Source organism: Spinacia oleracea, chromosome 6 (assembly GCF_020520425.1).
Source record: "Spinacia oleracea cultivar Varoflay chromosome 6, BTI_SOV_V1, whole genome shotgun sequence".
NCBI classification, from domain to species: Eukaryota; Viridiplantae; Streptophyta; class Magnoliopsida; order Caryophyllales; family Amaranthaceae; genus Spinacia; species Spinacia oleracea.
The window spans coordinates 124,840,793-124,912,881 of record NC_079492.1 but is presented as its reverse complement, the minus strand read 5'-3'; the positions used below and the strand labels follow the sequence as shown (position 1 = coordinate 124,912,881).

Sequence of the window (72,089 nt, the reverse complement as noted above, 5' to 3'; positions counted from 1 at the left end):
TAGGAGCCTCTAGAGAGTAACGGTCCTCATTTTTCTTCTGTAAAATTCGTCTCGTCATTCTTCCTAGACGAACCTCCTTGACATGCCGACTCGCTTCCTCCAGGGTGCGTCTCTTCATAGGTGAGTCAGGATCTTCTGACAGAAACTCTACCATCCTACCATTATCGTTCTTAAGATTGACTTCGTGAGGACCATCCAACAAGGGTCGAATAGAAATGACGGCAGCAGGCTGGCTAGCTGCCGCGTCACAATGAGTGTTGGACCCGTCCTTAAACACTCCTTTTCTGGCTGGGAGTTCTGATTTACCCTTGGTTTTTCCGCAGTCAGTTTGAAGTTCAGCCATGACACTGTACCTCCCCACAGACGGCGCCAAATGTTGTGGGATCTTTTACGGTGCTGACGTGGTACGCGCTCCTCGGAGGTATCAAGTATGACCTGGCACGAACTTCTGGCAACCTGCAAAACAAGAATATTCCCGTAGGAATATTCCCTCCGATGCTTAAGTAAGTATGAGCTAGAGAGATAAGTAATTTGTAGAGAGAAGGCAGAGCAAAGATAGGTTTGTTGTTGGTGGGCAAGAATTGAATGCCCTTTTACCTTGGGATCTGAGCTATTTATAGTGCTAGGGTTTCTTGGGGACTGCACCCTCAACCCTAGCTGTGGGATGCGTGCCCCTTGGGGATTTAGGACACGTGGCCTTCGGCCTGCAATGATGGACCTTCTCTATTTGGACCGGCCTTCAGAGAGAATGAGCTTTGCCTAATGGGGCTCTGTCTTTATTCTGGTGGGGTACCAAGATTTTGGGCCTTCTTTCTAGGTTTGAGCCCATCTGACCAGTATGAGTCGTAGGCTGCCTCTTTGGGCTTTGTGGGAGATGTATTCAAGCCCACATCAAATCCCTCTATACAATTTATTTAATTCAGTTCTCATTTTTTTGTCTCTTGAGTACTACTTAACCGTTTTTATAATTTAATTGGAACTATTAATTGATTCATTAAGGGAAATGAATTAGAAATCGTTAGCATTTTGACGGTTTCTTCTTTACTTTTAGCCATTTAAATCCAATTTTCTACATTCAATTTTGATTAGGTACATTTCTTTGCTTTCATCTATTGCCACAATTGATTTAATTCTTCTATTGGGTTGTTTTTCAGGCAATTATATGAATTTAAAAAGGTGCAGCTAGCTCAACAGATGCCGATCTTTTCGTCAATTTGGGCTTCAAACCTTCTTTAATATCTCCACTGACTTCTATATCAGGTTCAACTTCATACTTTAGTATATTTTAAGGGAAAATTTGCAACATCAGGTGGGTATATGATGAACAATGTATTTTTCTTGATTGGTTGTTTCGGATATTATACTTCGTATCTTTTTTAAATTGAGGTTCTTGTAAATTTGATTATTGGTTATTTGGTGGCTTTTAGAATTTTATTTATAATTTCTCTAACATGCCAAGTTTTGTATCTGAAATGGGTTTAATTCTTACGAATTTATAATAGGGTATACGGTGAAGAAGAATGGCACAAACCATGGATTGGTGATTTAGTTTACTAAGCTGTAGGGGCTTCTCGGCCTCCTACGATGGCTAACTTCCTCTTTAATTGATCTGATTTCATTAGCTAACTTCCTTTGCTGCCATTGTTGTGCAATATTGTTGATTAGCTACTAACTCCACTATAGCTACATTATGGGCATCGGGTACTTCTGCATCCATTGTCTCATTGCAAGATGATTTTTTTTCTAGACGCCAGTTTAATTATTTCTTTATTTATTCGTCTTATAATTAATTTGGATATGTGAATTCATATCAATCTTATAGCAACTACAAAGTCCTCACAATGTATAATTTATGTACTTATATATGCTACTACGTATTTACATTGTTTAGATTTGGCAAGTTACGTGTATAAACTACAAAGACTACTCTGTATTAGTGGAATTCAACCTTGAGGCTTAAGGAGTTTCATTTTTTGTTGTAAACATGTTAGTGTTGGTGGAACATGTTCTGCATGCCCATGTATAATACTCTCATGTTTCCTATAAATAGCCCGTTCATCGAACGGGCCAAAGAACTAGTCTAATTAAAGTGAGAAGTTTTAGATAAAAATTTATCGTTACGTACTGATTTCCCTATCTTTTATAGTTTGATACATATTGGACACGTGGCACATGCAATCTTCTTAAAAAAATTGTACCCCAGACATTTGTTTTGTTTGCTGCTTAGAACTGAATATAAGACCAATTATAATCCAAAGAAAAATATCTTTATTTATATTTTAGCTAACTTAAACTGAATTGCACTTTTGAAATCAATATAGGGTAAAATTGAGTTGAATTGAATTCAATTATAGAGTAAAGTTGAGGTGAACAAATGATAGCGTAATTGTCTTGAATTGAATCGAAATGAATTACAAAGTAAAATTGAGTTTATTTGAACCTAGTCGACCTAAACTAACTTAAAAAAATGAAAAATAAATCCCAATTATACCAATGAGTATTGGCTTACTAGTAAAGATTGAGGGACTATGTATAAAAGGTTACGAGTTCGAATCTTCTTTCGCTAATTTGTAATTTATATTACTCTCGTGCCTTGTTTGAAAAAATTAGTGGACAAAATATATCAAAGTGTAGGTCCTTACCCATAAACGTGCATAATTGTTGGGCTATAATGCCTATACAATATACATGCCACAAAAGACATAATCCACTAATTAAGAAAAGAGAGGAGATGCAGAAATGGTTAACATCAGCCTTGCTTCTGCAGTTTGGCTTGCTATATTTGATGGGAGAAGTTGCAGTTAATGTAGCCAAACACTATAATCGATATGATTTTTCCTATGGATTTCGTATTTGGTGCAAGTTCTTCTGCTTATCAGGTGCTCTGTCTTCTCTTTTCTAGTATTTTCCTCTCTTCTTTCTTTGCTTAATTCATTCTACGGAGCATTCACATTGTCTCATTGTACTACGTATTACTCAATACATAGTGGTTTGACAAGCGTGTCCAGTCAAACCGTTGCGAGTATTCTGGGACAGAGGGAGTATTATGTTTGTTGCGCATATAAGGTAGACTGTCTTTGTCTAAGTATTGAGATTCAGGCACCCGGATAATCTACACATGAACTCTAAAGTGTGAACTAGGATGCGTTACTTTTTTTGTTACACATTGCCAATTAAACTTGAAATTAAGGTAATGACACGGTTGACTTTGTCACTTTGCTAACCATTGAAACATTGTATAGTTAGAGTTGTTGCTTAAAAAACTGAAGTGGTATATCTAGCTATAAATGGTATTTTCGAATAATTATTCAACCCGTTTTTTAATCTACACACATTGTATTTTCACGCTTTTACCTACCTCCCTCTTAAATATCTTTTAAAAATAAAATAAAATTATACATAGGTAAAGAGCGTCATGTGGGTTCTTATTTATTTTTCTTGATCAAATATTTTCGAAACAATAAAGTTTTGATTCCCTGTTTTGTACTCCACATTAAATTGTATGTTGCACATTGGTGAATTATTGATGTGTTTAGGTGGAAGGAGGAGCATTTGAGGATGGGAGGACTCCTAGTATCTATGATACATTTTCTCATTCTGGTAAAACTCATTTGGTTTTGCTCTTCAACCGCCACTAATTTATGATATGATGTTGATATTTCCATGCTAGCTTTTGAGTACTCAATAGCCCTGTTAAGATCTCTGTAATCGACGCACATTCGGACTTTGTCATCCTTCTTTGGAACTGAGACGACATTTGCAATCCAGTGTGGATACATGGACTCTCGAATAAACCCAGCCTCTAGCTGCTTAGAGACTTCTTCTTGAATTTTGAGGGAAACATCCAGTATCATGCGTCAGAGTTTATGTTTGATGGGCTTTGAACTTGGAATGAGGGGAATTGTATGCTGACCGATGCTTGGATCAACCCCTGTCATATCATGATAGGACCATGCGAAGACGTCTATGTACTCTGAAAGTAGCTTGACCAGATTTTCCCGCTATGCTTGAGATAGAGTCAAACCAATCTGAACTAGTTTTGGATCACTGTTGTTAGCAAGGTTAACTTTTTATGTTTCCTCAATTATGGGTGTCCTGTTTTCATGAATTTTGATAGATTTTAAGATTTCAAGGTCAGTTTCTTAAGAAGCAAAGTTGTTTGGATTAGGAATGTTTTTTGAATTTGGACTTGAAGACTAGGATGAAATTGAAGTATTATTGAAATTAGCAATCGTTACATCGACAACTTTGACTTGAAGTATGGCCTCTAAGGGCACTTGATTGATGCAAGACTCTAACTCTAGACTCTTAAACTCATCACCATACTCGGATCCAGACTCATCCTCAGACTCAGACTCGCTTATCATGGATCCTTCGCCCACAGTAATTTTGAACATCTTGCCATTTAGAGCAGTAATCTTGAGGGACTTCCTCCAACCATTGACCATCTTCTCACTGGGAGAAATAAGCTTGGATGGGTCAAATTTTTTGATTTGAGTGATCATTTGGACCATGGTATCTTCGGAGATGATTGGTGTTATTTCTTGGCTGAAAAGAAGGCCAAAAGCCGATGAATCAAAGCATTCAGAGACAACCTTGTCTTGTATTGGAGGGGCATCTTCGAGGAAATGGAAGTCTTGAAAGGTCTCGAACCCAGGGTAGATGATCCCATTTGAAGTGTCATAGAATGGTTCCGGGAAGTCAAAGTACAAGTTATTCCTTCATGAATTTCCCACTGAGTGTACGCTGATGGGGGTGTAGCTTGAACTGATCGTTACCTGCCCGACGGGCCCTTAGCTTGGCCTCTTGTTGTTTGTTGTCGTGCTTAGTTGGCTTGTATCCCAGACCAAAACAATTAGTCTGTCCCGAGGTCTTGAAAGGAGACTCAATAGGTGGTGGCTGAGTGGTGCTCAAGAAGCGTCCGCGCTCGATCATTATACGCCTTGCCATGGGATTCATTTTGGACACGATGGCTCCTACTTCAGCACTGAACCCCCAATGGTCTTCGTCATTGTCATCATGCTCTATCAGTATCAGAGCTTTGTCAGCTACCTTGGTCCTTGGATGAGAAGAATTCAGGGTAATGATGTTTCCCTTGACCTCCATTCCAACTTTATGATGGAGTGAAGATGGCACGTCTTTAAGATCATGGATCCAAGGTCTTCCCAGAAGGAGATTGAAACTTGCTTTGATGTTGAGCACTTGAAAGCCCACTTTGCGCTCAATTGAGCTTGTTCGTAGTAGAAGGGTGAGGGTTCCCATTGCTTCCCGACGAGTGTTGTCATAGGCATGGACGCCCTGGGAGGAGCTAGAAAAGTCATTTGGAGTGAACCCTAAATTTTCAGCAGTGCGGAGCGGGCACACATTGATGGCTGATCCATTGTCCACTAGAGTCATGGGAATGATTTTGTCTTTGTATTCAACAGTAAGATAGAGTGCCTTGTGGTGGCTCACGGTGGGAGGTCTTCATCTGTAAAGGTAATCCCTTCTTCTAGATTTGCTACTAACCCGACCAGTTCATCAGGGGTAACTTTCGGAGTGACATTCAGCTTGACTAGAGCATTGATCAAGGCAGTGCGATGCTCAACAAAGGAAGCCATAAGCTTTCAAATATTAACCTCTTCTTTTGTACGTTTAAATTGCTTGATCATGGGATTCTCCTCAGTGAGTGGAGGAACATTAGTTGTTGGGACAACCCTGTTGACTGGCTCTTGAATTTGGCCGGATCGAGTCATGACCTAAACACTGTTTTCTGCCTTAGTGCCCAAGTACCAATCGACGTTCACAATTTCTTGGCATTCATCATCAGAGATTATCTCGATAGGAGGGCAATGGTAAACATTTTCGTCGTCGCTAGCCCAAATCCCACAGATATCCTCTTGAGGTAACCCAGTAATGAACCCAGACTCTGAATCTTCATTAGATTGCACAAGATTAAGTGCAGGTTCTAGGTTGTTGGGCAACTAGGCAGGCAGCAGCGCCAGACGCAGGGGTTGCGCCCAGCGCTACAGCTGGCACTCAACACTTGAGCACATCAGTGGCAGGTTGCTCATAAGGTGCTCGCATACTAGAATTTGAAGTTTGAATCTCCCCAGCGGAGTCGCCAGATTGTAGGTTTTTTTTTGTATTTTTAGGATCATCCCTACGGTCTTTGAAAATTTGAACTTGAAGGAGTCGCCACCAAACATTTTAAGGGCCCGGTTTGGACGGACCAAAATTGACTCTTTTGGATAAGGCATTGAATCTTGAAACCGAATGTGTGAAATTCGGATACGGGAACGAACCGCTTATTTTGGTAAACTTTAAAAGTGCATTCAAACACAAGACAAGGATCATTCTCGTGAAATCCTAATCATGGTACTAGGTTGGTTGAATCATGCATTTAGAACATTGTATTTTCTACTTGTACGTGGTCACTTTGCTTTAAAGTTAATTAAGGGAACCTAAGGTCGGTTTGTCGAAAAATTATCTTTGTTAAGCGTGATGTAACCTTTTTTATATTGTTGTATTTAGCATGTTGGGTGATGAAAGCAATAAACATGTAAAACATCATCACAAATAGGAATTATTGAAATGCGTACAACACCATTTAGGTGCAAAACCACATCACCTTAAAAAAGGTGAGTAAAGGGTGCGGAATTGAAATAGCAAGCATATGAAATAAAGGTGCGATATTGAAAGTGCGTTATTTAAATTGCGATATTGAAAGTGCGATATTTAAAGTGCGATATTGAAATGACGATATTGAAATTGTATTATTGTACTTGAAATCCGAACGCCAAACAACTATTTAATAATAAGTGTGTCCGACAAGGATTCAATTCTCTAAAAATCTTAACTTTAGATGAGATGTTCATCATAAAGCATCATGGATTTTGATTATTGAAATAGAACTTGAATATAGAACTTGAATATTGAAATTAGGAGGCTTGGTTCTTAAAGATTAGACTTTTTCATGCTTAAAAGGCTTCACCTTTAATATGCTCCATAACTTGAAATTGATTCTAGTTTAAGGAGAAGTTGATCTCACTTAAACATCATTGAATATTAAAAGTAGAACTTGTATTTGAACATAGAAAGTTAAATGTTCATATGTTCTAGTTTGAAAAAGGGTTTGTACTTTTTCAAACATCCTTGAACTTTGAAAAAATTTGTATTTTGTAAAATTGTATGATGATTGTTGTAAAAGGGAAACCTTTCAAGTATGAAAGTTCCTCATTTTACTAATCATTTTCGACTATAAATCTTGAATCTTGCATATTGATATTGAAAATGTGCTTAGAAAATCATTTAGGAGGAGTTTCAAGAGTGAAATCCTCCCAAAGATTGCACCTTTGAACACTTTTCCTAGTTTATCATGAGTGTGACTAAAAGGAAAACATCATAGGAATTGAATATTGAATTTAGAAAGGTAGAAAAGTAGAGAATATCATGATAATTTGATTAGGGATTCAGATTTACCTATTTAAGGTTAGGTTAGTTTTCCGATTTTTACTCCCAATTGCTTTGATATTTTAGAAAATTGTAGTGAGAATTGAAATTTTGAAGCTTGAATTTTGTATTGGAATTTGAGAGGAAAACCAAAATTACGACATTATATTGTATTGTCTCCCTCCATTTGGGGTGAAAATGGGGGTTTGAGTAGAAGATTATCCGGCTAAACGCCAAGACATGTTAGCGCCCAGCGCAAGGCCAGCGCTTGACGCTGGTGACGTGTCTCAGGTCCCGCCAAACAAGGACGATGACACCGTCCTTTTGCTTTGTTTTATAGCTTTGTACCTTTGTACGAACTTGTACGAATTTGGAGCGTAGCTTTTCTTGGAGTTTAAGGCATTTTGCGACTAAAAACACTTCTTTTTTTGTACTCGGGTTTTGTATTTTGGACTCGGTTTTACGGGACGGGGCCCGACCTGCTCGGTTTTACGGGCCGGCTCCCTAATTTTGATTGCTTATTGACATTTCGACTGGAAACGACCTTGTAAAACCAATGGAGAGGTCCATTGGGTGAGATTGTGTTTGGAATTTGAATTTGATTTTTGAAAATTGAATTTTGTACAGAGTTTCGGAATGGGAACGGGCTCGGGGATTGGACTTTGAATTTTGGATTTTGGAATATGTCTTAGCAACTGGGACTTCCGCACCGAGTTGTATCAATCACCTAGGAAGGATAATGGTTTCGTCATCATCCCATTAGTGGAGACACGAATTAGGTGTCTACAAGTGTATTTTGGGGGAAAAAATTGGCCAAAAATAGTATAGACTCCAACTGGGAATAATATTTAGGAATGCCAAAAATAGAAACGGAAAAAACATTTAGGAACAGAGGGAGTAGTAAATAGTAATAACTAATAAGATATTCAACAAATTACTGTCATTAAACTACAAGTTAAAAGCTCTAAAAATAAAAATTGAACCATGTAAACTTGTCTTTTAATCTTAGAAACACTTCTTATGTTTTGTGTCCAAACAATTCTATTTCTTAAAAGTGTTTCTCTAGAAAAAGTTTACGTAAAACTAGTTTTAGGAAACATAAATTATTTTCTATGAACTTAGTCAAATAGACCGTTATAGTGTTCAATTGAAGAGAACTGAACTGAAATAAAATATGTCCATAACACTCGAGAAATATATCAAGATGCAAGTCCTTATATTGACCAAACAATTACATTTCTCAAAAGTGTTTCTCTACAAAATGCAAGTCCTTATAATGATCAAACAATTATATAGCTAGTTATAGAAGCTACAAGTCAAAAGCTCTAACGCCTCTAAGAATAGAAAATGCGCCAAACAATGAAAAGTTGCTTACACTTCTTATAATTGGAAAACGATTATATATATCTCAAAAGTGAAACAGTTTCTGCAAACATATAAGTTGTTTTTTATAAGCTTCATCAAACATACTTTTGTAGTGTTCAATCAATGTGAGCTGAACTTATTGATGGAATTTTGAACTAGACTGTTGAACTTATTGTGCTAGAGAACTTTCCCAGTGCACAGAGCCTCAACAACTTGAACGGAACTAAAAAGAGAAAATTTAGTACAAAAACAAAAAGAGCTAGTTTTTAAACCGAAAAATATCTAAAAAATGTAGGTTCTTAGTATTTGCATACATATTGGGCCTGTAAATGTGTCATAGAAATCTGGCAAAATTGTCAAAAAGTACCTTCTTTTTGCCTCACTTTGTGAGCTAGTACCTTATACTTTCAATTTTGTCAAATAGTACATTGAATTAAAAACTTGTTTTAAAAATGGTACCCTGTTGCAACATTCCGGCCAAAATCAAAATTTTCCGGCCATTGATTCCGATTGTTGCAGCAATTTTAGAGGGAAATCATCGCGTGTTCAAACGCGCTCATCATCTTACCAAATTCAAAGTACTTCTAGCACCCTTTCGTCTTCTCATTAACTCCTCTGTCTTCTTTGCTCAATTGAATACCCTCACCCACCATTTTCAGTCAAAATCATACCTTAATTTGGATCTTGAAATGAGTTGTTTTCCCCCCAATAACCCTGCTGCTTTCTCTCAAAAATAAATGAGTGCAGATCTATAATTCTTGTGTAAGTGTTGTTCTACTGTTCTTATAAGAAGTTAACATAGGCGCGTGGATCTAGTGCCAGGTTTGTTACACATGCACAGTTTTTTTGAGGGAAGGTTGAATAGTGGCCGAAAATTTGTGATTCTGGCCGGAATGTTGCAACAAGATACCATTTTTAAAACAATTTTTTAATTCAAGGTACTATTTGACAAAACAAAAAATATAAGGTACTAATTCACAAAGTGAGGCAAATTTGACAATTTTGCCCAGAAATCTAATGAAAAAGTTCCCCTGGATAGGTGTAGTCAGCATATATACCCTGCAATCTTATTGGTTTTAGCTGCTAAGTCATAGTCTAGTCACGTCCTAGTCAGCCCCAAATATTTCAGCTCTAGTTTGAATTTGAAATCCAAAAAATAATTAAAAAAATTAATTTTCCTTTTATTTTGTTGGTCTGAACTGTCGATGATACCCAAGTTTCCGATATCCCCAATGTAGCTTGATTTGGACCGGTTTTTTTTCGATTTCAATAATTCATGTCCTAATGTCTTTTAAACCTCGGATCGTCATTAATGGATTCTCCAATTGCAGAGTTTAAGTAATAACTAATAAAGAAGATGATAAACCTTATACCTACGTTGGAAAACAAAATGATGTCGTTGTAATGGAGATTAGGACAACAATCCAATTAATTTATTTATTTTTAATTATTGAAAGTTTGGGCGGGATAATTTTGGGAGGACTTTTGGGGATAAAATTTCCAGCTCAGCAAGGTTCCAATGGCGCAATGTACTGAAAACTTCCCCCCAAAGTTGATTTTTTTTTGCTGATTTGGCAGCTACCCATTGTAGGGTATGTTGAGTGTACCTACCATGGGGTAAGTTTAATAGCTCCCTAGAATGCAAGTCAATAAGGGAAAATTCTTGTGTGGACCATTTTAGTGTGGACCCAAAGGCCACACGTGCCAAATAAACGTTCCCGCCTCTTAATCTCTCGTACTTTCTCGGTTTCTCTCCTCACTTTGCCTCTCTCTTGTCACTCTCTGGCTTGCTGTATCCCTTGCTTTTATGAACGACAAATTTCTAAAAAAATTCAAGGAAGAAAATTCGATCTAAAATCTCGAATCGAACTCATCAAATCGAAGGGTATATCTCTCTTAGTGCTTGCAAAGAATTTTGGGAAATAGCGAACGATCTACATTCACAGTGTCACAAATTCATGGTAGAATTATCATAAATCTTCTTCGATCTGAAACCCTAATCTACGACATTTTGATCTCCATTATAGTATCTTCCCTCTTTTCTCTCTCGTGGTTATTGGATCTCATTATTTGTTCTTCAGAGGCTTCCTCAATTCAATTTAATTTAGGGTTTTTTATTGATTTCGCTGAAATCTGTTTTACCAATGTTTTGTGATTGAACTTTTTGCGGATTATGGTGATATTTTACTTAATTTTTGATGAATTAAACTAATTTTGTTAGATCTCATGATATTTGATTCTTTTGGGCATGTTTGTTTTTGTTCAAAACTTTTTGTTCAAATTTATTTTTAAAGCCTGCAGAGCATGAACTTTTTAAAATTTGCTTGTGAATTTTTGTTCTGTATATAATCTTGTTCTTTTAGTTGGATGACTGCAGAGTCTCAATGCAAAAACAGGACTGTTCAGCAACAGGATGAAGATCATCCATCGTGATCTGGATCTTCATGCTCAAAGAGTAGCCATTATTAAGGTTTCTAAATTTATACAAGCATATGTTTATTCTTCCCTTGCGCTGAAAATATGGATTAAGAGACTGGGAATGTACAGAAAAATCAGCTATAGAGATGAATAAATTCAGACTACTGTCAAATATGCTGGTTTTCCCGACCATGGACAATGGTATTGATTAGAGTTTATTAGAACCTGGAAGTATTGATGAGATAGTGATTTATGAAGCATAATACATGTGTACTGACTCGTTAGGCAAGAAATTTGAGGTTACGGTAATGGATATGTAGTTTTACACCTTTATATAGAAAGTCCCATGTGAATGTCCATGGTAATGCCTTACTTGTATGTTTCATTCTCTCTTTATCTTCCAATTTACTTCCTTAACTGGATACTATAATAGATGTTGGTTGAAGAGATGAATCCTCTTAATGACAAAATTCTTGAAATGGAACATGGAAAAGGTATATTATCCAAATGCAGTTTAACTGTGTTTACTATACGGGTCACTATTATATATGATATTGAAAATATCAAGTTGCACAATATCTGATTGTATCAGTAAGGTAGTACACAAACATGTTTATAAGCCTATTAGCTCAATTGGTCGAGCACTGTGTACTTTCATGGCACGGAAGATGTAGGTTCAAGTCCTACATAGGCTAACTTATAGTGACCCTTTTTAACAAATAGAATAAGTCTCCTATTTAAATGTAATCACTTTTTAACATATAGCAGTCCTATGTAAATATAGTCACCATTATATAGTTACCGAGCTTTTACATGTAGTGACCCGGCCCCTAATTAATATACCAATCTTATAGTTACCTTTATTTTATACATAGTGACCCCTAATTAGATGTAGTTACCTTTATTTTATACATATGTAATTTATACATAGGTGTTTTGAGGTTAGCAATTGAAGAGTAATCCCTCACTTAGTACGTACAGCCTAAGCTACAGTGTCCATCTATGCTCTAATTACGCCTGCTACTTTTCAGATTCTGAATTCAGTTCTCTAGTTTTTTGTTATTATAACTGTTAAAACTACGTCATTGACTATTTTCATATCTGAACTCTATCTTCTATTGGTACAGATTGCTAATTGCTATGCATCTCTGGAGTGCCAAGCTTCTAGACTGTTTACAGGAAAGGCAGAAAAAAGTACTTCCTCCGTCCCGGAATACTTGACTTGTTTTCCTTATCGGGCCGTCCCTTAATACTTGACCTGTTTCTAAAAATGGAAATATTCTTACAATATTATATTATTTCTCACTCCACCCCTATTAACCCACCTACCCCCTACTCCATACAAAAAATAATTAAAAATTCAACCCCTACTCTCCCCCAACCCTACCCCTTTACACATTTCCCACTAACTATATTAAAATAATATCCCACTATCAACTACTACCTATTAAATTAAATAAGTCAATTCAAGTCCCTTAAACTCTGTGCCGGTCAAACCGGGTCGAGTATTCCGGGACGGAGGGAGTAATTTTTTTCTAAGCATTACATGTATATTGTATTCTTGCAAATTGCAGATTCTGAAGAGGATTTGAATACTTGAGTAGGAATACTTATTATTCATGAAATAGATCCCTGATGCATGATACTAATCTATGCTGGATGGGAAGCCTCTTCCACCATTGGACAAAGGAGGATTCATTCAAGAATACATCTTTTGAGTTAGTCTCCTTTTTTGACCTATAGTTTCCCTTTCTAGCATATAGTGACCATTTTAACACATAACATATGTATTTGGAACATCTTTTTTTAAAACATGCGGTTATTCTTTTGAAGCAACCCTTGTACTAATATATAGTGACCTTTTTTTAACAAAAAGTGACCCGATAATTAAATTTCTTTACTTTTAAGGAAAATTTGTAATTATTAATCCAACCTTTGCCCGATTTTCTTTAATTGAGTCTACCTATGCGATATTTCTAAATAATCCAACCTTTATGACCCAACTACTATTATTAAGCCTAACAAGTGACTAACCTGCTATAGGTGGTATTCACCCTTACGTAGCATATAACAATTATAATTTTTTTTCCCCTTTATTTTCTTTAATTGCTATTTTAATTTTCGTTCCTCTCTCCTCTGCGATTTTCTGCTTCATCTCTGAACTCCTATCCATTATTTCTCTTCTACCTCTTCTCCACCATTGTCGATCCCTCATACCTCTCCATTCGAAGTTCATCAAAAATAATCAGCAATTGCTATGGCTGGGGTAAAACAATTGCATAGCATTTGCCTGTTGGATCTGGATCTTCTTCAAATTCAAGGTCTTTTTTTCTTTCTAAATTTTCAACAAGACCACAATAACCAACATCCCAAAACATAAGAAAAAACTATATTATTGCAACAGCTCGGGTTTTTACGAACTGACCATCAAAGAAGCCCGAAATTCAAAATTTACCAAAACAGGAACAAAAACGCTAAGGTTCGTAAGTTCACCTTCAATTGTACGATTTTGGAGACGAAATTTGAATGCGCGTGGATGAAGTCACCTATTTCCGCAAGAAAATCGCTGATGATGTCATGAACCAGTACAATTCTGGTTGAAGCAGCAGTAATGGAGGAGAGAGGAATTGAAACACGGTACAGAGAAGAGAAGGGTTAAGGGTATTTTGAAAAAAAAAATGAAATCCTTGTTTAGGCGGCAAGTGATGATGACGTGTCCAATATTTTAGCAGGGAAACCAACTTTAGGTTGTCAACTTTTTAACGTTGACTTTGTAGCAGGTAACCGGTCATCCAAGCTTAATAATAGTAGTTGGGTCATAAATGTTGGATTATTTAAAAATATCGCATAGGTATGCTTAATTAAAGAAAACCGGGCAAATGTTGGATTAATAATTACAAATTTTCCTTGACTTTGTAGCAGGTAACCGGTCATCCAGGCTTAATAATAGTAGTTGGGTTATAAAGGTTGGATTATTTAGAAATATCGCATAGGTATGCTTAATTAAAGAAAACCGGGCAAAGGTTGGATTATTAATTACAAATTTTCCTACTTTTAATTACCTTTTTATAACATATAGTGACCGTATCTGAAACATAGTAACCCATTTTTAGCCATTAGTTACTCTGTTTAAAGTTACCCCTTTAAAAGAGTCAATAATCTTTTTGTTTTACTTAGTTTTATGGACAAAACAATATAAAAGTTAAAGCTATAAGTTGTTAGCCTATGTAGGATTCGAACCTACATCATGTGCAATTACACATAGCTCTACCAAATTGAGCTAATAGGCTTTAGCAACTTTACATATGAAATAATAAATATAACACCCTTTCATAGTACAGAACCTGCATATCACAGTACAATAAATGGTAGACAATGTTGAACTTAGAAACAAGACAAATCCCCTCAGAGTTACTATAGCATGAGCAGTAGGCATATTATCAGTCATCCATCATTGGAGTAGCAGCACGCACCTTATTCAGTTAAGGGTCAAGGTTGAACAATTGTTGTAAGTGATACATCCTCTCTCAAAGCAAAGGAGGCACCAAGTACGTCATGCAGGTGCTACTTCTGTCATTTTCTTTACAATGAAAACAGTCACGCTGCCAAATGAAACATACACAACAGATGCAGTTTGTTTCGCGTTTTAGACTTTTAGCCAGTTCATGCAAGCTTCACTATTTGGCTTGTAGAGCTTAAAACCATAGTCAACATTATCTTTGACACACTTGTCAAGGTATGCTGATGGAAGTGTATGTCCAAAAGTCCTCACATCCCACGGATTTTGCATCCAATTGACAACTTGTAGTGTCACTCATACCTTTAGAAATAGTTGGGGAATTTCACATAACATAACAGAACAAAATATCTTGAAACAAACTGATTTCAGATTGTAATTTTGGAAAATTATGGATACAAAAACAAGAAAAATTACCACACACATGTGCCAAAACCATTCCCAATTCTCAAAACCAATTTACTCTCTTCTTTATGTATAGTGATCCTTTTCTACGCACAGTGACCCTTAAACAAACTAAACACTTATTTCTAGATGTAGTTACCCTTTCTAAATCATAGTAACCTTTTTTTTTTTGGAAACAAGAATCACAGTAGCCTTCTACCTAAAATTAATCATCCTTTTGGTGGAATAAATGTCCTTAAAACTGAAAATATATTACAATGTCCTTAAAACCAACAATTACAATTTCCATCAGTTATACACATGGATACTAAAATGTTAACATAGTGACCTTTATATTGGGAATGGTAACACCTTATCACACCAACTGCAAAATTACAAAATCAAACATAACTAAAGACAGTAAAAAACATCAAAGTTATTATTATGCATATAAACCCAAATTTTGCAAATCAATAAATAAAACCCTAAATCGTAGCCTGGAAAATTGAAACGAAACAAAAAAAAAAATGAAAAACCCAATTAAAATCAATGAAACATCAATAGCGAAATATAAACAACATGCGATTTAAATTGAACTGGAAATAGCTAATTTAACTAAAACGAATTAAAAAGTATGAAAAATTAAGATGGAAATCGACCTGAATTTTCCTTGCGACCATCTAATCGAATTACGAAGGCCTACCCGAGTCAAATCCTAATTAATAACTCCTCTAGTTTATGGCGGTATTGCAAAGAGATGAGAGAAACTAAGCTTGAAATTGAAATTGAAATTGAAATTGAAATTGAAATTGAGGAAAGAGAAATTTCGATCAAAATTCAGAATAGGTAGGAGCGAGGAGCTGAGAGAGAATCGCTCAGAACTCAGAAGGTGAGGAGAGAGAATGAAAAAGGAAAACGGTTGTATGAACTACGGAGTAAGTTTTGGTGAAAGTATTAACCGCATTAAAACACTTCACACGTGTGAGATGAAAAAGGAAAGTGTTTGAAGTTTCCTCTTGTGGGCCGGCCTGGTCCACAGTATTTTGTTTGGACCGGATTTATTTAAGAATTTTACAGTCCTTAATTACTCCCCCACTCTTGGCATAAATGATGGGCCTATAAATGTGTGATAGAAATCGAAAGGGATAAAAGATCACATATAGTCTTACTTGATCTCTTGGCATAAATGATGGGCCTATAAATGTGTGATAGAAATCGAAAGGGATAAAAGATCACATATAGTCTTACTTGATCTCTTGGCATAAATGATGGGCCTATAAATGTGTGATAGAAATCGAAAGGGATAAAAGATCACATATAGTCTTACTTGATCTCTTGGCATAAATGATGGGCCTATAAATGTGTGATAGAAATCGAAAGGGATAAAAGATCACATATAGTCTTACTTGATCTCTTGGCATAAATGATGGGCCTATAAATGTGTGATAGAAATCGAAAGGGATAAAAGATCACATATAGTCTTACTTGATCTCTTGGCATAAATGATGGGCCTATAAATGTGTGATAGAAATCGAAAGGGATAAAAGATCACATATAGTCTTACTTGATCACGATAAATGATGGGCCTATAATTTGTGATGGAAATGGAAAGGGAAAAAACGATCACGTATGACTATGGTCCACTTAATCTTTCTAATAAAGAAGATGCCGAAATCGGTGACAGTAGTCTGTCTTGTGCACTTTTGGCTTGCTAAATTTGTTTGGACAAGTTGAGGCTATTTGTAGTCAATCACTATAGCCGCTGTGATTTTCTTGTGAATTTCGTATTTGGTGCTACTTCTTCTGCTTATCGATCAGGTGCTCTGTCTTTCATCTTCTCAACTTTCTCTCTTTTTTATATGCTTAATTTCAATAAATTGTACTCTCGGTTTCATGTTTCTCGTTGATATAGATAATATCTCTTAAGATATTTGATGTACAATAAACTTTTGGTTGTATTAGGTTTTCTAAAACAAGTAGAACTAATGTTGTAACTCACCATATACTTCCTCCATTCCTAAATAATTGCACCATTTTTTACTTTGACACTATTCACTTGTCTTGCTTTGACCTCAATTTTCTACTAATAAATAAAATTAAAAATTATTATACAAAGTATTATTAGGTTTGCCATAATATATATTTTAAATATATCAACTTTATATAACTTTTACTAGCATAATGATAAGTATTGATGGTATTTCCATTAAAAAAAATAAAAGTATTGATGGTCAAAGTTATGCGTTGTCAAACGTGAAAGTCAAAACGGTGCAACTATTTAGAAACGGATGAAGTATATTTGATCAATAACAATACTCCAATTTATGATGTTTCACAATATCTAACATGGTATCACAGCTTAAGGTTTAGATCTAGCTTCCACAATATTTTTTTTGATCCCGGTCAATTTGGCAACACCCGTCTTTCGCTTCCGTGTTAATTTTTTGTCATACTCAATATATTTATTAGCGTAATAACTAGTAAGTCTTTATTTCGAAACGAAGGGAGTACTCTCTAATACATGTATACTCTGTATTAGTGTATTCATTTTGAATTTGAACATGTATATTAGTGTACTCCCTTCGTTCTTGAATGTTATTCCCTTTTGGAATCTAACACAATCCAAAATAAGTATATATGTACATGAATATCAATAGAATTTAACCCATGTGGTTAGGAGAGAGAAATAATTAAGCGGTTTATTGGGGATAAAATTTTGTTTGGGAGTAAACTAGTTGGTCATTTAGATATTTATAAGGATATAATAGGGATAAATATTGGACAAATAAGAAAAGATTCTAAAAGGAACTAATAAAAAAAGAACAACTCAATACGGAAAGGGGAATAACATTCAAGAATAGAGGGAGTATTCATTATAAAGGTTAATAATTGAATCGATTCATCTAGCTAGTACGTAACAAATTAAGACCTTGTTCTTCTGAACGAAATGGAACTGAACTGAACGAAACAGAAAGCGGGTGAACTCCCTCATCCCTGGACCTAGCGGAACTGAACGGAATGGAACTGTATAAATAATAAATACATAGTAATAAATAAAAATAATAAATAATAGATAATAGATAATAGATAATAGATAATAGATAATAGATAATAGATAATAGATAATAGATAATAAATAATAAATAATAAATAATAAATAATAAATAATAAACAATAAACAATAAACAATAAACAATAAACAATAAACAATAAACAATAAACAATAAACAATAAACAATAAATAATAAATAATAAATAATAAATAATAATAATAATAATAATAATAAATAATAAATAATAAATAATAAATAATAAATAATAAATAATAAATAATAAATAATAAATAATAAATAATAAATAATAAATAATAAATAATAAATAATAAATAATAAATAATAAATAATAAATAATAAATAATAAATAATAAATAATAAATAATAAATAATAAATAATAAATAATAAATAATAATAATAAATAATAAATAATAAATAATAAATAATAAATAATAAATAATAAATAATAAATAATAAATAATAAATAATAAATAATAAATAATAAATAATAAATAATAAATAATACTACCTCCGTTCCTTAATGTTCTTTACGGTTACTATTTGCACGGACTCCAATGCAATATTTAACGACTTATATATCCATTTCCGTATGTGAAAAAATTATAAAAATGTGATATTTTGAAAATACACAACGAGACCAATCTAACAAGATCTTACATAATAACATTCTGATGTATATAACAGTGAGAATCCACGGTCAAAGTTTTCATACTTTGGACACAAATTCCAAAGCGTAAAGAACATTAAGGAACGGAGGTAGTAAATAATAAATAATAAATAATAAATAATAAATAATAAATAATAAATAATAAATAATAAATAATAAATAATAAATAATAAATAATAAATAATAAATAATAAATAATAAATAATAAATAAAAATAATAAATAATAAATAATAAATAATAAATAATAAATAATAAATAATAAATAATAAATAATAAATAATAAATAATAAATAATAAATAATAAATAATAAATAATAAATAATAATATAAATAATAAATAATAAATAATAAATAATAAATAATAAATAATAAATAATAAATAATAATAATAAATATAAATAATAATAATAAATAATAAATAATAAATAATAATAATAAATAATAATAATAAATAATAAATAATAAATAATAAATAATAAATAATAAATAATAAATAATAAATAATAAATAATAAATAATAAATAATAAATAATAAATAATAAATAATAAATAATAATAATAATAATAATAATAATAAATAATAAATAATAAATAATAAATAATAAATAATAAATAATAAATAATAAATAATAAATAATAAATAATAAATAATAACTAATAAATAATAAATAATAAATAATAAATAATAAATAATAAATAATAAATAATAAATAATAAATAAATAATAATAATAAATAATAAATAATAAATAATAAATAATAAATAATAAATAATAAATAATAAATAATAAAAAATAAATAATAAATAATAAATAATAAATACTGTAATAAATAATAAATGATAATTAATAAATCACAATAATACGAAGTAAATGATAAATAACAAAATAAATAATAATGAATAAATACTAAATAATATAATAAATAAATAATAATAATGAATCATAAATAAATAATAAATAATAAATTATATATATATATATATATATATATATATATATATATATATATATAATATATATATATATATATATATATATATATATATATATATATATATATATTTGCTGAATTATTTGAGAGCCGCGTAAGAAATATAATGATTTCGGCCAATGAATAATAAAATTTCTAATTTATTTTTGAAATAAAAAAATTGAGTTCTGCGTAGATAATTAATTATGTGTCATATAGATATTTTAATTAATTAATTACTAATATATACAACTCCATCCAAAATCAAACACTCTAATAATTTAAAAGTAAATCTAAAATAAAATTCATCCAAAATCAAACACTAATCTAAAATAAAATTCCATCCAAAATCAAACACTAATCCAATAATAGAGCGCCGCGTAAGAAATCTAATGGTTTCGGCCAATGAAAAATAAGATTTTAAAATTATTTTTGAATTAAAGAAGTCGAATGTCACGTAAATAAATAATTAGGTGACACATAGATATTTTAATTAACTAATTACTAATATATGCAACTTCATCCAAAATCAAACACTCCAATAATTACAAAATAAATCAAAATGACCGTGGATTCTCAGTGTTATATACATCAAAATTTTATCATGTAAGATCTTGTTAGATTGATTATGTTATGTATTTTCAAAATATCAAATTTTTATAATTTTTTCACATACAGAAATGGATATATGAGTGGTTAAATAATGCATTGGAGTCCGTGCAAATAGTAAGCGTAAAGAACATTAAGGAATGGGGGTAGTAGTAGATGGATAAATATGGTAAAAAGATAAAATTCACCTTATAATATTTTAAGATAATAAAGTAAATTATAGATAGAGTTTTGAGAAAAATAAAATATTGATTTATCAATTTATATAAACTTAATTTATATAAATTCTTTGTCATTATCAACTCCTCGAACCATAGACCTTCCACCGTCTCTTTCTTCCATCACTGAGAATAACCGCCAAGGAAGAATTCCTTTAACACAGGTAAGCTCTCTTCGTCAAATGGTCTTTAGGATCAATAAAAGAATTTGAATCTTTAATGACAACATAATAATGTTCGGTCAAAAATTCCGCCACAAAATCCTTTTGCGACGGGGCTAACAACCAAACAAAGACAGAAATAACCGTCGCAAATGTCTTTTATGACGGGTTAATGACAGGATTTTCTATTAATATCGGCCCTCTTTTATGACGGGTTCGTTACAGGAAATCCCGTCGTTAATCAACGATTATTGGTCTTTAGTGACGGGCTTTCCCGTCGTTAATGGTATAATTTCTTGTAGCGGATTGTTCTGATTTAGTAGATGTTGGTAGCGGTATTATTATAGTTATAGATTATTATTATTTGCCAAATACAACCTAATAAAGTTCACTATTTGCCAATTACAACCTCAAATTTCTAATTTTATCAATTACAACCTTAAACTTGTACATCTATTTTAAATTACAACCCGAAACCATTTTCTGGCAAAAATCACCGAAAGATGATGTCATAACGTTATTAAAAAAACTTAAAAAAAACTTACGAAGTACATAATATCTATAAAAAAAATTCAATTTTTTTTATTTTTTTTGTTTTATTTCTTATTTATAGATTTAATTTTTTTTTTTATAGAAATTATGTAATTATTTTTTCAATAACATTATGACATCATTTTTCGGTGATTTTTGCCGGAAAATAATTTCGAGTTGTAATTTAAAATGGATGTATAAGTTTAAGGTTGTAATTGACAAAATTAAAAATTTAAGGTTGTAATTGACAAATAGAGAACTTTACGGGGTTGTATTTGGCAAATTTTCCTTTAGTAAAGGATAAAATAAACAATCACTATTTACACCGCTCAGGCATTCTCTTATATAATAGAGATAATTACAGTTATTATTTGCACAAATATTAAGAAAAAGAGGGGGGGAGTATAAATTGGTGGGTGAATATAATAAAATATGAATACATTGTTACTAGTATGTGGCATTTATTCTAATATTCATTAAAAAAATTATATCTACATATTACACGGAAATCATCATTGTTGATTCTACTTATATACTCCGTATATACAATATTTATTTGTTATACTAAATCATATGTTTTCTCGTTGTGCTGAATCTCAATATTTAGAGAAAACTAGATTATTACCATATTATTGTGAATTGATAAAATAAGTATGATAATTAAAAGATCCTCAATGCAATTCCATGTACGATTGGATATATGCTAAAAAAATTATATAGATTGGATTTTCAATATGATAATATCAAATGTAATTAAAGTAGATTAAAATAAAAGCTAGACTAAATAAGTTTAAATATGTCAACTCTACATCACCAACCACCCACCCACAATAATATTTAGTTATTGTTATAGTTATTGTAGATTTATAGTACAAGAATTTAGGAGAGAGAGAATAAACTTAATTAAATTTGTGTAAAAAAAGTAGGAGAGATACTAAAACATGCGAGATTTATATACGTAGCAATAAAAAGTATACAAATTCTTATTTACAAGTGGGATATAATAAATAGTGTACATCGGAGGAAAAGTTAACTTAAAATGTTCAAAATTTACCCTTATATATGTAAAGGTTATCTATATTTTAGTGATAAAATTTTTCATTTTAATAAAAATATTTCTTAACAATCACTAATAATAACGTGTAAATTAATAATTTAAAATTTTATCTATCACCTTTTTTTATAATATAAAAATTAATCAAAATATATTAAAAGTCGTAAAAACTAGGTAAAAGTTATAAATCTAGGTAAAAGTCTTCTCAGTTTTAACTATTAGCCAAACAGCATTGGTGTATGATTATGGTTGGTGTATGAATATGATTGTGATTTTTTTTTTTTGATGCATAGATGATGGATTAGTATTTTTCGATAATCATTAATTAAAATTAAATAATGTTTCTAAATAAACAAACTAATACGAAGTACTAACAAATCTTTCACTTTTTGCCAGTTTCACTATATGTACTTATTTACTTTGGCCCTGCATCGAGATTGGAGATATATTTTTTGAATGAGAACTTACAAAATGTTTTTTTTTTCTCTCGATTTTGTTACTGCATTAGGATATGTATTTTTTTTTTATCTCTCTAATCTAACCCTTCATTTGGGGGAACAGGGTAAAATTGAAAATGTACAGAGCGCATAAAAGCTTCTTGACACCCATTCTTATATCATGTATTGGTCAATAAATCAAATATTTAATTAAAACATACTATGCACTAAGTTACTACGGAGTATGTCTTAAAAACATTCTTAAAAGTGAACTAAAATAAAACAAGTATTGCAATAATAAGTTTGTTTATCTTTCAGAGGAAAAATTGCCTCGACGCAAAATTTAACAATTTTTTTCTTCTAGTTTTAATAACTTTTAATTAGTACAATCGAAAAAGGTTTTCCATAACATTTGAGAGTTTAACATCTATGCGCACTCAAGAGAGCTAGATTCTAGATATTATTTTAACATAATACTCCCTCCGACTCTATTTGTTTTTCTTGGTTTGACTTTTTTTGTCTCACATAAAGATTCAAAACAAGAAGAACAAAAAGAGACAGAGGGAGTACTCATTTTATTTTGAGGTTCTATATTATAGTTACTAGTATTATAACATGTTATTAGATATTTTTTTTGACCATATAAAGGAGTCTATTACTCCCTCCTTCTTTTAAAGTTAGTTCTCTTTTCGTATTGAGTTGTTTTTTTGTTAGCCCCTTTTGATTATTTGTCCAACTTTTATCCCTATTATACCATAATTATAAATATCAAAATATCTCACTTTTTATTCCCAATAAAACTTTAACCTCATTAAACCACTTAGTTATTTCTCTCTCTTACCTACATGAGTTGGATTCTATTGAGATTCATATGACAAATGTACTTATATTGGATTATCTTAGATTCCAAAAGGGGCTAACATTCAACAATAGAGTGAGTAGTACTCATTAAATCAATTATCAAAAAGAATATTTTAGTTTGTGTTCAAAATTGTATCTAAAATCGCATATCTTTAAAAACATGAACCTCAATTATTTTAAAAGTTTTCGTAGGAGTACTTTGATCTATTCTATAGTTTAAAAGTTTTTAAATTTTCAAATAAGATTCTAACAAAAAAGTACACACAAATCTGTTGTGTAATATGGTAATGAAAATAGCATGTAATATATTAGTGATGTTGCAATATGTTGTAAGTGTTAGAGCGCGTTACTTTCAATTCATTCGTCAAAACGTTTTGCTCGCACAATGTGTACAATAAATTTATTGTACACCATGATAACTTTTACCAAGTTTTTTGTAACTTTTAACTAATGTTTTTGTAACTTTTTAATATGTTTTGATTAAGTTTTATATAATTCGTATATTATAAGAAAAAAAATGATAGACAAACATTTTACATGGCTTTAATTTATACAATATTAGTGATGTTTGAAGAAATAACTTTTATTAAAGCGAAAAAATTTATCACTACAAAATTAATAATTTTTACTTATATAAGGGTAGGTTAACTTGTAAGAATTTTGAGTTAACTTTTATGTGTACAGTATTTATTGTACATCACTTACAAATAAGAATTTGTGTTCTTTTATTGTTAATTTGTTACAATAAGCAATATTTTTTATTTTTTTTAAAAAAGACCTTCTAGATTTCAAATTTATATAAACTTCCTCCATCTTAGATTAGTTGTTACAATTACCTTTACACAAATAAGCAATATTTTTTTTTTAAAAAAAAAGACCTTTTAGATTTCAAATTCATATAAACTTCCTCCATCTCAAATTAGTTGTTACAATTACCTTTGCACAAAGCTTTAGGTGATAAGTGGTTGTTTGATTATCAATTATTATTTTATTAGAAAAGTAGATGTGATAGGAGTTAGTGGAGTATTTTTTAATTGAATGAGAGAGGGTGCGGGGATAAAAAAAATTAGTGGGAAGAAAGAGACAATATAATAATTGTGGGATCATTCCTTATTTAGAAGTGTAACAACTGATTTGGGACGGATGAAAAAAGAAAGTGTAACAATTAATCTGAGACGGAGGGAGTACTTAATATTTGAAATTTTTATCGTGCAATTGCACATTTGCACGGATACTATAATAATAATAATAATAATCATAATAATAATAATAATGTTGTTCGTGATGCCGTGTCTTGTGCTGGGATCGTGGGTATCAAACATCGACATAATGTTGTTCGTGATACCCTTTTGGATATTTGCTATCGGTCGGGGATTTCTGCTCGAAAGGAGGTTGATGTTGGGCTGACTAGTGAGAGTGATGGAGCTCTTCGTCCTGCAGATATATTGCTTTATTCTTGGGATGGCGGTGTAGATGTGTGTGTTGACTTGACTGGGTCTTCACCTATGACGCAATCTGGGTTGTCAGACTTCGTTCCGGGTCGGGTTGTGGCGGTTGCTGCGCAGCGGAAGCAGGTTAAGTATGCGGCACGTTGTAGGGCTTTGGGTTACGGTTTCTTTCCTTTTTCCTTCTCTTCTTTTGGGGAGTTAGAGAAAGGGGCTGTTTCGTTGCTGAAGCGGGTCCAGACGTACTCCAGGGCTCAAGACATAGGGGCACGGGCAGCTGCCCACATTTTCAGCAGGATCGGGTTCGCCATAGCTAGAGGAGTGGGGGCCCAGATTGTATCTCGGCTCCCCACCAACTTCTTGTAGTTTACTTGATCTTTGTAGCTTGTTAAGCTTGTAACGTTTTGGTGGTTTCCCATAATAATAATAATAATAATAATAATAATAATAATAATAATAATAATAATAATAATAAAGATGAACATTACAATAGTAATAATTAACATTATAATATAAAATAAGATCATTAAAGAATAAGATGGACGCAATACCGTTCTTTTGAACTGAACTGAATAGAACTGAACTGGACTGAATAGAGCTGAAATAAACTGAAATGAATGAAATTGCAATTAAGCCAAAAAAACATGGTCTAAATATTAAAATATATATAACAAATTCAAGGAGACAACCAAAAAACGTTAAAAATTAAAACACATAATCGTCATCATACATCATCATCCGAACCACATATTTTTTTTAAAGGGTTAATTAAGATGAACGTAGCGCAATTAATGACTTAATAAGTAACGAAATAACTAAAAAAAAATGATGTCGACCATATACGATCAAATATTCGTATAGATTTTTACGTGATCAGGATCAGGTGTTGATACTTGATAGTGAATAAAAAGTGGACCACGTACAGCACCACACTAATCATACCGAGTATGTTCATGCAATGTGTCACGTGTGCTTTAATTTGAAAAGTCTAAAACGAATGTTTTCGGAAGCTGCTACATGCTAGAGCTGTCAAAAATTGACCCGACCCGAAAACCCGACCTGAACCGACCGAACCCGTAATCGACCATGACCCGAAATTACGGTAAAACAGGTAACCCGAAACCTGACCTGTACCCGACCCGAAAAAACCGATAACCAATTTTAACCCGATGTTGTAACACCCGAACCCGAACCCGACATCCGACCCGAAAATGACCGATAACCGAACTGACCCGACCGAACAATGACCCGAACCCGATTTGATACCCGACCCGATGTCAACCCGAAACCGATTGTAACTCGATGAAACCTGCTATAGACCCGACCTGTGAGAACCCGCTACTCGATTTACCCGAGTTATCAATGACACGACCAAATATTAACTTCATTGATATATCTATTTTAATTATTTATTGCTAAATATTGAAAAATTTAACTCTAAAATAAGTTAAACAAAAATTTTTAGAATATAAAATCCTTAAAATGTATAGGTTAATTATCAGACCCGAGTTTGACCCGTCCCTGAGAGTGACCCGATCTGAATTCTATTTGATCTGGTTATTATCCGATCCAAACTAAGATCCGAACCCGAAAATAACTGTGTTGCAAACCGACTTAAACCCGACTCGATAAGACCCGAACCCGAAATTATCTGCTACAAATCGACTTAAACCCGACCCGATAAGACCCTAACCCGAAATCAAACCTGACCGAAATGTGACCCGACTCGAACCCGACCTGAACCCGGGATAGGAAAAAACCCAATATGACCCGACCTGAAATCGACCCGACCGAACCCGAACTCAACCCGAATGAAATATTAACCCGATACGACCCGGCCTGATCATGACCCGAAACCCGAGATGACCCGACCCAAACCCGACCCGATGACCTGTTTTGACAGCTCTACTACATGCCTACATATACCCTCAGGCCTCAGGGTATCAACTATCAAATAGTAACATATCCTTTACTTTTATCGGTTGTTTTCACGTAAGCTACCTCATATGAGATTAAAATTTAAATCTAAAAAATAGCAACCTCATATGAAATTTAAAACTTTAGACCAATCATAACCAAGGATATCATACCCTTAGGATATATGTAGTCTTTTCGAATGTTTTCAGTTTCGCAACCAGCTAAAGGTTTTGCTTGTCCTCAGGTTAAATGATTTACTAAAATATAATTTGTAAATTTGACATAATTAGATAAAGGAGGAAAAGAGAGAAGATAAAATGCAGAGAAGGTTGATGTTGTTGTTTCTGTGGTTTCGTTTGCTGAATTTGATTGCTGCCAAAAATTACAACCGCAACGACTTCCCTCCTGATTTCGTATTTGGGGCTAGTACATCAGCTTATCAGGTTCCTCAATTTTATTTTATTTTACTCATTAAAAAATATCCGTGTATTACTTATTTTGTTCTTTAACTTATTGTCGTATTTCTTAATAAATTTAGTGTCCAAAATTTGATTTCAATAATTGTATCATTATTTTGTCCTATAATTTTATTATCTTTCAAATATAACGTACACTATTAGTACCAAGTATTCTTTTATCAAATTTTTCAAACATCATGATCGACTGATATTTATGAACTTTGAAACCCATAACTTTAAAATAATAAGGTTTTTTTTTAAAAAAAAAATATCACTCGTAGATCGATGTATAAACACTACTTCGTATTACGTTATATGCGTAGGTGGAGGGAGCAGCATTGCAGGATGGAAGGACGCCTAGTATTTATGATACTTTTGCTCATCAATCCAGTAAGCTTGTCTTAGTTACTAAGTCTTTCAAGGATCTACTTTACTTCTCTTGTGAAATATGGTGAAAAATGAATCCAACAAAATATATGTATGTATATATAGACAGCTAGGGAGTTTTTATTTATTATTTTGATAGTAAATAACTAAATATCATATCGCTTCCTAAATAATATGATATGCAATTTTGAAATTTCAGGGAAGGGAACACCTGATCCAGATGTAGCATGTGATCAGTACCATAAATATAAGGTGATTGAAAGCCTTTTATACCTTCTTTTTTTTCTTTTTTTTTTTAATCTAGTTTTTGAGCTCGTATGCGGTTGCATGGATTACTGTTTTTAGTTGACAAAGAAATAAAAGTTAGGAGATTGTCATTTGTGAATAGAGATAATGTATGAAACTTAATTGAGAACATGTACATCGATGACCAAAAATTTGCATGCGTCATCCCTCTCTCTAAATCTCTTTAGTCTTTACTCTTTACCATCGTCTCACTCTTCCACATCACCAAAATTCATAATTTTATTTTCGCACCAAGTGCTGCCAGTCGATCTCCTTGGTTGAAAAGTTAAACATATCTATCAAGTGAAGATATTCTAAATAAAAGCACAAGAAAATGAAAATTGAATAAAGCAAAAGAAAAAGTAAAAAAGTTAAGAAAATGTCGTACATGAATAAGTACGGAAGAAGGAGATCAATGGTGTAGGGTTTTGAAAAGAGTTGGTTAGTTGGTTGAAGATGATGTCGGTGAGTAGATCTTCATCTTCCTCAAACAAAAAAAGTAGGTCTGCAAGGTGATTGAAGCCTGTGACAGATTAAAGTACGTAATTGTTAGGACACGCCGACAATCTAAAACAACAACTGGCACTCTATTAGTGAGAGTATACTATAGTATGGATTGATTGTATGTAATAGATAACGATTGTATAAAAAAACTTAGTTGTGACAATATATTGTTAGTTTGTAAACGTGAGATATGAGAAGGATGAGAAAAAGGTAGAAGCCATGGATGAGAGATTGGCAGATTCATGTAATTGTTTTCATCCGCTGGATATTGCAAATTAGTAGGGATTGATTGTATATTATAGAGAAAGACTTTATAAACTGAGTTTGAACAATATATTTTTAGTTCTTAAATGAGAGGAAAAAAAAGAAGAGATGAGAGAGAAACATAAGAGAGAGCTGAGAAAAAGAGATGGGAGAGATGAGAAAAAATCAGGAGCCATGTATAAAATGAATGAGGGAGATGAGAAAAATGCAGAAGTCATGGCTCATGGATGAATAGATGGGAGATATAGACAGAGTTTGATGACATATGTAACTCCTTTAAATATACCGTCCCTTTGCAATTCCCCTTTTACCCATTTTTTCTTGTTTTTTTACACCTTTACCACTTCATTGACTTATTTTGCCAATCAAGAAGATTATTTAGAAATTTCTTTTCATTACCAACCTCAAACAAGCCAAGATCGTTCGGGTGTATAAGCTGATGCGCTATCTAATCTGTTATCAACTTTTTTTGGGTGTAATAAGCCTTAGGATAATATAAATAAATAAATGAGGTAAGGGGAATTCAAACATGTGACACATTTTTAAGTCAATCGGTAATCCATTATTACTTACTGATTTTACAAAAGAGTTATGCCGGGATTGCATGAGCTAAGACTCTCCAACGCGGCGTGGGAGAACAATAAATTTAAAAATACGAAGTATATAGCACTATAAGAGATTGTATCATTGACGACGGGAAATCCCATCGCTCAATGTCAATAGTGGTGGAATTTTCTGTGGCGAATCCATTATAATAAGATATTGTCATTGATGGAAAATCCCGTCGTTAGCCCGTTGTAAAACACATTTGCGACGGTTGTTCCCGTCTTTATGTGGTTGTTAGTCTCGCCGCAAAATGCTTTTACAAGGGGATTTTTGACCAGTCATTATTGAGTTGTCAACAATGATACAAATTCTTGTAGTGTCGTTTATAAAAGGTCTTGTACGCATAAAATGTATAATAAATTTATTGTAAACTGGGGTAATTAATTTTATCAATTTCTAGATAACTTTTAACACATTTGATTAAATTTTATATTATATCTTTTTTATGAATAATATTTTAAAGAAGTATAGTTAATTTTATACATTATTAGTGATTTTGAAAGTTTTTTTTGTTGAAGCGAAATTTTTTATCCCTAATTTAAAAAATACGTAACAGATAACTTTTACATTATATCGGGGTAACTTCGAAACATTTTGAGTTAATTAACTTTTACTCCGATTTACATTTAAATAAGAATGTGTACGTATTGGTTGTATGATCGATCAGGAGAAGGTCATTTGACCAATGAACTCATGTTAAAAGTCTAGTCTCAATTAGAAAGTTCTTATAGAGCAACCAACAAAATTTAGGATAGAAACTCTATTCAACTTCACAAATTCATATTTAAACATGGTGTACAATATAATATTGTACCCCTGCTTAAAAGTTAATATAAAATCCTTTCAAAGTTAACCGATATAATTTAATGTAAAAGTTATCTATTACTAGCTTAGTGATTATTTTTTTCATTTTAATAAAAATTACTCCTTCAAAATCACTAATAATTTACTTCATCCTTTCTTTTTAGTTGCAATACTTTGCTTCTCACACTTGACAATGCATAACTTGAATAATTAATATATTTAATTATTGATAAGTAAAAATTATAAAAAAAAAATTGATATTCAGAAAATATACATTAAAACGAATCTACCAAGATCACACCTAAATATGTTTCTCTTTAAGTATAAATCATCAAAAATAAACAAACTAGAATATGTAATAATACAAAAAGCAAAGTGTTGCAACTTTTTGAAACAGAGGAAGTACTCCCTCCGTATTTATTTAAGAGATACACTTGGTTGAGCACGGGTATTAAGAAAAAGAATTGAATGAAATAAAGTAATAAAACAAATGGGGTTGAGTAGATATTTTAATAAGAAAAACAAGTGGGGACCATGTCATTTTAGGTAGTAGGGGTGGGGGTGGGGTGGGGTGTAGATGTATTATTTAATTAAATGGTGGAGTTGATAAGTTACTAAAAATGGCAAGTGTATCTCTTAATTAAATAAATACGGTCGGAAAAGACAAGTGTATCCCTTAAATAAATAAAGAGGGAGTATAAAGTTAACCATTTAACCCTTTTAAAAGTTTATACATCAATTTGTTTTTCATAATGTAAAAGTTATTCAAAATATGTTAAAAGTTACAAAAAAAGCTGGATAAAAGTTACAAAAGGTAGGATAAAAGTTATTCTTATGTGTGCAAGACCTTTTGATTGCAAACTTTTGATAAGGAAAATATGAAAATGGCTATCTTATTGTGATTAATTAATGTACTTAATCTAATTAGTCTCATAACTATCCCCCTTAATTAACATATATCAGGAAGATGTTCAACTCATGGCAGAGACTGGATTGGACGCATACCGATTTTGTTAAGATAGAATATAGGAGATATTATATTGTGAATATTCTGTAGAGTCCTAAATATGGTATGTTACCTAATATGAGTCCTACATATGGTATGTTACCTAATATGTAATCTAGTGTTTAGGTAATGAGTTGTACTATATATATACGTGTGTTATTAATGAGAATGATACGAGATTACACAATATTTGACATGGTATCAAGAGCTTAGGGAGATCCTACGACCCGTCTACAAAAAATTATCCCCTGCCGGTGGGTTAGAAAAATAAATCCACCGGCGGGATTCGTAATTAATATAATAATTCCGCTGCAAATTGGTAGAAGATGAGGTTGGTGTTGGAGAAAAGACTCGTACTTGGAATCGCGTCCAATTCGAGTATTCATATTGAGATAATTGGTGAGTTCGAAAAGAAGGGCGTTCTCATCAAGAGAGAAAAAAAAAAAAAAGTGCAGGTTCGAAAAGAATGGCGTTCTTGCTCGATTTTTTTTATTGAAGAATGGTGTTTCCAATCGCAACGTTCGTGAAACTGCCGTTACGATTGAGGGAGGGAGTAAAGGATAAGTAAAGGATAACGTAGTTATCCTAGAGGATAGAATATCATATGAGATAGAGTTATGTTATATGATATGGGTGATACTGAGGGAGTGTCGTCACCTACGGGTGATACTGAGGGAGTGTCGTCACCTACGGGTGATACTGAGGGAATGTTGTCGCATACAGGTGACAATGAGGACGTGTCGTTGACTAGTGGCGTCGACGAAGGGGTGTCGTCGCCTGTGAGGGAGGAACAACAACATTATACACCCAGTCGAGTGGATCAGACGTCGTCTCACCAACGACAGGTGTCGATGAGACAACGGGTAGTGATGAGAGTGAGACAAGGCGATCATCAGCCCGTCGTATGTGTCGACGAAGGTTCAGTTAGCAGATATCGTCACTAAAGCGTTGGGGAAGAAGCAATTTGAGTTTTTTTTGAACAAGATGGGCATTCGAGATCTTCATGCTCCACCTTGAGGGGGATGTTAAGATAGAATATAGGAGATATTATATTGTGAATATTCTGTAGAGTCCTAAATGGTATGTTACCTAATATGAGTCCTACATATGGTATGTTACCTAATATGTAATCTAGGGTTTAGGTAATGAGTTGTACTATATATATACGTGTGTTATTAATGAGAATGATACGAGATTACACAATATTTGACAGATTTTCTATCTCCTGGTCGAGACTGATTCCAAGTACGTACTAATCTTTATATCTTTCTAACATATTTACAAAAAGTATCAATTGTATTAAGTTTTGTACGTATATATGTTCAGATGGAAGAGGACCTATTAATCCTAAAGGTTTAAGATACTACAACAACCTCATCAATGAACTCATCAGACATGGTAACGTTTTTCTACTTGAACAACCTTTCAATTTAAATACTAATTAAGTATGGAGTACGTAATACATGTTACGCTACATAGAACGAATGAGTAATAAATTAAACTCAACGAAATATACGTGCAGGAATCGAGCCTCATGTTACACTATTGCATATAGATGTACCACAAGCACTTGTGGATGATTATGAATCTTTCCTGAATCGAAGGATCATGTATGTATTTATATCTTTATATTGAATCCAAATACATATCACACCGTAGTATGTCAATCATATACGTAGACTCATATAATTTAAAGCCCTACATAACTTAATAACGTTAAGACAATTGAAAATATAAAAACTTTGTGCCGAAGGTAGCTAGGATTTATGAAAATTGAAACACTCATGCCAATGGTACTTTGTGATGGATAATAAAGTATGTACATGCAGAGAAGACTTCACAGCATACGTAGATGTATGTTTTAGAGAATTCGGTGATAGGGTTCGATACTGGACAACTTTGAACGAGCCGAATATCTTCGTCTTTGGTGGTTATGATATCGGGAATTATCCCCCAGGAAGGTGTTCTTCTCCATTTGGAAATTGTAGTAGAGGAAACTCCGAAACTGAGCCATATATTGCTGCTCACCTTCTATTATTAGCTCATGGGTCCGCTGTAAAGCTCTATAAGGAAAAATATCAGGTATGCGCGCTAGCTTGACTTAATTAGCGTAGAATCTTTGATATATAAACGTAAAAAAAAACATATGATACTCTACCATCTAGAATAACTTAATTAGCGTCTAATCTTTGATATATAAAATGATATTTTATTATCTAGGATAACTACGTTATCCTCAACAATTATCAACAAATTAGTGCATGATATTAATTTGATCCGTTATTAACCCAATTATTGGATGTAGGCCAAACAACTTGGATTTGTTGGTATGAATCTCCTTAGCTACCATTTCAGTCCCATTACCAACACAAGAGAAAACATAATTGCGACTCGAAGAACCTACGATTTTTTGATTGGATGGTAAGTACAATTTAAGATTATATTTATTAAGAATTGATTGGCCACGTTATCGCAGAATTCTAATATTTGAATCGTGAAGTTAACTCTTGCCTTGGTTTATTAGGTTTATGCATCCTTTGACATATGGTGACTATCCTGAAATAATGAAGAAAAATGTTGGCAGCAGAATTCCTGTTTTCACAGAAAAGGAATCAAATTTAGTGAAGGGATCATTTGATTTCATCGGAATTAATTACTACAGTATCATGGAGACCAAGGACTATTCTACTGGCCTCTCCAAATATCCAAGAGATTTTTTTGCCGACATTGGAGTGAAGTGGACATGTATGATCTAAACTTTTTGTGCATAGCTAAATACTACTATACTAGTGGAAAAAGGGTCATTTGCATCGCACTTTTAAGCACATTTGCGTCGCACATCGTGCGTGGCAAAAGCTCTCGACGCAAATGACTAAAAGTCATTTGCGTCGCACATTTGTGCGACGCAAATGAACCTTATTTGCGTCGCACATTTAGCTAATGTGCGACGCAAATAACTTTTCAGGCATGGTGCTGAAAGTCATTTGCAACGCACATTAGCTAAATGTGCGACGCAAATAAGGTTCATTTGCAACGCACATTTAGCTAATGTGCGTTGCAAATGACTTTTCAGCACCATGCCTGAAAAGTTATTTGCGTCGCACATTAGCTAAATGTGCGACGCAAATAACTTTTTAGGCATGGTGCTGAAAAGTCATTTGCAACGCACATTAGCTAAATGTGCGTTGCAAATGACAATTTTAGCGCCAAAAAATTAAGTCATTTGCCTCGCACATTGAGCTAACGTGCGTTGCAAATGACTTATTTTTTTAAAAAAAATATTCGTTTTTTAATATTTTAGTTGGAAATTCCGACATGATCGTCTTTGAAATTAGACGCTTCATTCCCAATACCGGGAATACATTTATAATTAATACCTGTCACTAAAGTTTACAACGTAATTAACGTTCCCAATAAAAGGCAATTAAATTCGTCATAGATCGATCAACCAACATGTTACAACAAACATAAAATTATTACAACAAAGGTACGTAGCTAGCTAGAGATCAAGTTCATATTACAAATTAAGCTAAAAATTCGACATTGTTCATGAAGTAATCTGCCCAAAAATCTTTCACCTCATTAATCTCCTCCGGTGAATAGGGCAATGTTCTTGAAAAATCCTAAAAAAGTGTAAATAATTCAATTTATCAACGATTGATCAATATAATAGTTTTGTGTACTTCAATTTATTATATAAAGTACGTAGTTTATGAGAACATACCTTAGTAAGATCTTGACTATTACTATGATTCATTATTATGTCGTACATAAAACGCATGACGTAGTAACCACAATCTAGTGATCCCGGTTGTTGAGCACACTAAATGCATTAAAATAAATAACACAAGTAAAATTTCTATCACATTGTATGTTATAATTTTGAAAAACTTATTTCTTAGGTAAATAATAAACTAATTATATATATATATACCTGTGCTGGAATCCATGTTAATTTAGTTCCCTTAGATTGTCCACCTAGTCTCTTGTAACTCCGAAAAGCACTACACATTCGATAAAATATGCAATTATATATACTTTGTTTACACATGTAAATGCAAAGAATATTTTACATGTAAGTGCAATTATATACTTTATTTACACATGTAAATGCAATTATATACGTAGTAGTCACATTTAAGGCTAATTGGGTCGTTCTAGGTCATTTTTAGGCAAAAATGATGTTTTCGAACCCAACTTTGAACCAAAGAACCTAAGGAATGTTTTCAAACTTATTACACGTCTCATATGCATAGTTATAACTTTCTAAGGCCCTTTACAATCTATTATTTCACATTTAAGGCTATTTGGGTCGTCCTAGGTCATTTTTAGGCAAAAATGATGTTTTCGAACCCAACTTTGAACCAAAGAACCTAAGGAATGTTTTCAAACTTATTACACGTCTCATATGCATAGTTATAACTTTCTAAGGCCCTTTACAATCTATTATTTCACATTCAAGGCTATTTGGGTCATCCTAGGTCATTTTTAGGCAAAAATGATGTTTTCGAACCCAACTTTGAACTAAAGAACCTAAGGAATGTTTTCAAACTTATTACACGTCTCATATGCATAGTTATAACTTTCTAAGGCCCTTTACAATCTATTATTTCACATTCAAGGCTATTTGGGTCGTCCTAGGTCATTTTTAGGCAAAAATGATGTTTTCGAACCCAACTTTGAACCAAAGAACCTAAGGAATGTTTTCAAACTTATTACACGTCTCATATGCATAGTTATAACTTTCTAAGGCCCTTTACAATCTATTATTTCACATTCAAGGCTATTTGGGTCGTCCTAGGTCATTTTTAGGCAAAAATGATGTTTTCGAACCCAACTTTGAACTAAAGAACCTAAGGAATGTTTTCAAACTTATTACACGTCTCATATGCATAGTTATAACTTTCTAAGGCCCTTTACAATCTATTATTTCACATTCAAGGCTATTTGGGTCGTCCTAGGTCATTTTTAGGCAAAAATGATGTTTTCGAACCCAACTTTGAACTAAAGAACCTTAGGCAAAAATTTAGGCAAAAATGGCATTTTCATATGCATACTTTACTTACTTGTTTAGTGGCTCCTTAATCATCAAATTTCTCTTCTTCTGTTGAGAATCAAATATGTAGACCTCACGTTTAGACAAGCAAAGAACTAAAAGCATCCAGTGACTCCTACATACAAACAATAAACGTATGTAGTTAGAAAAAAAAAGGTTAAATTTATAACAATCAATTAAAAACGAAGTTCAAAGTAATTTTCATACTTTTCGTAGTATGGACATAAGATGAATGTCTTAGAACTAAGTGCACTCATGGACCTCGTCATGTACAATAGAATTCGATCTGCATCGGACTTTAACATGGTGGCCGAGATCATCTCCGGGCACATGAATCCAATACTATTGGGGTGACAATCATCGTGAAAACACAACTCACTCAAAGCCCTATAATATAGAGTGTAAGAACGTTAAGACAATCATAAAAATCAAATTTAGGGGCAAAATATGAATTTAGGTAACTCACGTAACAAAAACTTGTATTATTGATATATTGAGCCATGCTCCCGAGAGAAGTTGATCGGTGTCTTCAACGGTGACACTAATTTCAAAGTCCTTTTCCATATTGAATGTCCTTTTAGTGCAATGTACCTTAACGTGCTCCCCTTCTTTTAATCCCAACATCATAGTTTTCATCACATTGCACTTACCACTCAAATTTTGCACTTTATAATTTTCAAGGAAATAGGTTTTTGATTTAGTGTTGGACGCTTTTGTTCCACTTCCCCCAACCACTATCTCTTTCCCTTTGTTCCCTTTCCCTTTAGGCTCTTTACTTGTAGGCTTGTTTACCTGAGGTATGATTTTCAAATAACGATATACATATTAGTGAGCATACATGGTATAATAGTTCTACTTCAAATTATCATGCATATGTTAGTTACCTCCTCATTCATAAGCGACACCAAATGCTTTGGCCACTGAGTGAAGGTACCATGAGCTTGAGCAAGTTTCTTAATATATTGAGAAGGCACGGGGACGGGAGCTTCTTTGTACGCGGGCTCAAAATCATCAACGCTCACTTTCACGTTATCGGACGTGACGTCGTTGTGGTGATCAAGGAGCAACTCTGGACATATGGTACCATAGGCAACAAAGACTTTCTCCGAGCCTATGTTCAGGTATAGATGGCACGGGACAGGTTCCTTATTATTTATTTTGAACAATAACGCAAATACAATGTAACATGTTAGAAAAGTTCAATAGAATTAACTAGAAACAAATTACTTGAAAAACACAAATTATCATACCGTAATGTCGGCAAATGGATCTAAACCCCCGGAACGACAACTACTATGAACATTTGCGTCTATCCTCATATGGCTTGGTATTTGGACACCAAGTTCTTTAGCAAATGTGATAAATTTCTCCATGACCATGGCATCCATCTTGGAGTTCATCTCTTGTATTGTCTCATCTTTGACCCTTTTGGTCACTCTTGCTTCCATTTCCTCCATCTCCGCATCTCCATACCGTCGAAAGCTACGCCGATCTCCGGTCCCCCACACAGCTTTGATGCCTACTCCACCACCAAATGTTAGTGGTCTCCCTTCTTTAGTCTTACCAAGTGCACGAGATAAGACATCATCTCGTGCACTTTTGGGAACAAATTCCCCTTCATCTTGTTTCCTTTTCCATTCATCCTACATGAAATCAAATGGTTTTGAGAAAAGTTCAACACTTGGTTTCATAGTTAAGAACATATATGAAATTAGAGGAATCACAACATTACGCAAAATTGTTAAATGAACTTACAATATTTTCTTTGACCTTTTGTGTGCCCTGATCCGGCAAGTAAGGATTTCCTTTCTCATCTGGTACCGATCTTGCAAGAAGCCATAAACATGTCCTACTCGGCAAACTTGAAGAAATTGTAGACGCAGAGGAACCTTCAGATGACGAAGAAACTGAGGGAATGTACCCTTTTCTCTGCCATTCACTTGTCATTTCAGCATATGATTTCTGTCCCATATGATGAGGATATATGTTGAATGATTGACTTTGTCTTGCTTTCTCACTTATTTTCTAATTTTAGGGGGGTAAAAGAAATTATTACAACAAAATAAAACTTAGATTATAACAAGACTTTAAATAAGAATAATTTTTATACCTCAGCTTCTTCGGAGGTACGTATCTTCACAAATTCCTTCCATATATCCTTAGTTATATAACTATACAAATCATATGGCATCTTTTCATCTTTTGGCCTTTTTCTTGTACCCCGGATCCAACCAGTCGTCAATCTTGATTTGAATTCCCTCCAACGCTTATCACAACTCTTTAAGACAACTTCTTTCTTAGTTTCATCTGTGATATGAAATTCTCTCTAAATGAAAGAAAAAGAAAAGGAACAAGAAAGTCTTTTAGCACATGAAAAAGACACGTAGATATGTACAACTGAATTTCCAAAATAAAACCGGTTACCTTGACGTCTTCCCACAAAGTGTCTTTTATTCCTTGTGAAACATCTTCCCAGGTTCTGATCAATATTGAAACCTTTGCGCGACTTATCTCGCCAATGTGATTCTTGTAATCCGTTGCCCATTTCCCTGTGGGTCGGTCCAAGTGATCCCATTCAATTATTCTTGGAACCCCGGGCATGGATTTTATTCCTTTTGTAGGGCCTCTTGGCTTTTTTTTTTGCTTTTGGGGCACTTGATTTGGTGATTTGTTAGAAGGACCTGAATTTGCGTGTTGATCTTCATCCATGCCTGACGCTACTGCATTGGAAAATCATCAAAATTACATACCTTCAAAAGCAGGATTTTAAAATAAAAATAAAGAACTGACCAGTTCTGTGCACTGATCTGCACAGCTCAGATCAGAACTGTGCAGATCAGTGCACAGAACTGATCAGAGCTGACCAGTTCTGTGCACTGATCTGCACAGCTCAGATCAGAACTGTGCAGATCAGTGCACAGAACTGATCAGAGCTGACCAGTTCTGTGCACTGATCTGCACAGCTCAGATCAGAACTGTGCAGATCAGTGCACAGAACTGATCAGAACTGACCAGTTCTGTGCACTGATCTGCACAGCTTAGATCAGAACTGTGCAGATCAGTGCACAGAACTGGTCAGTTCTGATCAGTTCTGTGCACTGATCTGCACAGTTCTGATCTGAGCTGTGCAGATCAGTGCACAGAACTGATCAGTTCTGATCAGTTCTGTGCACTGATCTGCACAGAACTGATCAGTTCTGTGCACTGATCTGCACAGTTCTGATCTGAGCTGTGCAGATCAGTGCACAGAACTGATCAGAACTGACCAGTTCTGTGCACTGATCTGCACAGCTCAGATCAGAACTGTGCAGATCAGTGCACAGAACTGATCAGAACTTTGCAACATTTTGGAACAGATCGAAACCCATGAAAGACACCATCAATCATGCATGCTGTCATTATTTCGATTCTAACCCATAAAATGACGTTTTCCTAGGTCATTTTTAGGCAAAAATGACATTTTCGAACCCAACTTTGAACCAAACAACCTAAGGAATGTTTTCAAACTTATTACATGTCTCATATGCATAGTTATAATTTTCTAAGCCTCGTACTAATCTATTATTCAACATTTAAGGGTAATTGGGTCGTTATAGTACATATTTAGGCAAAAATGTCATTTTCGAACCCAACTTTGAACCAAACAACCTAAGGAATGTTTTCAAACTTATTACATGTCTCATATGCATAGTTATAACTTTCTAAGCCTCGTACTAATCTATTATTCCACATTTAAGGGTAATTGGGTCGTTATAGTACATATTTAGGCAAAAATGACATTTTCGAACCCAACTTTGAACCAAACAACCTAAGGAATGTTTTCAAACTTATTACATGTCTCATATGCATAGTTATAACTTTCTAAGCCTCGTACTAATCTATTATTCCACATTTAAGGGTAATTGGGTCGTTATAGTACATATTTAGGCAAAAATGACATTTTCGAACCCAACTTTGAACCAAACAACCTAAGGAATGTTTTCAAACTTATTACATGTCTCATATGCATAGTTATAACTTTCTAAGCCTCGTACTAATCTATTATTCCACATTTAAGGGTAATTGGGTCGTTATAGTACATATTTAGGCAAAAATGACATTTTCGAACCCAACTTTGAACCAAACAACCTAAGGAATGTTTTCAAACTTATTACATGTCTCATATGCATAGTTATAACTTTCTAAGCCTCGTACTAATCTATTATTCCACATTTAAGGGTAATTGGGTCGTTATAGTACATATTTAGGCAAAAATGACATTTTCGAACCCAACTTTGAACCAAACAACCTAAGGAATGTTTTCAAACTTATTACATGTCTCATATGCATAGTTATAACTTTCTAAGCCTCGTACTAATCTATTATTCCACATTTAAGGGTAATTGGGTCGTTATAGTACATATTTAGGCAAAAATGACATTTTCGAACCCAACTTTGAACCAAACAACCTAAGGAATGTTTTCAAACTTATTACATGTCTCATATGCATAGTTATAACTTTCTAAGCCTCGTACTAATCTATTATTCCACATTTAAGGGTAATTGGGTCGTTATAGTACATATTTAGGCAAAAATGACATTTTCGAACCCAACTTTGAACCAAACAACCTAAGGAATGTTTTCAAACTTATTACATGTCTCATATGCATAGTTATAACTTTCTAAGCCTCGTACTAATCTATTATTCCACATTTAAGGGTAATTGGGTCGTTATAGTACATATTTAGGCAAAAATGACATTTTCGAACCCAACTTTGAACCAAACAACCTAAGGAATGTTTTCAAACTTATTACATGTCTCATATGCATAGTTATAACTTTCTAAGCCTCGTACTAATCTATTATTCCACATTTAAGGGTAATTGGGTCGTTATAGTACATATTTAGGCAAAAATGACATTTTCGAACCCAACTTTGAACCAAACAACCTAAGGAATGTTTTCAAACTTATTACATGTCTCATATGCATAGTTATAACTTTCTAAGCCTCGTACTAATCTATTATTCCACATTTAAGGGTAATTGGGTCGTTATAGTACATATTTAAGCAAAAATGACATTTTCGAACCCAACTTTTAACTAATCTACAAATTAACTAATAACAAGTTCCCATAGTACAATTCATTTCACATCACAAATTCACAAACCCGAATTTCATTTCATAACCTTAATTCAATAAAACCTAAATGTAATAAACAAATAAATTCAACAAAACCAACTATTATAATAACCTATTACAATTCATCAAAAACTACAATTAAAATTCAACAAAACCTAAATCTTAAATGTGCACAATTAAAATTCAATTAAATAATATCCACAATCATAATATATTCAATCTTAAAATTCAACTAAAATGTACAATTAAAATTCCAATCAAAATATCCAGAATTATAATTAAAATGCACAATTAAAATTCAATTAAAATTCAATCTTAAATGTAAATAATACCTAATTAATTATTGAAGAGAGGAGAGATGTGAGAGCAACGGGACGTGCAGGGGGCGGTGGTGCAGGGGGCGGTGGTAGTATGGGAAGTGTGCAGGGGCGGCTGTGCCGCGGCAACACTGTGCAACACCGCGGCGGCAGTTTGTGACAGCGACAGAGAAGAGGGAGCAGGAGGACTTCCTTGGCCGTGAGCGGCAGTGAAGCAACGACGACGGCAGTGAAGCACCGACGACGGCAGTGAACAGGGTGAAGCCGCCGGTGAAGCCGCCGGTGAGAACAACGCAGCTAGTGTTGGTGTTGGTTTGGTTTGGGAGGGAAGCAGTGTCGAGCAATATTAACCTAAGTCAGAATGTTCCTAAGCAATTAAGCTGAGCGCGAATTCGAAAAAAAAAAATCAAAACACATTTGCGTCGCAGCTTTGTTAAACTGCGACGCAAATGACTCTAGGATGCCCCCCAGAGTCATTTGCGTCGCAGTTTAACAAAGCTGCGACGCACTTGATTGAGTTAATTGCGTCGCAGCTTTGTTAATCTGCGACGCAAATGACTCTGGGGGGCATCCTAGAGTCATTTGCGTCGCAGTTTAACAAAGCTGCGACGCAAATGACTAAATTTTATGCTAAAATTTGTCATTTGCGTCACATGTTCAGAATGGCGTGGCAAATGCGGGGATGCAAATAAGCCTTTTTCCACTAGTGCTAGTGAGTGATTTGAGAGGTGCCTTTGAATTTCTACTATTAGTCTTGAATTTCTATTATTATAGCCTTAACTTAAGAATCTTCGACTTTTACAAAAAAAATAGAAAAACAGAAGTTCGTAACGGAATATTTTACTGTGTGTTGCATATAAAAATGGAGATTTCAAAAAATCACAAAATTAAAGTTGCTGAGTTATGTGAATTTTTTTTTAATTATTTTATATAATTACTACTATCGTACATAGGTAAAAAAAAAATAGTACGGAGTAACATTAAACACTCGTCTTTTTCAAATTAGTTTATTTATGTGAAGTAAGAAAGAAAAACATACAAATATTTTGTTCAACACATTTTGGTCTCGAATTCAAATATTTATATAAGCTCATTTTTTACATAATGTGTAATACATATACTTGTTAAATAAGTAATGTGAAGTGTTTTTAATCCTAGATTAATCAGCATGACACATGACATGAATAACGTTTTAGATTTCCTAAATTGCAGTATAAATGTTACTGAATTTAAAACGACGTGTGGATCTTTAGTGATGCTTTTCCACGGCAAAATAAAAAAAGCTACTCATTTTTCCTTAAATCATTATCATAAAATTGTTAAAATTGTGCTTTACATTACAAATTTCTTATGTAGATTTTCATATGAAATACTAATATAACATTTTATATTACAGATTCAGATCCAAGTGCATTGCCCGAAGAGGTGAGAGGTTCAAATATTTCAATCAAGTATATATTTCGATTATACATACGTTACTTGTACATTCGAGAATTATTTATATCCACTAACATTTTAATTATCGTGATCGATCTCCTAGTTTATGTTTCCTAATGAACCATGGGGCTTAGAGCGAGTATTGGAGTATTTCAAGGATGTTTATCAAAATCCTCTAATCTTTATTCATGAAAATGGTTTATCCTCTTACTTCCTAATTTCTTTTAATTTTTAATTTTTTGTAGACTATTAAGTTTTAATTAGACATTAATGTTTAAATGGAACTTGGTTGCAGGTCAAGTGGCAAAACATAGTACAGCCACTAATGATCAATTTAGGGTTGAATACTTACAATCCCATATTGGGAGTCTGCTTAGTGCTGTGAGGTAAGGCTACTACTTCCTCCGCTTCTTTTGGATCAAAAAGTCTTGCGCGCACAAGGTGTACAATAAATTTATTGTACACCAAGATAACTTTTATGCATTTTTTTGTAACTTTAACTTATTTTTCTGTAACTTTTATATTATAAAAATTAAAAAGTTGATAGATAAACATTTTAAAGGGTTAAATGATTAATTTATACATTATTAGTGATTTTGAAGAAATAATTTTTATTCAAATGAAAAAATTTATCATTAAAAAATAGATAACTTTTACCTATATAAAGGTAACTTTTAAGCATTTTGAGTCAACTTTTACTCCGATGTACAATATTTATTGTACACCCATTATAAATAAAAATTTGTGCTTTCGGATTGCCTCATTTGTCGTTTGAGGCGTTCTTTTGATTTTGCACATACCTCTTTTGAAATGTTTTTTTCACTATTGCTCTATCTATTTATATCTTTTATTATTGTCCCACTTTATTTACCCATTCACGTGCACAATTTTTATTGAAGATTGAATAAACCCTTTTTTTCACAAGTTTAATAAATTGAATTTTGCTCTATGGAGAAATCATAAAGGAATGAGGGAATAGATCCTTTCAATCTATCATAACTAGTCTTATATGAACGCAATGCGTGTGAGATAATAAATATAAAAAAATCAAAATTGTGTTATTATTACAATTAATCACCACAAATAATAAGCAAGAAAAATTGTTTACAAAATTCGATCATCTAAAGAAAAAACTTCATACGAAGTATATAAATGAATCCCCTCTTACAACATTTGGATGAAGTTTTCAACATTAACGAATGATCCTAATTAGCTTAGATTTTCTTTAATATAGTAATCAGGGGCATGTGTATTGTGAAAGTATTGGTATATAAATTGGTATCTCGATTAATTTTTCCTTCTCTACGTCCAAGAGTGTATTCTCGCATATAATATGTTTTCTTCAATATTGCATTACAAAATGTGAACATTAAATCTAAAACATAGAAATAAGAATTACAATTCAAACAACCAAGTATATGCTCCGTATTATTTTTGGATGAATAAACAACTATATATACTTCGTAACCAACTTGTGAAAGAATTTGATAAGAAGTATTGTACTTTTGGTAGAAGTTACAACCAAAACACTATAATCATCATAATAAAAACTATCATAAACAAAAATCAAACTATAAAATTACATTGAAAAAATTCAATTAATTGACTGTCGTAAAGAAAAGTTGATAGGAAGAGAACAATTTACATAAAGATCGAATAGAGTAGAGATTCTACTCAACCCGTTTTCGTTAACATGCGCTCCATTGCTTCCCCCCTCTCTCCATTCAACTTTGTTGCGACTGTATGTCGAGTCATTAGATGGCTACATAGAGGGGGAAAAGATCTTTGGGATTTATTTTGGTATTTGAGGATGTCAGATGTGAAGGAATGAGAATAGGAATTTGAGAACATGAGTTGTCATTTGAGATAGCAGAGCTTAGGAAATTGAGATAAGAATTTAGAATGCTTAAGTTATATTTATTTGAGATTTGAGTTGGTAATTTATTTAGGATATTCAGTTTGAGTTCCTTTGAGTTAGTATTTTCTTTTTGAGATATTGTGTATTAGGGAAAAAGTGGTATTGCTTTGTGATGTTTATTGTAAAAAAAAATTATTTTATAAGATTTATTAGTTTTCAAATGATCTAAGGATTTTTGTTTTTAAATTCCGATGACGAAATTTATTTTAAGGGTGGTAATAGTATGTAATAGCAGCTTTTAATTAAAGGATAATTATATTTTATTATCTTAATCACCAAAATAATCTTCCTTTGATACAAAATAAGCATTATTTATTTATATATAGTTTGGTATATATGATTTAAAAATGTTTTATTGAAATAAATAAATAAATAAACAAAAGAGAAAGTCTATCTCATCAACCATTTTCTCTTATTAATGTGTGGCTAGTGGAGCAACTGACTACAAGAAAGTGTACCATTAACGATGAAAAATCCCGTCGCTAAAGGTTAATAATCGTTGATTAACGACGGGATCTCATATCGCGAACCCGTCATAAAAGGGGGCCGTCGTTAATGGAAAATCCCGTCGTTAACCCGTCGTAAAAGACATTTGCGACGGTTGTTCCCGTCTTTGTTTGGTTGTTATCCCCGTCGCAAAAGCCAGCAAAATGCTTTTGCGACGGGATTTTTTGACCCGTCGTTATTAGGTTGTCGTTAAAGATACAAATTCTTGTAGTGTGCCACCACTTTGCATTGTTGTAAACAAAAAATCTAATCAATAGCCCATTGATATTTACACAATCTAAATCAGTTCATGATATTTGTAATATAACTAGTTAGTACCCCGGGCGATGCCCCGAATAGTAGAAAAATGAATTAATTAGATTATTATATAACTCGTTTTGAGTCTAATGTAATTTGTTACATTATAATATATCTTGCTTATGCTTTAATGAATTTTAACATGTCTTAATTACTAACTCGTAAAAGTAATGACTAATTAGTGATGTGATCGAACTATTAATAAATGATTCAGATCATTTTTCTCATTATATTGACTTAATATAATTGTGCACGTACAAAAAACAACAAAATGAATTGTGGCGTAGTGGTTAAAATATGTGACTAACAAATGAGAGGTCACATGTTACATTCCTTGCCTTGGAGATTTAATAATAGTATAGATTTTACATATTCTATTCTCATTATCAATTAGTTTTGATTACCACATGAACTATCAATTAAGTCCCATAAGTTGCAAACCCGAAACCCGATCATATCCAGAAAACGATATCTAGAAGAAAAAAAAAAGAATGAAACTCAAACAAAATAAACTTAGATTGGCGAGATAGCAGGCGATTCATTTTCCTAGAAATGAACAAATAATATCAGGAAAGCTGCGGAATATGTAAAAGTAATTTAGGTAACAAAAAGATGAAAAATATAATTAAAATTCCAGAAAAAAAAGAAGAAGAGGCTTCTCTAGCTGAATATGGTAATGGAGCGCAGTTGTCTTTTACAGGGAGATAGGCAGAGAGCCTACAAAATTGGGATTTCGAAAATACCATAACTAATACTATTAAATCACCAATCAAATCAAAATGACGATAAATGTACAACATGTCACAATTTTTCACTCCTACCCCTACATACTTGTATTTAAGTTAACAAATAATTTAAGAAATCCATGTGAAAAAATACATAAAAATCTAACCTTGTGAAGGTAAGAGATTTAGAGCTGTTAAAACGGTTATTCGAGTCGGGTCCGGGTCTAGTCATCTCGGGTCACGGATCAAGATCTGGTCGGGTCGTGCCGGGTCAATTTATCATCGGGTGTAGGTCGGGTTCAGGTCGGGTTCGGTCAAGTTGAAAATTTGTCGGGTCATGTCGGTTATTTTTCCATTTCGGTATAGGTCGGGTTCGGTTCGGGTTCGGGTCGGGTCTTTTTCTAGTCGGGTACAATTACGGGTTCGGGTCTTAACGAGTCGGGTCAAGTTTGGATCGGATAATTATCGGGTCCGTTAAAATTCAAGTCGGGTTCACCATCGGATAGGGGTTAAGACCGGGTACGATACCTATCAGGTCTAGTCAAGTTTTAACCTTATAATTAACTTTTATAAATTTGGTTAAATTTGGTTTAACGCTTTTCACTTGTTCTAGATTAGGTAATTATAAAAAATAATATTAACTTGATTTAAGTTATTATTTAGTTAGGTCAATGACAAATCGGGTTGTCAAAAGGTCGCGTAAATACAGGTAATGAGTTGTCACAAATTGAGTCAGTAACAAGTTTCATCGGGTTATAATCGGTTTCGGGTTGACATCGGGTCGGGTGTTGAATCGGGTTCGGGTCATTTTCGGTCGGGTAAGCTGACTCATTTTTGTTATCGGTTATATTTCGGTCGGGTGTCAGGTTCGGGTCCGGGTCATGCATTAACGGGTCGAAATCGGTCATCGGTTTTAACGGGTTTGATACGGTCGGGTTACAGGTTTCCTATTTTAACAAAATTCCGGGTCTCGGGTCGGGTCCGGGTCCTTAAAAATACAGGTCGGTTCAGGTCGGTTTCTCGGGTCGGGTTAATTTTTTACAGCTCTAGGTGGAGTATTACTTGTGAGGAAGTATAAATTCATTTCAGATATGTTTTTACAAAAACATATCACCCTACTAAACGACAAAATAGGCTAAAGACAAACGCTAAAGGACAAAATCAAATTCTTTGGCAAATGATATCCGTTTATGAAAAGTGGCATCTGTTTTTGAAAAATGGCATCAATTTATCCAAATTGGCATCTGTTTTTTAAAAATGACATTTGTTATTTGAAAAATGGCATCTGTTTTAATACTTGTCTTATCCCTATTTTGTCGTTTAGTGGGGTGAGATGTATTTGCTAAATAGATCTCTGATATGGGGCACGCCGCCCTCCTATTACTTGTAATAATTTGAGAAACCCATGTGAAAAAATACATTAAAAAGTACGTTTTTTACCAAAGGTTTTGTACTCCACCAGGGTGTCCATCCAAACCAGTCATTGCATGTAACGAATGCAATAGTACAACCACTTTATTTTGGACTAGACCTGATGGGAAACCGAAAAACAATATTTTCCGACCTGGAGAAGGGTTCGGTTGTCTGTAACCCGTTTCGTTTCAAAGTCGATCCAGTCCGATCTGGTCTGTTTCCTTGATCCGAACCAATTTTTCATTAACAAACTTGTAAATTAACTTTTTGGTACTTAATCGAGTTAGACAATAAAGACAATATTGGCGGTTTAGCAGGCCTTTAGTGGCCAACATATAAACAATGTCCATTTGAAAAAAAAAAATCAGATTCGAATCCTCCTTTCCATTTGTAATTCATATGGTCTTTATACCGCATTTGCACCAAATAAACAATGTTCATTTTTATGGCTCACCAAATTCATACTATAGATGGTACTCCAAATTATTTTTTTCTACACATAGGCCCTTTTAATTTATGTTGTTAATTGTGATGACCACGATTATCATTGTAAAACATATAAACTTATTCATTTAAGCCTTTACATAATTATTTTTTCTCTATATCGCAGAAATGGGTCCGATACAAGAGGGTACTTTGTATGGTCATTTATGGACGTATATGAACTATCATACGGCTTCAAGTCTACCTTTGGTCTATACTATGTGGATTTTAATAGTCCAAATTTAACAAGACAACCTAAATTGTCTCAAAGATGGTACTCTGAATTTTTGAAGGGCAAAAACACAACTACATATGTAGATATGAACAAAGGAGAAGACGCCATTATCAATCGGTCTTCAATTTAGCCCTTATCTGGGGACGATGAAAACGTTGCTATATCAACATGTGTCTTTTTAGGAAATATTACTTTTTCATATTTGACAATTAGTTTTTTATGCACGTAATGCGTGCAAAAATAAATCAAAAAGTAATTACAGAGGAAGTTGATTGACTTTTGGAGGTAAATTGTGGATTGATTAATGGGATTTCCATATTTTTATTGTATTTAATTTGTCAATGCATGGCAATTATTCTTATTTATCCATATATAAGACCCTGTTCTTTAGAGTTGAACTAAACTGAACTGAATTGAACTGAATTGAATTGAACTGAACTGAATGCTCCTGAACTGAACTGAACTTAACTAAATTTAACTTAACTTAACAGAATAATCTCTAGTTAATTACAAAATAATAATAATAATAAATATTAATTAATAACTAAATAATAATTAATTAACAACTAAATAATAAATAATTAAATAATTAATAATTAATAATCTGTAATTAATTACTAAAAATAATAATAAATGATAATTAATAATTTATAGTAATTAATAATAAATAATTTGTTATATATGGTAAATTAAATATAAATATAAATAATAAGTACGTAATAATAATAATTATTATTATTATAATAAGTATTTGTAGGGGTTTTTTTTCGTACTTTTTCCCGTAGTGCATTTTCCCTACGAGGGCGGTTTTTAGAAACCTTTGTATTTTGGATTTTGTAGGAGTCGCCACCAAACATTTTTAAGGGTCCCGTTTGGAAAGACAAAAAAGTGACTCGATTAGGATAAGGCAATGAATCTTAGAAACGGATGGGTGAGATCCGGGCAAGGGAACGAGATGCTTATTCCGCGAGCTTTAGAAATAATTCAAATGTGTGGCACAACATTTTCGAAAATACCCTAGTTTAGACTATGTGGGTTTGAATTTAGAACAAATAGAATTTCTACTTTGTATCGTGGTCACTTTGCTTTAAAGTTAATTTAAGGGAACCTAAGATCGGTTTGTCCAAGAAATTATCTTCGTTAAGCGTGGTGTAACCTTGTATTTTGTATTTAGCATGTGAGGTGATGAAAGCAATAAACAAGTAGAGCAACATCACAATAACAAATGAGTGCAAAATTAGTAAAGTACAAGACCACCTAGAAATGGACTAGGACTAGGCAAGTAAAGTTGCGTAATTGAAAGTGCGGAATTGAAATTGCATAATTGAAAGACGTTATTAAAATTGCATAATTGAAAGTGCATAATTGAAAGGCATTATTGAAATTGCAATATTGAAGTGCGATATTGAACTTGAACATTAGCACATGAGATCCGAACGCCAAACGACTCCTTAAGAATAAGTGCGTCCGACACGGATTCAAAGCAAAAATCTCTACTTTACGTCAAGTTGCTCGACCTAAAGTGTCTTGGATTTTGAATATAGAAATATTGAACTTGAAATATAGAACTTGAAATGTTGAACTTGAAATATTGAACTTGAAATGTTGAACTTGTATATTGAAAAATGGAGTCTTGAATCTCAAAGATTGGACCTTTTAATGTTGAAAAGGCTTCATCTTTAATTACTTCATATTTTGAAATAATCCTAGTTTAGGGAAGTGATTACAAACAATCCTAAACATCATTGAATCTTGAAATTTGGAAACTTGAACTTGTATATTGAAAAATGGAGTCTTGAATCTCAAAGATTGGACCTTTAAACATTAGAAAGGCCTCACCTTTGATTACTCCATATTTTGAAGATGATTCTAGTTTAAGGAAGTGATTACAAACAACCTTAAACATCATTGAATCTTGAAATTTTGTATTTGAATCACATAAAGTGAGAATTTTGCAAAAGTTTATGATTGTTGTAAGTGACACTTTTAATAATAAAAGTGTCCATCTTACTAATCATTTTGAAATAGAAATCATGAAAACATTGTAGATTAGGTTGGGATTCGGAAATACCTAGTTAGGTTTAGGCTAGAATTCCTTTTAGAGCTCCCAATTGCTTAGAACTTTGAAATTGTATGAGATTTTTGGAGAGTTTTTGTATTTTGCTTTGAGTGGCAATTTTTGTATTACGACGTTGTGTTTTCGATTTGCCCTCCCTAAATGCTCATAATTAGGGGGTATAAATAGGAAGATTTGTAGCTAAACGCCAGCTGATGCCATCGTCCAGCGCAGCAACCAGCGCCAAGCGCTGCTGACGTGGCGCAGAAGCTGCCAAACAAGGACGAATATGCCATCCTTGTATTTTGGCTTGTAATGGTGTACCTTTGTACGAATTGTACGAAGTTGGCACGTAGTGTTTGCTTGATGATTAAGGCTTGGTTTGCGTCTAAAAACAAGCCGTTTCGGGTTTTTGAATTCCGTTTTACGGGACGAGGCCCGGCTTGCTCGGTTTTGTGGGTCGGCGCTCGAATTGGGATTGCTTAGTCTCATTTTGACTGGAAAAGGCCTTGTAAAACCAATGGGATATTCCATTGGGCAAGATTTTACTTGGATTTTGAAATTGATTTTTGTAAATTGTATTTTGTACCAAGTTCCGGAATGGGAACGGCCTCGGAGATTGGACTTTGGCTCTTGAATTTTGGAATGTATTCTTAGCAATTGGTACTTCCGCACGGAGTTGTTCCAACCACCTAATAAGGATAATGGGATCGTCATCATCCCAATGGGGAGACACGGTTTAGGTGTTTACAGTATTATTATTATTATTATTATTATTATTATTATTATTATTATTATTATTATTATTATTATTATTATTATTATTATTATTATTATTATTATTATTATTATTATTATTATTATTATTATTATTATTATTATTATTATTATTATTATTATTATTATTATTATTATTATTATTATTATTATTATTATTATTATTATTATTATTATTATTATTATTATTATTATTATTATTATTATTATTATTATTATTATTATGGGAAAACACCAAAACATTACAAGCCTAACAAGCTACAAAGATCAAGAGAACTACAAGAAGTTGGAGGGGAGCCGAGATACAATTTGGGCCCCCACTCCTCTAGCTATGGCGAACCCGATCCTGCTGAAAATGTGGGCAGCTGCCCGCGCCCCAATGTCTTGAGCCCTGGAGTACGTCTGAACCCGCTTCAGCAACGAGACAACCCCTTTATCTAATTCCCCTAAAGAAGAGAAGGAAAAAGGAAAGAAACCGTAACCCAAAACCTTACAACGCGCCGCATACTTATCCTGCTTCCGCTGCGCTGCAACCGCCACAACCCGACCCGGAACGAAGCCTGACAACCCAGATTGCGTCATAGGGGAAGACCCAGTCAAGTCAACACACACATCTAGACCGTCATCCCATGAATAAAGCAATATATCTGCAGGACGAAGAGCTCCGTCGCTCTCACTAGTCAGCCCAACATCAACCTCCTTGCGAGCAGAAATCCCCGACCGATAGCAAATATCCAAAAGGGTATCACGAACAACATTATGTCGATGTTTAATACCCACAATCCCAGCACAAGACACGGCATGATCCCCATAAATGTCCCCATCGAAAACCCGAGAGCAAGCAGAACACGACGTCGAATCAGAGAACAACGGAATACCAAACCGATAGCAAAGAACCGAATGATAAGTCTTACCGTTCATAGTCTGGCCTAAACCCGAGATCGGGACTGCCCGCAACCAAGCTGAGGAGTGATCCCCCTGCTGTGATTTCCATAGGGCAACTTGACGTGAAGATAAGGAGTAGGCGGATTCCGCATCAGCAGTAACCTTCGTGAAATATATGTCTGCCAATTTCTTCATGAGTGTGGGGGCAGCGATCTCATTCGGGCTACTAATAAGGTCAGTCTCCACGGTCCTATTGAAAAGACCAAGAGCATCATCAAAGGCCGGCCCCGGACCATCAACACCTGAAAGCCGAAGAAGCAAGAATCCTGCAAACCAGAAGACTGCAAACGGGATGCAAGAAAAGCATAATGTCGAACATCACCAGCTGAATAAACACCCAATCCTCCATAAGAAAAAGGCAAGGTGCCAAGACGCCATTGTCAGTCACCAAACCCAGCTCCCGAAGAAGTCACGATACGCTCTAAAGAAGCCCGAAGAGCCACATCAAAAGATAATTGGGCCGCTTCAAAAAGATGAGGTGGACAAGTGCATAGCAAAGTAGAGTTTAGAAACTCCAGTACACGCACGAAGAAGCAACAACTCACACTGGGGATCATTAAGCTTATCTACAACATCCATCAACACAACAGTCTTCGACACACGCTGCGAAACCAACTCCTTACAAAAAGAGGAATCCGTACTGACTGGACCACCAAGCAACTTAACACCAAGCGCAGGACGAGCAATATCCGGAGGAAAGACACCCTCTAGACGACTGCGTGGGTCCTCCGTAGGCCAGAAAACCTCTGTCTTCTCAACATTAACATGGAGACCTAAATGAGGACCCTCCTCTAAAATCAACTCCAAGACCTTTCCAACCACCAAAGTGTCACCAACGATAGTGCCATCGTTCAAGTACCAAGCCTGAAGAGATAGATCAAAAGAGTCTCTGATTCGACACACCAATGGATGTAGAACCAGAGAAAAAAAGCAAAGGGCCGAGAGGATCCCCTTGCTGCACACCTTGACAAGACCACAAGATATGCTCCCCATAATACAACCGCGCTGGAGAAGAGTAGCAGAATTCAATCCAACGCGAAAGAGCAGGATAATGTAGCCGAACCTCACGCAACAAAGCCGATCGATCAACTAAATTGAACGCATTCTGAAAATCCACCAATAACATAGAGAGGCCAACATCGGCCCCACGAGCCTCAACCAAATGATTGACAGCATGGAGAATGGCCTCACCACCTGCTGGAACCCCAACTCCAAACTGAAGCCCTCCCAAGTAGTTTCCTAAACGCGGACCAATCAAAGCAGCCCCGACCTTAGAAACAAGGCGCCTCCAAATAGTGCCCATAGCAATAGGCCGAATACCACCACCAGGCTTAACAAGTGGCGTAAGAGGAGCACTAGCAATATATCCTCCAAGCTCAGCAGGACACTTTCCAGCAAGAAAGAGATTAACTGCCTGAGTAATAGCATCCACCAACTCATCAGAAACAGCTACAGCAGCACCACCCAAGTAATCCAAAAGGTGTTGAGCATGCAAGCCATCTCTACCGCACGAAGTACCACACGGAAAGCCCCTAATCTGCTCCAACACAACATCGGAGGAAGCAGTAAGGTGATTATCAACAGGGATATCCGGTAAGGTAGGGACCGGAAAGGAAGGGTGTTTTGCTTGCAAATATGCAAGAGTAGCATCACTGTAAGGGGCAAGACCTGAGGACGAAAGAACTCTAACGGCAGCAGTGTAGTGACCGTCAGAAATCTTTCTCTTGCATTGCTTAATATTACGCCCCGCCAAATCATGGTCTTCGTCAACATCCAATAGAGGGGGAGACACGCTAGCCAATGTGTCTATGAGAAGTTGCTCAGAACCACCAGGCTCACCCCAAGAACGAATAGCAGAGATGATACACTCTTCGTGTCGTCGCCGCCTAACATCGGAGGAACACTCACGATTACTTCGCGGAGAAAAAGTCTTGAGGACACAAAGAGGTAACACGAGCAACTGAACCCAACAAGCAATGTCATCTGGTCTGCAAATCACCTTATCAAGCGCCCCTTTTAGAACTCGCGAAAAACCCAAACGACATTTGGGAGGGATGGATTTCACAGAACGCAACCGCTTAGACAATAAAGTGTCTAGTAGAGCAACATCAAAAGAAAAATGATGTTCTCAAGGCGCATCAGAAGAAGACAGCTCGGAAGTAGGAGCTTGTGGTTTTTGAATACCGTAGAGAATAAAACAAATAATACCATCCCCAGAATCAGGTGGGTCCACAAAAACAGTACTAGAACCACTGCCATGTCGACACCTAGTACGATGAGTATGTGTTTTGAAACAATCTCCACATAGCCAAATTCCCATACGAAGAAAGGTCACCGCAGCCGTAGAAAAAACCTGCAAATTGGTAGTAAGGGAATGACGGGTTACATCCCGCACACCAGTGCAACAATGACGATCCCGCAAGTGAGTGATCAGAGAACTCCTCACCAAACCATGCCCACCTCCATCCTGGCACCCGCTAAGACCCACAAAAGTGTTAGGTTATGATACATATGACAATACATAAATCATGCGGAAAAACCATAAAGCCAGGAAAGCATATTATTTACACATAATCATTTAGCATAGTATAGATGCATACACTTTGTAGCGTGCCTTCCCTAGCTGCGCCCGAACCGAACAAGAACAAGTCTTTAGGACTCCAAGTGTCGTCCCTCCGTAGATAGTCCACAGTACGTCCGGATCCGCCTCAAGATTGACCAACTAGAATCGCCCTTAAGGTGCTTAGGAATTTTCGGCTATTAGTGCAAGAGAGTGGCTGAATTTTCTTTCAAAAACTTACCCTTTGAATACTTCAATCGTACCCATAAATTATGACCCTAGGCACTTATTTATAGGAGTATGGAAAAGGAATTGTAATCCTACTAGGATGTGGATTTGCTAATTAGAACTTTATTAGGACTCTAAATAACAAAGCATATCTAATAGGATTAGAATTTTAATCTTTGCACAAATCCTAATAGGATTAGGATTTCCCGCACACGCATCGTACAAGCCGTGCACCCGCGCAGGCCTTGCGGCCCACGACAGACGCACAGGCCATGTGCGGTGCTGCGCGCGCGCGCGCCCTTGGCTGGGTCTGGCCTTGCACTGGGCCTGGTCGAGGCGTGCGTTGCTGCGTGCGGCTCGTTGGGCGATGGCCTGGCTTCGTGCTGGGCCTTCGTCTAGCGGGCCTCGTCCGATGCTAATTCGTACGATTTGCTTCCGATTAAATTCCCGATTCCGGAATTCATTTCCGATACGAACAATATTTAATATTTCCGATTCCGGAATTAATTTCCGTTTCGAACAAATATTTAATATTTCCGTTTTCGGAATTATTTTCCGATTCCGATAATATTTCCGATTCTGACAATATTTCCGTTTCCGACAATATTTCCGATTCCGGCAATATTTCCATTTCCGATAATATTTTCCGATACGTACCATGTTTCTGTTTCCGGCAACATCTACGACTTGGATAATATTTATATTTCCGATACGATCCATATTTCCGTTTCCGGCAATATCATCGTTTCCGGAGTATTCATTTCTTGCTTATGACGATCTCAGCTCCCACTGAAACCAAGATCCGTCGATTCCGAATATCCATAGATAGAGTATTTAATGCCATTAAATACTTGATCCGTTTACGTACTATTTGTGTGACCCTACGGGTTCAGTCAAGAGTAAGCTGTGGATTAATATCATTAATTCCACTTGAACTGAAGCGGCCTCTAGCTAGGCATTCAACTCACTTGATCTCACTGAATTATTAACTTGTTAATTAATACTGAACCGCATTTATTAGACTTAACATAGAATGCATACTTGGACCAAGGGCATTATTTCCTTCAGTCTCCCACTTGTCCTTAGGGACAAGTGTGCATTTCCTAATTCCTTTGTCGCTCGATGCTTGCTCTTGAACATAAGGTAAGAGTTGTCATCCTTATTATGTCCAGAGTGAAGGAAATAATGCCCTTGGTCCAAGTATGCATTCTATGTTAAGTCTAATAAGTGCGGTTCAGTATTAATTAACAAGTTAATAATTCAGTGAAATCAAGTGAGCTGAATGCCTAGCTAGAGGCCGCTTCAGTTCATGTGGAATTAATTATATTAATCCACAACTTACTCTTGACTGAACCCGTAGGGTCACACAAATATTACGTAAACGGATCAAGTATTTAATGGCATAAATACTCCATCTATGGATATTCAGAATCGACGGATCTTGGTTTCAGTGGGAGCTGAGATCGTCACAGGCAAGAAATGAATACTCCGGAAACGATGATATTGCCGGAAACGGAAATATGGATCGTATCGGAAATATAAATATTATCCAAGTCGTAGATGTTGCCGGAAACGGAAACATGGTACGTATCGGAAAATATTATCGGAAATGGAAATATTGTCGGAATCGGAAATATTGCCGGAAACGGAAATATTGTCAGAATCGGAAATATTATCGGAATCGGAAAATAATTCAGGAAACGGAAATATTAAATATTTGTTTGAAACGGAAATTAATTCCGGAATCGGAAATATTAAATATTGTTCGTATCGGAAATGAATTCCGGAATCGGGAAATTAATCGGAAGCGTATCGTACGAATTAGCATCGGACGAGGCCTGCCAGACGAAGGCCCAGCACGAAGCCGGGCCATCGCCCAGCAAGCCAGCGCGCCACAACGCACCAGCCAAGGCTGCGCCAGGCCCACCGCAAGGCAGGCCCAGCGCGCGCCAAGGCTGCGGCAGCGTGTGGGCCTCGTGGCAATGGGCTGCGAGCTCGCGGGCTGCGCGCGCGCGCATGGCGCCCCTCGTGGGCTGCTGTGCGTGCGTGTGTGTGTTTGTGTGCTATACGAATCCTAAAGCTATCAGGTTTCGACATATGATTAAATTCCTAAACCTAAAAGGATGAATTAATTAAAATAAGAATTCTATTAGGATTCTAGTTTAATTAATTCGTATCCTAATAGGATTCCAGTTCCTTTTCCATACCTCTATAAATAGGTGCCTAGGGTCATAATTTATAGAAACAATTAAAGTATTCAAGTATTCAAAGTGATTTTTGAGAGCAAAAATTCAGTCACATAATTGCCTACATTTAGCCGAAAATAAGTAGTACCTTAAGGGCGATTCTAGTTGGTCAATCTTAAGGCGGATCCGGACGTGCTGTGGACTATCTACGGAGGGACCACACTTGGAGTCCTAAAGACTTGTTCTTGTTCGGTTCGGGCGCAGCTAGGGAGGGCACGCAACAAAGTGTATGCATCTAAACTATGCTAAATGATTATGTGTAAATAATATGCTTTCCTGGCTTTATGGTTTTTTCCGCATGATTTATGAATTGTCATATGTATCATAACCTAACACAGAGGTGTTTCTCGGTTTCAGAGTTCAACTGATCAAATAAACAGATAATCATAGCCTATGATTCATCCGAGCACGGCCATGCATTTCACAGTTTCTAGCTCTCCGAGTGGCCTTGTACAACTTTTAAGCATCTCATCCCGATTTATGGGAGGACAATCCCAATCTTGCGATCTTGAGATTAGACTTCGTTTGATAGGTGATTACCTGAGCGTTGCCTTTATAGCCTCCTTTTACGGTGCGACGGTTGGTCAACGTCAAAGAAACCAGTTCTCAAACAAGTAATCTCAAATCACTCAGGTATTGAGGATTTAGTGTCTAATAATTTTAATGAAATTTACTTATGACAGATTTTCATCTCTTACAGTAAAGTTTCATAGGTCTTGTCCGATACTAGTCTTCCCAAAGTAAGTATCTATGCAAATGATTATGACATTGCCATGTCCACATAGTTCAAGAAACAGAACTACTAGTCATCTTGCATTATAATCGTCTAACGTTTTCTATGCGTCCAATTTTATAGAAAGCTCCGACTAGGGACCATTTTCAACCTTTGACATTCAAGTTCACTTGATAGACATTTCTTAGTCACAGGACTGGTCCTGACAGTCTATCTTGAATATATCGTCAAATTGAAGGGACTCATCATTTAATACTAAACCAAGATTAAATGGAATATGAAAATACATTTCATATATGATAAATGTTCAACCCCATTGTTTTACAACCATGGGCCTCAAACCCATCTTTAAAACAGTTCATGGAATTCAAAGTTATGCTTGATTTCCAGTGCTACAATGTGAGTGTTGCTTCTCACTTGTTGCATAGGTTTAGTTATCACGCTTTGCCAATATTAACATCCTTTTCATCGAATGTTCTTCGAGATATGATGATAAGAACTTTTGAGTATGTTTATTTTGTGATCTAGTCTTTCTTGCTACATTAGTGGTTCTACGCATTTTGCAATGAAGAACCATTAAGTCAACAGACATGTGATCTTCCCAAGTTCAATGAAGAACTCATATAAACAACTCTATTTTATTGCTTCTTAGGCAATAATTACTTTTACTTCAACTGTATAGGTTGCTAGTGATGCTTTGTTTGGATCTACTTATCCAAGCAGTTCACAGATATGTGGAAGACTCTCCAACTATATCTTAGAACATAGAAATTATTATTTTAATTTCCCACGCAACAACTCATGGTCTTCAATCCATGCTGCCATTTCAAAACACGATGCTCTTTAGCTCGTCCTTGTCAATGGTTAACTCCAAAGGGTCTTGCTTGATCCTTTGCCAGTGTTTATGCGTGTAGCATCAATATTTAGCATATCTTTATTTACTTGAATCAAGAACTATTCCTATGTACCTTTTCAAGTACCATAAGTGTTCTTGATCTCAATCTAGTTGATCTTCACTTAGATCAATAGAGATTGGTATATGTTCGTCATGCCTAAAGTCATACGATACGTTTTTGGCGATCCTCATATTATATTATATACATGATAAATTCTTTTGCAGAATAATTCCCAATTGAATTCTATTCATGTAACTTTAGCTCATTCAGTTACAGTAGATACTGAATCCAACTAAATTCTTTGACATATAATATAGGTGAAGAATCTCATTAGATTCTTTGATGTTTAACTTAGTAAATGCTTATACATAGTTCAAACATTCATTACTTAGATTTATTCATATGGATCGAATATCTCCAATGGAGTCTTTCGTGTTTGATTTAGTAAATGCCATTACTAAACAATATCATAAGATCTTTGTAAATAGATCTTAATACCCAGTATGTACTAAGTTTCGCCTTGGTCCATCATTGATGAATAATTTCAAACCTAAGTCATTAGCATTTGAATGTTATTTCACAATAGAGAGATATGTGTGATACACATAGGACCAAATAAGTTTTACGTACTCCCACTAAACTTCTTATATATCTATAAGAATCATGTATATTTTATGAAACTAAAATGCTTATTAGCTTCACTAAAATACAGTTCCAATTCCCAATTGCTTGCTTAAATCTGTACTTAGATTTCATAAGTTAGCATTCCTTTTCAAGCATTTATTTGGATCCACAAATCCTATGACATGCCATGTACATAGTTTTCTTCCAACATTTGATTGAGGAATACGTTTTGTCATCCAATTGTCATATGTACCAATATGCAATCATTGCTTGAGTTATAGACTTGAGCATTACGATTATGCATGAGGTTTCAACACAATCCATGCCATGAATTTGCTTGTAACCTTTAGCAACTAATCTAGCTTTGTGTGTGAACACAATTCCATGTTTGATGGTTTTTATCCTTAAAACAAACTTGCAACCAATAGGTGTGAAACTATTCTTGCAAATCAACAAAATTTCAATTTTGTCATCAAAACATTGGTTATGTTTTTTGGCCTTTAACCATCTAAAACATTTGAGTCTATATATGGCCTCTAACCATTTTAGGGAATCTGGGTTTCGTCATAGCTTTCTTACAGGTCACAAACTCATTAATAGTTTGACTGCAAGTTGTAGGTTTCTTCACTATTAATAGAAGAATCTCATAGTTTCATTGACCTGAACTCTATGCCTACTTGGGTATCAAACAATAGAATATCAACAGGCACTTTGAGAGTCCTTTGAATATTCTGTTCTCCTTGAAGCACTTGTAAAGTCTTCTAAGAGATGTCTATTCTTTAAAGCCACTTCTAAAGTCCTTAAAGAATACGTGTTCGGATTTTCTAAAGAACTTCGAAAATCCTCCGGAATGTCCGTCTATGTTTGTTGTTCGCCTCGAAGACTTTCGAGGTCTATTTTCTCCCACTTGTCATTTTGGAAACGAATCTCCAAAAGGACATCATTTCGAGCAAATAAACATTATGTTCTCAAAAATTCGTGGTAGAAACAATACCCTTGTGTCTCATTTGAATAAATCACAATGAAACATATATCTATACTTGGGGCCTTAGTTTGTTGAATAACAAACACTAAGCTCCCACTGAGTTTAGGAACTCTTTAGATATATTATGAAAAGATATTTTGAAATTACTTTTCAATAGCTTTGACGAATTTGGTTTAGTTTGGTGGTAGTTGAGCATTTTGTTTTAGAAATTATAGGAAAAGTCTTTATGATCCATCATTGATCGAATCAAGTACTAATTGACTTCGATTATTCCAACTAAGATATGCCATATCTTATGGACCTAGATTGTGAAATTACAACACACAATCATTGATGATCATATTTGGTCTCAAGTAATCATCAACATGATCTAACCTGGATCTTTATGATTTCTTGCCAAGTGGATTTTATACTTCTGAATCTTTGAACTAGCCAAACAGATTCAACTTATATCACATTTGAGTAAATAAACCTATATTCACTCAAATCCATGTGAAATAATAAAGTCATAAAACCTTTCTTTAGCTTTGAACTCTATCGTCTAGGCGTTCTAACAATAGTTCATATTCTTTGTTACTTTCAACAAGTAAGACTAGCTTGTCTTAAGTTGATCTAGAAATCAACCAACTTTCAAAAGTCCATTAAAATAGAGCTTGTGAATGTTAACTTGTTGACATGGTCTAAGCAACAATGCCAAAGATTAGTGGAACTCAAATCAAGGGTTTGATTTGAACCTAGTAAAGTTTTTATTGTTAAAGAGTTGTTTGTTTTAATCAAGCAAATTGACTCAACCCGTAAATGACCATTTCATTCAAATAATCAAACAAACAAGAATTGTTTTTGTTCTTCTGAATGTGAGTCTTTCTGTGTTTGAAGCAGAAATTTAGGTATGTTGATTATGGAACAAAATAGCCATTTAGTTCCAGCCTTGAAAGGACTTAAAACAACCTAGATGACCCTACAGCTAATGTAGCATTGCCATGCTTCATTTCCCACTTGTAGGCCATTAGTGTAGCCTAGCTTCCATTATTTGAGTTATTACCGAAGTAAGAACCTCAAGCGGTATATGATACCAAGGAAGTTTGATTCCTAGGTCACTTCTCTTTAAACATAAACTTATAGGTAGAAACGGAATTGTAAATTCCTGTCATCTGTTCCTTTGTTTTCCTATTTCTTGTACCCTTTCTTATAGTCTTAAGAATTGAATTCTTTAGTGTTGACTTTTATACTTTGTTAGACATGTCCAATGTCACCAACAAGGTTCTTTACCATTTTAATTTATGTTGAATATTTTGTTTCAACTAGATGATCTTACTAGAAGCTTCTAAAGTTCTCTAAGCATCGATCTACTCGAATGTCTAGGGACTAGACTCATTCGAGAATTAAATGGAAAAAATATTTTAGGTTGTTAACCATTGGTAAAGCTGAGCGTTTAAACTCAATGCTTTATGATCTCAAAACTACATTGTATTTTGAATTCACAAGCACCAATTGGTTTTCCATTCGATTTAGATATTCGAAAACAACCATAAAAGTCGCTAAAAGAAACGTACATTTTAAATTGCTCATTTTCTCTCATTTCCGTGAATCGTTCTTGGATTCACTACCAATCGAGGAAATTTACTGTTACCTTTCTAAAAGGATTTACTGCAGTGCAAGATATTTAATTATAAACAATAATTAAAACATACATTGAAGCATGCAAAGTCTAAACATTTATCATGAGTAATAACTTGAAAATTAAAGCAATCATGCAATTTCAACAAGTTATTAGCATTTTATTCGAATTTATTGTTCCGGCAGGTGTGAATAAAATGATTCCAAGATCCTAAAATCATTGAAGAATTAAGCACAGTTTGTCGACTTAATCCTAAAACATCTTAGGTAAGCAAAAGCCTTTTGCTAATAGTCTAGAAACTATTCTTGGTTGATAGGTGAAGGAAATAATGCCCTTGGTCCAAGTATGCATTCTATGTTAAGTCTAATAAATGCGGTTCAGTATTAATTAACAAGTTAATAATTCAGTGAGATCAAGTGAGCTGAATGCCTAGCTAGAGGCCGCTTCAGTTCAAGTGGAATTAATGATATTAAATCCACAGCTTACTCTTGACTGAACCCGTAGGGTCACACAAATAGTACGTAAACGGATCAAGTATTTATTGGCATTAAATACTCCATCTATGGATATTCGGAATCGACGGATCTTGGTTTCAGTGGGAGCTGAGATCGTCACAGGCAAGAAATGAATACTCCGGAAACGATGATATTGCCGGAAACGGAAATATGGATCGTATCGGAAATATAAATATTATCCAAATCGTAGATGTTGCGGGAAACGGAAACATGGTACGTATCGGAAAATATTATCAGAAATGGAAATATTGCCGGAATCGGAAATATTGCCGGAAACGGAAATATTGTCAGAGTCGGAAATATTATCGGAATCGGAAAATAATTCCGGAAACGGAAATATTAAATATTTGTTCGAAACGGAAATTGATTCCGGAATCGGAAATGTTAAATATTGTTCGTACCGGAAATGAATTCCGAAACCGGGAATTTAATCGGAAGCGTATCGTACGAATAAGCATCGGACGAGGCCTGCCGGACGAGGGCCCAGCACGAAGCCAGGCCATCGCCCAGCAAGCCACACGCATCCAACAACACGCCAATTCCTCGACCAGGCCCAGCGCAAGGCCAGTCCCAGCCAAGGCTGGCGCGCGCGCACAAATGGGCTGCGGGCAGTGGGCCTGTGCGCCGTGCGCACAGCGTGGGCCGCAAGGCTTGCGCATGGGCGTGCGATGCTCGTGCGGTGCGTGTGTACGTGCTAGAATCCTAAAGCTATCGGAATTCGTGCATAGATTAAATCCTAATCCTAAAAGATTAAATTAATTATTTAGAGTTCTAATAGGATTCTAATTAATTAATTAATTAGTATTCTAACAGGATTCGAAATCCTTTCCAAGGTTCTATAAATATATGCCTAGGGTCATAAATTTAGATACGAGTTTTTCAACGAGTATTCAAGTATTCAAAGCTAGGATTTTTAAGCAGAAAAATAAGCCATAACTCTTGCCCATTTTGCCGAAAATAAGTAGTACCTTAAGGGCGATTCTAGTTGGTCAATCTTAAGGCGGATCCGGACGTGCTGTGGACTATCTACGGAGGGACGACACTTGGAGTCCTAAAGACTTGTTCTTGTTCGGTTCGGGCGCAGCTAGGGAAGGCACGCAACAAAGTGTATGCATCTAAACTATGCTAAATGATTATGTGTAAATAATATGATTTCCTGGCTTTATGGTTTTTCCGCATGATTTATGTATTGTCATATGTATCATAACCTAACAATAGGTACGTCTAAGAACTTATTAGGTAAATCTATCGATTTTGCCACGACATAAAAGGACTCCTTACTTATATCGTTGAGTTTCACCAAAACTAACATGTACTCACAATTATTTGTGTACCTTGCCCCTTTAGGACCAATAAGTAACACCTCGCTGAGCGAAAACTATTACTAGATTGATGTAAAGGATATCCAAGCAAGTGTGTATTTTGGCATGGCACCTTTTAACTCAATTTTTAAGTTTGGAACTTAAGGCTCTTACTATGTTGGTTAGATTTTAAGTGAACTAAAATCCTTAATCATGCAACATAATCAAGCTTTGATCTCATGCATATTTAAGACATATTTAAAGCAATAAATAACTTAAAGCATGCATAAGATAAATGTGATCTAGTATGGCCCGACTTCATCTTGAAGTTTTAACTTCAAAGTCCGTCTTAAAAATCTCCGTGGGAGGCACCATTTTCTTCAAATAGGATAAGCTATAATTAAAACTAATTACAACTATTTGATGGTACGCAGACCATATTTGAATTGAAAAACAACTTTGGTACTTTAGACCAATTACATTCAAATTAATGGTACGCAGACCATATTTTCTATCCTATTTGGGCCATACTAGTCACTTCATAACCTGCAAAACTGTACATATACAATATATACCATTCACCCATTCATTATCATGAATGGCCCACATAGCTGGTTAGTAAAACACATTATGCATCACATAAACATTTGCAGCAATTAATCAAGGGCACCAATAATCTAAAAATTATTCAGTCCTTATTAATTCTAATCAAGTTGTTTTAACCTTAAGGATTTGTAGACCTAATCAAGAGTTTATGACTAAAAAGGGCTCCCACTTAAACCAATAAATTCATAGGCTTTACTAATTTTAAACATAAAAATGTATTTCTAGTCTAACCGGAAACATACAAATTTAATTAAAATTTAAAGCTCATATAAATTTATAATTGAATCCATAAATTTAATTTAATTTCAGTCCTATTTAAATTAATTCATGATTTTAATTTTAGTAAAATAATTAGAATAAATAAAATTTATTATAATTACAATATTCAAAATTAAAATCCAAGAAAATAATTTAAATTATTATTTTTAAAATTAATTAAAATTACGTAAACTGAAAATCTCAAATTAAAATTTCAAAACGATCTAATCGCAACGCAACAACCCCACGCAACGCACGCCCATGGGCCACACGCACACAGCCATCGCTGGCCATGTGCGCGCAGCCCATGCGCTGCGTCGCATCGCTGCTGCTCCCCATCGCAAGGCATCAATCGAACACGCGAGCCAGTGCTCGCTGCGCGCGCCAGCGCTCGACGCAACAAGCATGCTGCCGCAGCCCATCGCTGGGCGCAGCGCTCGTCGCACGTCGCAACAAGCACGCTGCACACCATCGCTGGGCGCAGCGCTCGTCGCACTTCGCAACAAGCATGCTGCTGACCATCGCTGGGCGCAGCGCTCGTCGCACGTCGCAACAAGCACGCTGCACACCATCGCTGGGCGCAGCGCTCGTCGCACGTCGCAACAAGCACGTTGCACGCCATCGCTGGGCGCAGCGCTCGTCGCACGCACACATGCGCTTGATGCGCGCGAGGCTCCGTGCGCTTGCGCGAGGCAGTGCGCGCTGTGGCGCAGCACGCTTGCTGCCCACACGCGACTGCTCGCTCCTTGCTCTCGCCCTTGCCCATGCGCCCATTGCTCACAGCCCACGACACAAGGTAGGGTTGCTGCCTTGTGCTCGTGCACCATGCCCTTGCTCGCTGCATTCGTACCGCATGGGCGACAAGCTCCCTTGCTCGTCGTCGCATGCCCGCACTATACAACACCCCTTAAGGGTAACACGTAGCGTCCATTGCTTTGTGCGTGCAAGTTATATGAGCGAATCGCATAAAAATTAAAAATTTATATTCAAAATTAATGACAAATTAATAAATAATATTAATTTCATAATTTTAGGGCGAAAAATCGAAAATTTATTATTTAATTGATTTCCGATTAACATGGATTCAAGTCTAGGTCATAAAAATTTAAAATTTAACATAAATTTGGAATTTTTATGGTGGTTTTTAATCATAGGTATCTAATTAAATTATAACTAATTATGAAAATCAAATTAATTCTAAATTATTCCAATTTTCAACAAATTAATCATAATTACAAATTAGATTGCATAATTAACAAGGCTAGGCATTCAAACTTGTTAAACATATACAGTAGGTCAATCAAAAATTCAAGATTTATCAACAAGAATCGCAAATATTTAATTTAACATCTTAAATTTACGAAATTTTGCATTCGAAAAACTAAAACCTCCGAAACGTCATAGTTAGGCTTCGAATTTGAGAATTCTGGGTTCGGCCAATTTTTTTTTTTTTTGGTCAAAATTTTAGAATGCCTTTTACATGCGGAATTGACACAAAAATCACTCGATTTGGATGAGTAACGAAGAAACTGCCGAAAAACTGCGTACGTATAATTAAATAAACGCAATTTGTAATTAATTAACAATTACGAAAATTAATCACCCCTTTTTAATTCTTGCAAATTTGTAATATTTAACCATGTTTATGCAATTTAGATTATGAAAATAATAAGAGGCTCGTGATACCACTGTTAGGTTATGATACATATGACAATACATAAATCATGCGGAAAAACCATAAAGCCAGGAAAGCATATTATTTACACATAATCATTTAGCATATTATAGATGCATACACTTTGTAGCGTGCCTTCCCTAGCTGCGCCCGAACCGAACAAGAACAAGTCTTTAGGACTCCAAGTGTCGTCCCTCTGTAGATAGTCCACAGTATGTCCGGATCCGCCTCAAGATTGACCAACTAGAATCGCCCTTAAGGTGCTTAGGAATTTTCGGCTATTAGTGCAAGAGAGTGGCTGAATTTTCTTTCAAAAACTTACCCTTTGAATACTTCAATCGTACCCATAAATTGTGACCCTAGGCACTTATTTATAGGAGTATGGAAAAGGAATTGTAATCCTACTAGGATGTGGATTTGCTAATTAGAACTTTAGTAGGACTCTAAATAACAAAGCATATCTAATAGGATTAGAATTTTAATCTTTGCACAAATCCTAATAGGATTAGGATTTCCCGCACACGCATCGTACAAGCCGTGCACCCGCGCAGGCCTTGCGGCCCACGACAGACGCACAGGCCATGTGCGGTGCTGCGCGCGCGCGCGCCCTTGGCTGGGTCTGGCCTTGCACTGGGCCTGGTCGAGGCGTGCGTTGCTGCGTGCGGCTCGTTGGGCGATGGCCTGGCTTCGTGCTGGGCCTTCGTCTAGCGGGCCTCGTCCGATGCTAATTCGTACGATACGCTTCCGATTAAATTCCCGATTCCGGAATTCATTTCCGATACGAACAATATTTAATATTTCCGATTCCGGAATTAATTTCCGTTTCGAACAAATATTTAATATTTCCGTTTTCGGAATTATTTTCCGATTCCAATAATATTTCCGATTCTGACAATATTTCCGTTTCCGGCAATATTTCCGATTCCGGCAATATTTCCATTTCCGATAATATTTTCCGATACGTACCATGTTTCCGTTTCCGGCAACATCTACGACTTGGATAATATTTATATTTCCGATACGATCCATATTTCCGTTTCCGGCAATATCATCGTTTCCGGAGTATTCATTTCTTGCTTGTGACGATCTCAGCTCCCATTGAAACCAAGATCCTTCGATTCCGAATATCCATAGATAGAGTATTTAATGCCATTAAATACTTGATCCGTTTACGTACTATTTGTGTGACCCTACGGGTTCAGTCAAGAGTAAGCTGTGGATTAATATCATTAATTCCACTTGAACTGAAGCGGCCTCTAGCTAGGCATTCAACTCACTTGATCTCACTGAATTATTAACTTGTTAATTAATACTGAACCGCATTTATTAGACTTAACATAGAATGCATACTTGGACCAAGGGCATTATTTCCTTCAAAAAGGGCAATGAAACTTCTCCACGGAAGCCGCCATACTTCAACCGTGGAAAGGTTATCCTAAATAAATAAGACAACCAAAGGAAATGGAGTACACAAAACCCCCGCCACTTCAAAACCACAACAAGACAACACCAGAAAATTGCCTTCAAGCCACGCAAGGAAACGCAGTGCACGAGCCCCCAAAAAACAAGCTGTAAAACACACCAAAATGCCACCTAAAACTCACCAGAAACAGCCACCAAAGATGGCCTGAAACGCCACAGAAAGCAGCACCAACACACCGGAAAACAACACACTAAACACCACAAAAAACCACCTAAAATCCACTATCAACATAAAAAGCAACTTACTTTTGCTTGTGATTTCCACAGTGTAGCCGTGGGGAAGGCTGGAGAAATGACAATCAAACGCAACACAACACCGAACAATTTGCAGCAGCTACACCCAACAATATGCAACGCATCACCCGCAATATGCGCAGCACCCAACGCCAGCACAACCACGATTAACCCAAAGCCAACACAACACCAAACACGGTTGCGAACGACCGAAGAACTGCCACACCAACAACCACGATTACACAACAGTTTATACCACTACAGAATCGCCAACGAACCGCTGTAAAAACATTAACACAAAACCCACAAGAGCAGAATAACCGTGACTGACGAATAATGTCAAACACAGCACCACCAAGCTACAGAACCACCGCCAAAAATGTCGCCTGAAACTGGTTTCAATCCCGCCTGAAACCTTCCAATACCGCCGTCTAATTCTGCCGCCTGAACCCCAATATAACTCTCTGGAAAACTGAACCGAGAATGCCGTGGCCCCTGACCCAAAAATGCCCTGAAACCGCACAAGAAACCGCCTGGAAAGACGCCTGAAACCGCCTGGAAAGACGCCTGAAACCGCCGAACCTTCGCACCCCACGTCGGACCTGCGCCGCACCCACTGCCGGAATATGGACGTGCCCTAATCGGCCCTAATCGCCATAATAATCGCCCTAATCCAGGCCCTATTATTATTATTATTATTATTATTATTATTATTATTATTATTATTATTATTATTATTATTAATCGAATTGAACTGAACTGAATGCTTCTGAACTGAACTGAATTGAATTGAACTGAAATGAAATGAACTGCGAAATAAGTCCTAAAACTGAAATTAAGCCAAAAAGAACAGGGCCTAAGTTATTCGAGGGACATTTTAGACTTTTCTATAAGGGGACACCAAAATGTCATTTATGTTAATGACCCCATGAGTTCCCTTATAGAATAGAGATTACTTTCTCATTTTTGCGTGTTCACGTACTCTCTTTGACATAATCGTTTATTTTTCTTAATTCATGTTCTGTCAACAATTTCTTATGAGTTATAACGTACGATTCATGTTTAGTCAATCTCAATAATTTTGGGAATAAAGCTTGATTGTGTTTTGTTGAATTTCAATGTAAGAATAATTGTGTACGTTACGCATTTTGTAATGTTAGGATTAAGGTTTATAAACGTGATCCTGTTTCGTGAAATATGAATAATGATCAACCATTTGTAAGTTCAATCGAGAAGCCAATTCATAATGACTATGATTAGAATCTTATCGATCCATCAATGGCCATTCATGATTTCAGGGTTGAATACTTACAATCTATCCCATTTTGGTATTCTTCTTTATGTTATGAGGTAAGAGCGTAAGTCCCAATTCGTTTTGGTTAAATTTCAGGACCTTTAAGTTTTATTCAGTTCAGTAAAATTCAGTTCAATTCAATTCAATTTAATTTTTCAGTTTAACTTATTATTATTATTAATATTATTATTCAATTAACTTTATGTAAAATGTTAGTATTATTATTATTATTATTATTATTATTATTATTATTATTATTATTATTATTATTAATATTATTATTATTATTCTTACCTATTATTATTATTATTATTATTATTATTATTATTATTATTATTATTATTATTATTATTATTATTATTATAGGAAACCACCAAAACGTTACAAGCTTAACAAGCTACAAAGATCAAGTAAACTACAAGAAGTTGGAGGGGAGCCGAGATACAATCTGGGCCCCCACTCCCCTAGCTATGGCGAACCCGATCCTGCTGAAAATGTGGGCAGCTGCCCGTGCCCCAATGTCCTGAGCCCTGGAGTACGTCTGGACCCGCTTCAGCAAAGAAACAGCCCCTTTCTCTAATTCCCCAAAAGAAGAGAAGGAAAAAGGAAAGAAACCGTAACCCAAAGCCCTACAACGAGCCGCATACTTATCCTGCTTCCGCTGCGCTGCAACCGCCACAACCCGACCCGGAACGAAGCCTGACAACCCAGATTGCGTCATAGGGGAAGACCCAGTCAAGTCAACACACACATCTAGACCGCCATCCCATGAATAAAGCAATATATCTGCAGGACGAAGAGCTCCATCACTCTCACTAGTCAGCCCAACATCAACCTCCTTGCGAGCAGAAATCCCCGACCGATAGCAAATATCCAAAAGGGTATCACGAACAACATTATGTCGATGTTTGATACCCACAATCCCAGCACAAGACACGGCATGATCCCCATAAATGTCCCCATCGAAAACCCGAGAGCAAGCAGAACACGGCGTCGAATCAGAGAACAACGGAATACCCAACCGATAGCAAAGAACCGAACGATAAGTCTTACCATTCATAGTCTGGCCTAAACCCGAGATGGGGACAGCCCGCAACCAAGCTGAGGAGTGATCCCCCTGTTGTGATTTCCATAGAGCAACAAGACGTGAAGATAAGGAGTAGGCGGATTCCGCATCAGCAGTAACCTTCGTGAAATATATGTCTGCCAATTTCTTCATGAGTGTGGGGGCAGCGATCTCACTAGGGCTACTCATAAGGTCGGTCTCCACGGTCCTATTGAAAAGACCAAGAGCATCATCAAAGGCCGATCCCGGACCATCAACACCTGAAAGCCGAAGAAGCGAATCCTGCAAACCAGAAGACTGCAAACGGGATGCAAGAAAAGCATAATGCCGAACATCACCAGCTGAATAAACACCCAATCCTCCATAAGAATAAGGCAAGGTAGCAAGACGCCATTGCCAGTCACCGAACCCAGGTCCCAAAGCAGTCACGATACCCTCTAAAGAAGCCCGAAGAGGCACATCAAAGGATAATTGGGCCGCTTCGAAAAGATGAGGCGGACAAGTGCGCATAGCAAAGTAGAGTTTAGAGACTCCAGTACACGCACGAAGAAGCAACAACTCACACTGGGGATCATTAAGCTCAGCTACAGCATCCATCAACACAACAGTCTTCGACACACGCTGCGAAACCAACTCCTTACAAAAAGAGGAATCCGTACTGACTGGACCACCAAGCAACTTAACACCAAGCGTAGGACGAGCAATATCCGAAGGAAAGACACCCTCTAGACGACTGCGTGGGTCCTCCGAAGGCCAGAAAACCTCTGTCTTCTCAACATTAACATGAAGACCTAAATGAGGACCCTCCTCCAAAATCAACTCCAAGACCTTTCCAACCACCAAAGTGTCACCGACGATAGTGCCATCGTCCAAGTACCAAGCCTGAAGAGATAGATCAAAAGAGTCTCTGATTCGACACACCAGTGGATGTAGAACCAGAGAGAAAAGCAAAGGGCCGAGAGGATCCCCTTGCTGCACACCTTGACAAGACCACAAGGTATGCTCCCCATAATACAACCGCGCTGGAGAAGAGTAGCAGAATTCAACCCAACGCGAAAGAGCAGGACAATGTAGCCGAACCTCACGCAACAAAGCCGATCGATCAAC

At 35.1% G+C, this 72,089-nt stretch overlaps 3 protein-coding genes across 4 annotated transcripts; 1 reads left to right on the top strand and 2 right to left on the bottom strand.

Moving 5' to 3' along the window:
- The first annotated feature begins 16,484 nt into the window (after positions 1-16,484).
- On the top strand, positions 16,485-49,250 carry LOC110796011 (beta-glucosidase 11-like). Of its 2 annotated transcripts, XM_056831337.1 has the most exons (15): positions 16,485-16,933; positions 27,353-27,505; positions 27,844-27,910; positions 28,107-28,159; positions 31,334-31,382; positions 32,595-32,621; positions 32,703-32,774; positions 32,899-32,986; positions 33,206-33,458; positions 33,682-33,797; positions 33,901-34,121; positions 43,265-43,293; positions 43,409-43,502; positions 43,601-43,691; positions 48,776-49,250. In XM_056831337.1, exons 2-15 carry the CDS (start codon positions 27,380-27,382, stop codon positions 49,011-49,013), a joined length of 1,524 nt encoding a protein of 507 aa, XP_056687315.1. In that variant the 5' UTR covers positions 16,485-16,933; positions 27,353-27,379; the 3' UTR covers positions 49,014-49,250. The 2 variants fall into 2 exon arrangements, 1 of the variants encoding a protein (XP_056687315.1); XR_008923203.1 differs by lacking the exons at positions 27,353-27,505; positions 27,844-27,910; positions 28,107-28,159; ... (9 more) ...; positions 43,601-43,691; positions 48,776-49,250 and adding an exon at positions 22,799-27,343.
- LOC130462636 (uncharacterized) lies at positions 37,564-38,443 on the bottom strand. The gene is made up of 2 exons (XM_056831338.1): positions 38,188-38,443; positions 37,564-38,075 (listed from the first exon to the last, which is right to left on the bottom strand). The coding sequence occupies exons 1-2, from the start codon at positions 38,401-38,403 to the stop codon at positions 37,677-37,679; spliced, it is 615 nt and encodes a 204-aa protein (XP_056687316.1). The 5' UTR covers positions 38,404-38,443; the 3' UTR covers positions 37,564-37,676.
- Positions 38,474-39,233, bottom strand: LOC130462637 (uncharacterized). Its single transcript, XM_056831339.1, has 2 exons — positions 38,857-39,233; positions 38,474-38,758 (listed from the first exon to the last, which is right to left on the bottom strand). The coding sequence occupies exons 1-2, from the start codon at positions 39,139-39,141 to the stop codon at positions 38,537-38,539; spliced, it is 507 nt and encodes a 168-aa protein (XP_056687317.1). The 5' UTR covers positions 39,142-39,233; the 3' UTR covers positions 38,474-38,536.
- Positions 49,251-72,089: the final 22,839 nt, after the last annotated feature.

Coding starts and splice junctions, on each gene's coding strand:
- LOC130462637 (XM_056831339.1), bottom strand. CDS start 39,141: ATGGATGAAGATCAACACGCAAATTCAGGTCCTTCTAACAAATCACCA. Junction 38,759..38,856: donor CTTTGTGGGAAGACGTCAAG/GTAACCGGTTTT, acceptor TCTTTCATTTAG/AGAGAATTTCATATCACAGA.
- LOC110796011 (XM_056831337.1), top strand. CDS start 27,380: ATGCAGAGAAGGTTGATGTTGTTGTTTCTGTGGTTTCGTTTGCTGAAT. Junction 32,775..32,898: donor CAATGAACTCATCAGACATG/GTAACGTTTTTC, acceptor ATATACGTGCAG/GAATCGAGCCTCATGTTACA. Junction 32,987..33,205: donor TTCCTGAATCGAAGGATCAT/GTATGTATTTAT, acceptor ATGTACATGCAG/AGAAGACTTCACAGCATACG.
- LOC130462636 (XM_056831338.1), bottom strand. CDS start 38,403: ATGGGACAGAAATCATATGCTGAAATGACAAGTGAATGGCAGAGAAAA. Junction 38,076..38,187: donor AAAAGGTCAAAGAAAATATT/GTAAGTTCATTT, acceptor GATTTCATGTAG/GATGAATGGAAAAGGAAACA.